The sequence below is a fragment of the Vicia villosa genome, linkage group LG7, assembly GCF_029867415.1.
Source record: "Vicia villosa cultivar HV-30 ecotype Madison, WI linkage group LG7, Vvil1.0, whole genome shotgun sequence".
In the NCBI taxonomy this organism is placed as follows: Eukaryota; Viridiplantae; Streptophyta; class Magnoliopsida; order Fabales; family Fabaceae; genus Vicia; species Vicia villosa.
The window spans coordinates 122012982-122066817 of NC_081186.1; the positions used below are offsets into that span (position 1 = coordinate 122012982).

General features: G+C 34.6%; 4 protein-coding genes and 1 pseudogene across 4 annotated transcripts; 3 read left to right on the plus strand and 2 right to left on the minus strand.

Annotated features, from left to right (window-relative positions):
• Nucleotides 1-13130: 13130 nt before the first annotated feature.
• Nucleotides 13131-17045, minus strand: LOC131618460 (uridine 5'-monophosphate synthase-like). The gene is made up of 7 exons (XM_058889679.1): nt 16914-17045; nt 14869-15651; nt 14689-14772; nt 14363-14445; nt 14171-14258; nt 13830-14084; nt 13131-13711 (listed from the first exon to the last, which is right to left on the minus strand). Exons 2-7 carry the CDS (start codon nt 15637-15639, stop codon nt 13583-13585), a joined length of 1410 nt encoding a protein of 469 aa, XP_058745662.1. The 5' UTR covers nt 15640-15651; nt 16914-17045; the 3' UTR covers nt 13131-13582.
• A 1540-nt stretch (nt 17046-18585) lies between these two features.
• On the plus strand, nt 18586-27812 carry LOC131620112 (glutathione S-transferase T3-like). Its single transcript, XM_058891132.1, has 2 exons — nt 18586-19005; nt 27312-27812. The coding sequence occupies exons 1-2, from the start codon at nt 18586-18588 to the stop codon at nt 27810-27812; spliced, it is 921 nt and encodes a 306-aa protein (XP_058747115.1).
• Nucleotides 27813-28101: 289 nt separating this feature from the next.
• Nucleotides 28102-29403, plus strand: LOC131620761 (uncharacterized; annotated as a pseudogene).
• A 6893-nt stretch (nt 29404-36296) lies between these two features.
• On the plus strand, nt 36297-39566 carry LOC131618461 (probable ADP-ribosylation factor GTPase-activating protein AGD11). Its single transcript, XM_058889680.1, has 9 exons — nt 36297-36635; nt 36767-36889; nt 36990-37074; nt 37228-37303; nt 37573-37736; nt 37829-38066; nt 38235-38351; nt 38581-38676; nt 39046-39566. The coding sequence occupies exons 2-9, from the start codon at nt 36847-36849 to the stop codon at nt 39325-39327; spliced, it is 1101 nt and encodes a 366-aa protein (XP_058745663.1). The 5' UTR covers nt 36297-36635; nt 36767-36846; the 3' UTR covers nt 39328-39566.
• Nucleotides 39567-44386: 4820 nt separating this feature from the next.
• On the minus strand, nt 44387-46154 carry LOC131618462 (uncharacterized). Its single transcript, XM_058889681.1, has 2 exons — nt 45842-46154; nt 44387-45754 (listed from the first exon to the last, which is right to left on the minus strand). The coding sequence occupies exons 1-2, from the start codon at nt 46137-46139 to the stop codon at nt 44979-44981; spliced, it is 1074 nt and encodes a 357-aa protein (XP_058745664.1). The 5' UTR covers nt 46140-46154; the 3' UTR covers nt 44387-44978.
• Nucleotides 46155-53836: the final 7682 nt, after the last annotated feature.

Below are 53836 nucleotides of genomic sequence, written 5' to 3' on the forward strand. Positions count from 1 at the left end.
ATATTTGATTTTAATGCAATAGACTTACCTTTCTTTTGAGGCTCATTTGCATCCAGCTCAATCTCATGGCTTCTCAAGGCACTGATCAGCTCTTCCAGAGAAACTTCATTCAGATTCTTCGCGATCTTGAATGCAGTCACCATAGGACCCCATCTTCTGGGTAAGCTTCTGATGATCTTCTTTACATGATCAGCCTTGGTGTATCCTTTGTCAAGAACTCTCAATCCAGCAGTCAGAGTTTGAAATCTTGAAAACATCTTTTCAATGTCTTCATCATCCTCCATCTTGAAGGCTTCATACTTCTGGATTAAGGCTAGAGCTTTAGTCTCCTTGACTTGAGCGTTTCCTTCATGAGTCATTTTCAAGGACTCATATATATCATAGGCCGTTTCCCTGTTAGATATCTTCTCATACTCAGCATGAGAGATAGCATTCAGCAAAACAGTTCTGCATTTATGATGATTCCTGAAAAGCTTCTTTTGATCATCATTCATTTCTTGCCTTGACAGCTTTACACCTCTGGCATTTACAGGATGTTTGTAACCATCCATTAGAAGATCCCATAGATCACCATCTAGACCCAGAAAGTAGCTTTCCAGTTTATCTTTCCAGTATTCAAAGTTTTCACTATCAAATACCGGCGGTCTAGTATAACCATTGTTACCGTTGTATTGCTCGGCAGAGCCAGATGTAGATGCAGGTGTAGGTGTAGTCCTTTCACTTTCATCAACCATCTTTTAAATGAAGCGTTTTTCTCTTCCTGAATCTTTTCTAAACACGGTTAAGTGCTTGCACCTTAGAACCGGCGCTCTGATGCCAATTGAAGGATAGAAAAACACTTAGAAAGGGGGGGATTGAATAAGTGTAACTTTAAATCTTGAACGATAAAAATAAATGGCACAATTATTTTTATCCTGGTTCACTGTTAACGAAGCTACTCCAGTCCACCCCCGCAGAGATGATTTACCTCAACTGAGGATTTAATCCACTAATCGCACGGATTACAATGGTTTTCCACTTAGTCCGCAACTAAGTCTTCCAGAGTCTTCTGATCACAACCTGATCACTCCAGGAACAACTGCTTAGTTCACTCCTAAGACTTTTCTAGAGTCTACTGATCAACACGATCACTCTAGGCTTAGTTCACTCCTAAGACTTCTCTGCTCAGCCAACTGCCAAGACTTCTCTGCTCAGCCAACTGCCAAGACTTCTCTGCTCAGCCAACTGCCAAGACTTCTCTAGAGTATACTGATCACACGATCACTCTAGTTCCTTACAACTTAATGTAATCAATTCAAGAGTTTACAAATGCTTCTTAAAAGCGATAATCACAACTGTGATATTTCTCTTACAGTTTAAGCTTAATCTCACTAAGATATTACAACAGCAATGTAGTGAGTTGATGAAGATTCTGAGCTTTGATTGAACAGCGTTTCAGCAAGTTAATGTGAGCGTTTTTGGTGTAGAATCGTTAACCTTGCTTCTCATCAGAACTTCATATTTATAGGCGTTGAGAAGATGACCGTTGAATGCATTTAATGCTTTGCGTGTTCCGTACAGCTTTGCATTTAATGTTATACGCTTTTGTCAACTACCTCGAGCCTTGTTCACGCTGTGTCTACTGACGTAGCCTTTAGTAGCTTTAACGTTCCTTTTGTCAGTCAGCGTAGTCTGCCACGTGTACTTCCTTCTGATCTGATGTTTGTGAATACGACGTTTGAATATCATCAGAGTCAAACAGCTTGGTGCATAGCATCTTCTGATCTTGAAGTGCTTCTGTTGCGTGATACCATCTTCTGATCTTCAGTGCTTCTGATCTCATGTTCTTCTGATGCTTTCATAGACCCATGTTCTGATTCTGCTTCGACCATCTTCTGATGTCTTGCCAGACCATGTTCTGATGTTGCATGCTGAACCATTTGAGACACAACTTCTGAGCGCTGAATTATGCGTACTCTTTATATATTTCCTGAAAGGGAAATTGCATTGGATTAGAGTACCATATTATCTTAAGCAAAATTCATATTATTGTTATCATCAAAACTAAGATAATTGATAAGAACAAATCTTGTTCTAACAACTCCGGATTTTTCCAAATTCCTATCCACCCTGACGACCAAGAGAAGACCACATTTACCTGTCCTTATGGTACATTCGCTTATAGACGAATGCCTTTTGGGCTTTGCAATGCACCCGCGACCTTCCAAAGATGCATGATGGCAATATTTGCCGACTTCCTAGATGGAATAATGGAGGTCTTTATGGACGACTTCTCTGTCTGTGGAGGAAGTTTTGAAACATGTTTAGAGAACCTTGAATTGGTACTAAACGATGCGTAAGCGTAAACCTAGTCCTTAATTGGGAAAAGTTCCATTTCATGGTTCGACAAGGAATTGTACTTGGACACATCGTATCTGATAGAGGGATTGAAGTAGATAAAGCCAAAATCGAAATTATCGAAAACCTTCAACCTCCCAAAACTGTTAGAGAAATAAGAAGTTTTCTAGGACACGCTGGTTTTTACCGACACCTCATTAAGGATTTCTCTAAAATAACCAAACCCTTAACTGAATTACTAATGAAAGACGCCGAATTTATTTTTACCGATAAATGCACTGAAGCATTTCATACGCTTAAACGAGCATTAATCTCTACGCCAATTATGCAACCTCCCGACTGGAATGAGCCTTTCGAAATAATGTGTGACGCAAGTGATTATGCTGTAGGAGCCGTTCTAGGGCAAAGAAAAGATAAGAAACTACATGTCATATACTATGCGAGTAGAACCCTAGACGAAGCTCAAATGAATTATGCCACGACAGAAAAAGAATTATTAGCTGTCGTATTCGCATTAGACAAGTTCCGTTCTTACCTGGTAGGAGCCAAAATAATCATATACACTGACCACGCTGCCATTAGGTACCTCCTAACCAAGAAAGACGCCAAATCGAGATTGTTGAGATGGATCCTGTTATTACAAGAGTTCGACTTGGAAATTAAAGATAAAAAGGGAACTGAAAATGTCGTAGCAGATCACCTCTCTCGATTGGAAAATCTGAAACCCGAACAAGTACCAATTGACGATGATTTCCCTTATGAAAGACTCATCGCTCAGTTAGAAGCCAATGAATTCGAACCATACCATCCAAACGCTGAAACCAACAAATTAGCAGAAATAGCTTTAGCCCGATCTGACACACCTTGGTATGCAGATTTCGTAAACTACCTAGCTGCTGGTGTGCTTCCTCCTGATCTAAGTTACCAACAGAAGAAGAAATTCTTCCATGACCTAAAACATTACTATTGGGACGATCCACTCCTGTTCAAAAGAGGCCCCGATGGAATCTTTAGACGTTGTGTACCCGAGGAAGAAATAGGAAGTATAATAACACACTGCCATTCTGCACCGTGTGGAGGACACCATAGCACATCTAGAACCTGCGCCAAAATCCTTCAATCTGGACTCTTCTGGCCCAACCTGTGGAAAGATGTTTATTTTGCTGTACTAAACTGTGATAGATGCCAATGAACCGGAAACATTTCGAGACGCGACGAAATGCCTCAAAAGGGCATTCTGGAAGTAGAAATATTTGACGTCTGGGGAATAGACTTTATGGGTCCGTTTCCGTCATCGTTTGGAAATCAATATATACTCGTAGCCGTCGATTACGTTTCAAAATGGATAGAAGCTATCGCTTCTCCTACAAACGATACACGAGTAGTTATCAAACTCTTCAAAAACGTCATCTTTCCTAGGTTCGGTGTGCCTAGACTGGTAATTAGCGATGGTGGTTCCCATTTCATTTCAAGAATACTTGAGAAACTCCTTCGAAAATATGGAGTAAATCATCGAATAGCTACACCATACCATCCACAAACAAGCGGACAAGTAGAAGTATCTAACCGCGAAATAAAACAAATATTGGAGAAAACTGTTGCTATATCTAGAAAAGATTGGTCAACCAAGCTAAATGAAGCTTTATGGGCTTATAGAACAGCTTTCAAAACTCCAATAGGAACTACCCCATTCAAACTCGTTTATGGAAAATCATGCCACCTCCCGGTAGAGTTAGAACATAAAGCCTATTGGGCCATTAAGAACTTAAACCTAAACTACACTGCCGCTGGTGAGAAACGACTTCTAGACATAAACGAATTAGAAGAACTTAGACAAGACGCTTATGAAAACGCCAAAATCTATAAAGAGAGAACGAAAAAATGGCACGACAAGCGTATATCTAGGAAAAATTTTAGCATAGGCGATAAAGTACTTTTGTTTAATTCTAGACTAAAATTATTTCCTGGGAAGTTACGATCTAGATGGTCTGCCCCTTTCGAAATAACTAACATATTTCCGAGCGGAGCGATTGAAATCAAAGGAGAAACCGTCAAACCTTTTGTCGTAAATGGGCAACGTCTTAAGTATTACCATCATCTCGAACACGATGAAAACATCGAACTTTTTAAACTTGACGAGCTGCCCGCTCATTCGAAAAAATAGTTTTCTATTTTTAAAATCGTCGAGCTTACGACATAAAACAAAGCGCTTGGTGGGAGACAACCCACATTTATTTATTCTTTTATTTTATTTTTATTTTTATTTTTAACCTTTTATTTTCATTTAAATAATCTATTCTATTTTTAATTATTTTAATTTTAATCATTTTTACATTTTTCCTACATTTTATAATAACTACTATAATTATAACTGCTATCTTAATTCGAGAAAATATTCCCTTTTTATAATTATATTTATTATTATAATTTTTTACATTTTTACATTATTTTTATTTTTATTTTTCTTCCTTTTAAATCAACACTAGCCTAGTTCTAACTTAATCTTAATATTTTCAACTTCTAGGTTTTTCTTAACTACTAACTAAGATGCAAGAAGTCGATAATATGGAAGTTGTGTTCCGTGGTAGAGGACAAAAAGCAAGATTTGATAAGCTGGCTGAAAGACAAATGGATTTGACTTGCTACCCTCACCAACCGACTATGGTAAGACTTGGTATCGAAGAAAGCGTTCTACACCTGCTAAACCAAATTGGTTGGACTGGTTCTCACCTGTTCCGCAAGTTTAGTACCTACCGGAAGCTCACTCTGGAATTCTTGAGCTCCCTGGCCTATCTTCCTAACTGTGGACAAGGACTGAGAAAAGGAGTCATTCTCTTTAGACTCTTTGGTATGGAATTTAACTTTTGCATCCGAGATTTTGCTGAAATGCTAGAGCTACCTCATGGATCAGATGCATACACCCAAGTAGCTGAAGACAGCCTTGCGTACTGGGAGTTGGAACGATATTGGGGTAAGATCACTGGAAACGACAACCCTGAAGAGAACGAATTCCAATCTGAGAACATCCATAATCCCGCTTTCAGATACTTCCATAAGATCATTGCTCACTACATCTTTGGTAAACCCGATAATGTCACTGAAGTTTCTAGAGAAGAGTTATTCATCATGTTCTGCTCCTCTCAGAATCGTCCGGTCAATGCCATCGCATTCATGCTAACAAACTTTGAGCGCATCACGCAAGACGAAGTTTCACCTATTAGGATCGGCGGATTTGTCACTATGATTGCTAATGCTATAGGAATGAGAGTACCTTTGCTTAGATTGACACCTCTTGGTTCTCACAATTCTATGGACATTCAATTCTGCTTTAACCGAGGTATCATCGGTAACCTTGGACCTGATCAGTTTGATTTACTCATTGATAACAAAGTATTGGATCAGTTCACCTTACCGAGTCCAAGGACGAGTGTGCACAACCCTGCTAACTGGCTTTACTATAGTCAGATTCCTGAGAGAGAACCCTCACCTGAAACCCCTCAAGCTTATGAACATTTTGATGAGGAAATGCACGTATCAGAATCTGAGCCTGACACTCCTCCTGGATACTATGACCCTAATCCTGAAGATGAACCCATTCCTGATTATGAACCTCTTTCTGAAGATGAACCTATACCCGAGTATGAGCCTGAGACTCCTTCTGAAAATTCTGCTGATAATTACACTATTGATATGACTGATGTCGAGCTCGAGCCACAACAATCCGCTGCATCCACTGCATCAGTGAACCAAAGAATGCCTAATCGGAACACACACGAGCAAGCCATCACTGCACTGCAACAAGATGTACAACATGTGCGCAACGAGCCACACACTTTGCAAATGCACTTCTTCGATTTCATCGACACCGTCAATGCTCAATTCGACGAAGTCTTCAAACACATTTACTCTAATGTGCACAACAATAGACGTGGCTAGATGTTGCCGTTTAGATTTTTAGATTTTATTTCTAGTTTTAGTAATTTCAATTTCTAGTTTAGATTTCACTTTCTGCACTTTTACATTCTATTTTTGTCAACACTCAGTACCAGTTTAATATTAAATGCAAAATTTTATTCATTACTGCTACTGTGTTATGCTGCATTACTATTAACTGCTATGTATTCCTGTTTACCATATTTTTGCTGTTTATAGTATGATACAATGACACTGTACTGAGCTAGTATTCTGTATTAATGCTACTGTCAGAACTGGTCCACACCTGCACGCGTGAAACCCACTTACCTAAGCTAGGAGACGCCCGTCTCCATTCATGTGGGACCAGCAGTCTGCATGCATAGGACAGGAGACGCACGTCTCCATGCCTGTCCCCCAGCAGACTGACAGCCTGAGACGCGCGCCTCCCAAGGCTAGCAGTCTGCGTTTGACCACGTAGAAGAACCACCATAACTCCATTTTGAATTTTGAATTTGAATTTCAAAATTCAAACTTCTTCATTCTCCCCATTATTTCTTCCATTTAAACACCATTAACCTCATTCATCCTCCATCATTCACCTCTTTAACTCTACATCATTTCCCATTCTTCTATTCCATTCAAACTTCAAACACCACCATAATTCCATTTTAATTCTCCATTAACCACACCATTTTCAAACCTCACTATAAAACCACACCACCACCACTCTTCTTCTTCACAACCTCCAAACCATTTTCTACTCTTCTACTCTCCATACTATTTTTCTTTTCAAACTCATCATGCCTCCACGTTCAATCATCCGTAGTGTGCGTCCAGAGAGGCCACCTCCTAACCTTGCAAATACTATCTTTCGAGAGGATGACAACGATGCTCAAAGAACCAAATACCTTGCATTCTATGAACGTTCGGTTGTTCCCACAAAATTTGTGAACATCGAATGTCTAGAAACTCTGGGTCTCATTGATGGTGTCACCCATTTACTCACTAAATCTAGCCTACACCATCTTTGTACCGAACCCGTACCAACTTATGAGCCGCTCGTCTTGGAGTTCTTGAGTTCTTTCAACTACGACACTCCTCCTGATCAACCACTCTCAACCGGTAGCATCCAATTTCGGATGTTCAACCGTGAATATACTCTGGATCAAGAAGTAGTGGCTACGTACTTGCATTTTAATAATGCACTAAATGCTCTCCGCACAATTTTTCAAGAACTCAATGGTCGTTCATGGGAACAACATGCTTTCGACCTCTGGTTTAATCTCACTGGCGAAGTTCCTACTGGTTGGAGGGATCTACATGTTTCTCACATTCAAAACCCCGCTATACGTTATTTTCAGCGTGTTTTGGGGCATACTATTTTTGCGAGATCCAACAACCATAAGGTAAATCAGCATGAATTATTTTTCCTTTATTGTGCGCTAAACAACCTCCGTTTCAATGCCACACCTTTTATGCTCCAACACATCCAAAGCTGCGTCAACGCCCCTGCTACAAACCCCTTTCTGTTTGGCGGTATTATTACTTCCTTGGCCTGTGCCTTAGGTCTTGGTGATGAACTCATCTCCCTCTCTCATCTCATGATGCCTGCTCAATCACTCGACCTCACTTATTGCCGTGACTCCCACTTGGTTTCACCCCGCCATGATGGCCGATACACTTTGGTCGTCAACAAAGTTCTGATTCCTTATGTCGTCCTTCCATGCCCAGAAAGAATCAACATCCGTTATGTTCAGCGTTGGAGGCTTATTGAAGACAATCCTCAAGACAACCAACCTGAACATCCTAATGAACCTATGGATGCAAATGAAGAAGAACTCAACCACGAACAAGCTGATGTTAACCAACCTCCTCAAAACAACCCTCCGCCTATCACTCTTGATGCCATGTATGCTGCAATTCAACGACAAGACCACCTTCTTCGAGCTATGCAGACAAACCAAAATGAAACACTGAGGCTTATTCGAGAGATACAACAAGAGCACCGTGACTATGCTATTAGGAACGAAGGCCAATACACTGAAATTGCTACACAATTGCATGATCTTAACATTCGTGAGAGTGGCTCTCCTACTGATAGACGTCGCCGTGTTCGTACAAGAGGCACAAGCAGTTCTCGCAACCGCAACACTGAGGAGTAGTTCTCATGCATTGAGGACACTGCATCGTTTAAGTCTGGGGGAGTCGTATTACTTGCTTTAGTTTTATTTCCTTTTAGTTTATTTCCTTTCCTTTTAGTTTATTTCCCTTCCTTGTAATGTTTTTCTAATTCAATAAAGAATATTTATGGAATTTCAAGTCTTATCTTTATAATTCCGTAGTTATTTCAATTTCTTCCATTTTCTTGAGCCATAACAAAATTTTTTGCTCCCAAACGATAAGTGCAAAACCCCACACGTTCGAGAAATACGAAGCTACTCAAACAACAAATGCATAGAAATTGACTTAGATTCAAGTCAATACCCTTATTGTCCCAACACTCTAAAACCCCCAAGTATGCGTAACCGATTTGAATACCCTTTATACCGAAACCATCGACTTTAATTTTTGAAGTAACCCTTAGTAGTTTATTCCAACAGTCGGCACCGTCTTAGATACAAACTACGCAGAGAGTCGATGAATATAAGTGTATGATCATTTAACCTAACGGTCGCAAATCTCAAATACAAAAAAAATTTAAAAACTCATTGTTGATTGGTTCAGAAGTCATCTGGTACTGAACTTGGTAGGAGGGACTATTGTCCGATTCCCCGTGATCTACATATGAGCGCTAAGGAGTATACCACATAATTGTGCCAGAACTCCATAAGAAGGATCATAGTCACTAACCGACTACTCTGCTATGTGCGTGTCAAGATAATGGGCTTAATGTGATTGCGCGCGAATGAAAAGGGTAAAACATGATGACGAATCAAGGTCGAGCTATAATGGCATGATTCGGATTGGTATGCATACTGGGAGTTGTCTAGTGTCGCTACTATAAGTTTATTGCTAGGATCTGGATCATTATCTTCAAACAAGAACACTACGTAGCTGAGTATGACCGAACAACGTGGTGGAAGCATATTTCATTTTGCTGTCCTCCTACCTTTATCTTGTTATTTTGCTTGAGGACAAGCAAAGGTTCAAGTCTGGGGGAATTTGATAACACGATTTTATATCGTATATTTAGCCTGAAATCCATAGATATTTATAGCATTTTCCATTTATTATATTGATTTATTATGATATTACGCGAGTTTTTGCTTTGTTTCAGGTTTTACGCTCTTATTATGACTATTTGTGAAAAGGAGAAGAAATGGAGCTAAAACGACCACTATTTATGCCTAAAAGATGAAAAATGGGTGCTGAAGTAAAAAGGGAGTGCAAATAAGGCCCAAATATGCTAAAGAAGACCCAAAGGCCCAAAGGAGACGAACCAGCCCACTGAAGATCAAATGTGCGTGGCCCAAACCACACAAGAAGGTGGAGACGCACGTCTCCACGTCTCATTGGCCACGTCAGCAAAAGGGAGACGCACGTCTCTAGCCCCCTACATTCTCTCCACTTGAGACGCACGTCTCAAGTCTTCAACGAAGCTTCCCCAAGAATCGGAGACGCACGTCTCCAAGTCCAAGTCTGCTGGAGCTCCTCTTTTCACGCAATCCAACTGCAAAGCCTCGCCTATAAATAGAGGCAGATACTTCACTTCAACCTGTCCGATTTCCTGCTAACGAAGTGCTGCCGAAATTGTACCGTGCATTATATTTTCTGCCTTCCTTTAATTCAAACAATTATTTTCTCACAACGATTTCTACACCGGAAATTTTTGTGAACCTTTTATAAATCTAGCCTTACGTTAGATTTATCGCCTTTTATTTTCCTTGTTTTATTTTCCGTCCGTTTAAATTCCGAAGAACGATCCAGCCAACCTGTGGTGGAAGTTCAGTACTCGAAGATTCAGTTTCAATTTATTTAATTCAGGTTTAATATTTACTGCCTTTATTCATATATTTATTTGCATGATATATTATATGCCAATTAACATGCCTTTTATTATAAGCCAAATTAATTCATGCATGCTTAACTGTATTAATATGTCTGGCTAAATTACTAAGGTATCGGTATGTAAAGTAAGTTAACCGTAGGGATCCGAAATAAATTTGCCTAATTATGTTTTGTTAATTATCACCTGTTTTTGGTTTGTATGTCTAATTTAATGAGTAAGTCTTAAGAACAATAGAGCGAAAGTTTGAGATCTTAAGACGGTCAAAGGTTAAAATCAATAGAGCGAAAGTTTGAGATCTTTAACTGGATAGTAGACATAGGACATTAGTTTTAAGGATGGCGAAAGCGTATTAAAACTAATTAGAACTTATTTATTTTCAAAAATTGTTTTTACACCCGAGCGGGATGGCGAAAGCGTACGTTAGGGATATTAGCATGTTCCGAGTCAACAGAGCGAAAGTTTGAGATTAGGAGATTTAAATAGATAACAACTTCATAAAACAGGCATTTTATTAATTACGTTGTTTCCAAAAAGCTTTTCTAAAATCTAATGGGATGGCGAAAGCGTACATTAGGATTAGGATAGTAATCTAAATCAACAGAGCGAAAGTTTGAGACGAGGATTTTTAACCAATTGAATTAGTAAAGATTTTTAATCGAATTATGCAAAAGCCAATGGACCTTCGGATCACCTTAAGTTAAACGAAATACATGCTGATATCTGTCTTTTATTATATTCTTTATTTCTCACAATCACTTTCCCTTAGGAACAATCGAAATATTAGTAGCCCTAGCTTTACATAGTAACCTTAGATAACGGTAGATCGATTCATAGTCCCTGTGGATTCGATATCTTTTAAAACTACACGACACGACTGTGCACTTGCAGTCATCAGATTAATAGACACGTAAAGTCGCGATCACCTTGCTGGTACACACCCATTCTTTCGAAGTTCAACTATTGAAGGCCATTGACGATTCAGTTTGATCAGGTACGATCAGATACTATAATTAGAAATTTTAAGTGGAATAAAATCATATTTAAAATCTCAAAAAACAGATTGCACACATTCCAAAAAAAATATTTCTACAAATAATTTGTGCCCCAAGCATTTACCTTTTTTGTAAGTTTTTTTTTGTAATTTCTTGTAACAATTCTTGTAACTATAATAAATTAGAAAAATTCTCTCTTCCCTAAAGTGGATTAGTTTAATCAAACTGAATAAAGTTTATTTTATTTATGTTCTTATTTTTTATCTCCTCTTGTTTGTTGTAGATTTGCTATCACCTATCGCAGATTATCTTGTTTTCATGCCATGTTATTGTTTTTTTGCCATACATATTTATTTTTAAAAAATTTAATATAAAAATTAAATATAAGTAGAACTTAATATCTTTAAACATTTCAAAAAATTCATTTATGTCTGTTTGGGAGTTCGAAGGAGATGGAAGGAAAGGGCTTTGAAAAAAAAATTGAGTGAAAAAAATTAAAAAAATTAAATTAAGAGTGTTTTAGAAGATTTACTTTTATCCATAACACCTAAAACCCCTAATTTAACAGAAGTTAAAATTTATAAGGAAGAAGAATTTTAGAAAGATTACATAAATTTTTTTAGAGTGGTGCTATGTTGACACCCTCTCAACTGTACACCGTATGTACACCATAAATTTTAAAAAAGCTTTTTAAATGTGGCACAAAATTCAAAGCATGAAAAAATTAATAAAAAAACCAGATAGTATATATAACCGTATGTATATACGGTGTTAGTGTAAATTTGGGTGTATCTCTAGCATTTCTCTTTAGTTTATTCTACCAAAATATGCAATACCACTATATCTCTCTGATTGTATGTGACACGACATAACCATCACCTATATGGTTTTCTTTTTGAGAGATTCGTGTGGGTGGAACGTTTTTGAAAATGAAATTTTTAAAAAATATAAAAATATATTTGATATTTTTTGAGAGAATGATTTTATTTGAAAAAATAAAAGAGTATTAATTATTATTATATTTTTAATTTTTATAACATTATACAACAAAAAAATATATTAAAAAAATTTATGTTTTTTTTTTTAGTAAACAAGATATATTATATAAACCGGAGAACTAAGGGTTCTCCAACCTGTTTACAATAGGGAAGGCGAACGCCCTACAAGAAAAATTACAAAACAATTATAATTACGACAAGAACCGCAAAGGTTCTTTGACGAAATCGTAAAAAGAATAATTGTAATAAGTAATCTCTCCACAAAAAGACCACCTCCACACCAGAATTTTGATATTCCAAACCAAGTCATCAAAATTCCAATCCTCTTCCCTAAAACAAACCCCATTCCTACCCAACCAAATGGACCACGTCGTAGCCAACCATACCATATCTAACTTCTTTACATCTATCTTTTTTGATTTACAAAACAAGTGTCAATCCATAAAACTCGACAAGCTCTCCTCCTTCTCTATCCCCCCTTTACCTATCCACAATGCTATTTCCTTCCAAATATTCTTTACATAAGAACAAGCAAAAAAAGAATGATCCCGATTTTCCAAATGAAATCTACAAAAAGAGCACTTTAAATTATCAAAAGGAATCGAGACACCTCTTAGCACCAAAAGATCTTTTGTTGGAAGCCTATTAGCTAAAAGCCTCCACCCAAAAGCCTTAATCTTGAAAGGCACTTCCGACTTCCAAACCAACCCCTTCGCCTCATGAAATCTACAAATAGGACCATATAAAATACGCTTGCTCGCATAAACCTCATAGCACGAAACAACCGTAGGACCATATTTAAAAAATGAGAAATGCTAGAGATACACCCAAATTTACACTAACACCGTATATACATACGGTTATATATACTATCTGGTTTTTTTATTAATTTTTTCATGCTTTGAATTTTGTGCCACATTTAAAAAGCTTTTTTAAAATTTACGGTGTACATACGGTGTACAGTTGAGAGGGTGTCAACATAGCACCACTCTAAACTAAAATAATGATAACTACATTTTTTTTTTTTGTGATGTGTATTTTCATTGGTGCGACCTATATTATATATAATCTTCATCACATGATGCTTGAAAGTTGAATGTGAAGTTCAGGTTATTCATCTCCAAACTCGCATCAATACTGCATGAAATTTTCTGTTTTTTGCTGTCATAATACCCAGTTATTTAAAAAATGAAGCTCTTCTGGTATACATTGCTGAACCTAAAAATAACTTCTAGATTAAAGTAAACAAAATTTCAGTGCTGCATCCATACAAGGAAGCTATTTATGAACAACTGCAAAATGAAACATCTCATCCATTTATGAATTAGGCCTTACTTACACTTGTCCAAGTATGCACTCCACCCTTGAAGACGGTATTCACGAGCTGCTGCAGCCGGATTCGCTGCCTTGATAATGCCACGCCCGACGATAATAATGTCACTACCCTTATCATGGATCACCTAGACGATAAAAAAAACATTCGGTGAATTTCGAAGAAAAGTGGTACAAGAATGTGCAAAACAGCACATAGGAACAGAAATCCGAAGATATAGATGGCAACGTGCATAACAAACTTACAGAATATGGAGTATTATATTGCTGCCCTAGATCATCACCACCGATCGCCATTTGAACTCCAGGAGTTGCATGAATGAAACAAGGATTTAACGGTGCACCAGACCACGATGCTGGATTGACTGAGATGAAGCCAATAACAAAGTCGGAATGATCCTCAGCAATTTTCACTGCAGCAGATGTGTAATCTCCCTTGGCAAGGTTTCCAGCTGAACTCATTTCAGCAAGTAGCAACAAACCCTTTCCGCGAGGCAAACCCTACATATTGTCCATTTGACATTAGACATGAATTTTTTATATAATCACATTCAAGATAATGTTATGATCACGATTGTTCTATAGACCTTTAATTTCAGTCCATCGACAATTCCTGGACCAGAGATAATGTGAGCATTTACGATATCAGCCCATTCCAATATATGAAAGATTCCTCTGTAGATAACATAAAAAGAAAGATATTTATGCTTTATGTACAAACAGATGAAAGGAAAGTAGGAAACTGAAAAAGAATACAAAACTTTCCAGCAATGTATTACCCTTCATACTGCATGGTCACTGTGTTACCAATGTCGGCGAACTTACGATCCTCAAATATTAAGAAGTTGTGTTTTTCTGCAATCTTCAACAGAGATGTCATATGTTAGTAATAAACTACTCTAGAAATGTATACATCTCACAAAACTTGGTAAAATGTTGCCCATAAACGCATAACACTCTTATAGTTGGTTAAAATAGTTACGTGAGCATTCTACTTTCATAAATGCTAGCATATCAACTTCAGTGTACAGATGTTAATAATAAGAACATGCAAAATCTTGTTCTGCAATAATCTGGGGGGAAATAGTTTAATTTAGCTTTATACCGCACGAAGCTTTGAGCCAAAATCCGGAGTAAAATCTGGTAAAATATCTACATGCGTTTTCAGCAAGCATATCTCACGCCCAACCTAACAAGAAAGAAAAGGGAAATTAAGAACACTAAGTTTTTCATTGAAAATAAGAGATTAAACAAAATGACATCGCCGAAACGAAAATTTTCTCACCTTGTCAGCAATTTCAAGCAATTCAGCTGTAGTTCCAACGTCCGCAGCCAAACACAGATTACTTTCCTTCTCAGCCATAATCTCAAACAACCTCTTTCCCATTGGATTCTTGGACAACTTAGCTCTCTCCAAATACGACAGTGCCTTCTTGAACTTAGTTTTATTTTCCAAGGACGCAACTTTCTGATTTTCCTCTAAGAACCTTATAACAACTCTAACCATCTCCTCATCAAGCCTTCCTTTTTCCCTCAAAATTTTCACCATTTCAGTCAATTTAAGAATCGCATGCAACTTGATTCCATTCCTCTCCAAATTTTGTCTTCCACCTTGCTCTCTATCAATCAAAACAACAGCATCACGGACCTTCAACCCCGTGGAACGCAACGGCGCAGCAGTTTCCAAAACCGATGTGCCACTAGTAACTAAATCCTCAATTATCAAGCAACTTTGGCCATGCTGAAAATCACCTTCAATGGCTTTAGAAGTTCCGTAGTCTTTGATTTCCTTGCGGCGCATGACCATAGGGATGTTGTGAGTGACAGACACACATGTGGCAATAGGAAGAGCGGTATAAGGGACACCGCAGACAAGGTCGAATTTAGTGTCCGAGACAGAAGAAATCATAGTTTGAGAAATTTGTCGGAGGACAGAAGGATAAGATATAACAAGGCGGAGGTCTATGTAAATTGGCGAGGAGATCCCGGATTTGAGCTTGAAGTTTCCAAATTTGACTGCTGAGATTTCATGGAGTTTAAGAACTAAAGACTCCATTGATGTATACGCCTATTTCAATCAGTGTCGTTCAGTAAGTAACACCATCAATAAAAATAAGGCATACAATAGAAGCAGTGATGTAAAATAGCAAGCATAGTTGAACTTTAAAAAACCGCTATTGTTCTGCGATACACGATAAAGTACAAAATGTTGTCAAAGAGTAGCTACAACACTCTATACAACTATACAAGTACATGAGCTGACACAGAAGGTTTTAAAAAACAATCCGTTACCACGGAAACGGCCGCAAAAAATGGAAAAAATGGCATCGGAAGGTGCCGATACCGTTATTCACTGCTTTAATGCAGAGAAAACAAATCAAAGATAAAAAGCCTTACAACCGCGACAAAATGACGTTACGGCCGCCAAACGCCCTTACGACCGTTACGGACACAAAATTTCCAGAATCAGAATGTGGAAATACAAATCAAATAAATATTCCCTATTATTACTACAAAATTCTGAACTAAAATTTTGTTTTAAAGAGAAAATAGAGTCAAATAATATTGTGTAATGTTTGATTAATTCTCGAGGACCTCAATATGTAACACAACAAATGTACCAACCAAAATCACGAAATCCTTTATGTGACCATAAAAGGTTTTAAATAAAGGTCCGTTCATGCAAAAACGGCTGCGGCGAAACGGTATCGGAAGGTGTTGATACCGATACCATTATTCACTAGTATTTTATGTTCAAGTACAAATTGTGGTTAATTTACACCATGTAACAATCGCAATCAATCAGTGTCGCAAAACCTGTACTGACCGAAATTGCGAACTTTACGCGACTTTGACCTTTATTTAAACGGTAGTTGTTTAAAACTTTGCTTATACACTAATTAATTTTAATTACAAGTATAGACTTAATCATAATACTCCTATAATCTTTAACCTTACTGTAACAGTGCTTCTGCTTCTCATGCACCTGCACAATGAATCTAACTACCTGATTCTGTTATGCCTAAAAATTAGGTCGTAAGAGAAGTTGTTATGTTGTATATTAAGAACTAGTGATAAAAAGTGTAAGTGCAGAAAATGCACTTCATTCAAAATGGCACTATTATGCTGTAGCAATGCTATAACAGAGATGATGAATTTTGAATAAAATTTGTCACTATATTGTTGAATGAATTTGGGTATTTATTGCATGAACTAAAAAAAATTGAAATTGATGATGCAAGAAAGGGAGCAATTGAAGAGTTATTGAGAGAGATAGTGAAGGGTTTGAGTGTGAATTGTGAAGGTAAAAAAGAGAGTTTGAGTTTGCACCTTTTATGGTTTGGCGAGTGTTGTTGCTACAACGAGACGATTGACGATGCTATTTCAAGCTTCAGAATGCAAAAGTACACTCTGTTTCTTCATTCACTTTAACGCAATATTCGTTGATAGAATAGATTTCAAATACATTGGGATTGGTATACACCAAATACCTTACCATATATACTCTACATCGTATTAAGGTAAAGAGTGTATTTTTATTAAAATAATATTATTTTTTGAAAATATTAAACTTTTATAAAAAAATATTTATTTTAAAATTTATTTTATAACACAAATATATAGTTTCCCCATTAACCAATTTCATAATTGTATTAACGAGAAAAATATATTTCATTAACTAATTATTTTACTTATAATTCATTAACTACTTTCAGTATTTAATTAACTATGTTCTGACGCTAAATTATAAATGTATTAATCATTTTTTATATTCTATTCACCAACTTTATTTTACTATTTAATTTTTTTTTATGTTTGAGAACTCATTAACCAAGTAATGAACCACATTAACCAACTTTATACAAACTATTAACCAAAGTTTGAATAGTATACATATTAACATTATATTAACATTTTATGTCAGAATATATATTAACCAAATTTAAAATTGTATTAGCCAAATTTTAATATTTCATTAATCAAAATAATTTTAAAAAAATAAAAAATATATATTAAAATATTAATAAAAATACTGTTCACGTATTTGTGAATAGTATTTTAGATGTAGGTATAAATTTGTGGTATCAAAATATATTTTCTCTATATTTTTGGTTGTTTGTGTCATATTCTTTAAGAATTGGACCCTCTCTCATTTTTTTTTCCTCATGTTCTCTCTCATGCGCAATTCCGAACCATTTAATTAACTCAATTGGTAAAAACAACAAAGAAAAAAAATATCACTTAAACAACAAACAAATATATATATATATATATATATATATATATATATATATATATATATATATATATATATATATATATATATAACTTATTTTATGAGAATGAAGAACTTAGAGCATGAATATCGCTCACTTTTTGTCGTTGCTACACTGTTCCCTAAGACATGCTATCAGAATACAATGGATATTCAAAAGACAATAACGTTCCTTTATTTAAAACACATTCAAACAAAACTACGTTCTTTAGATTAAATGACTCATTATTTTATTTATTTTTTTTAAACTGCTACTATGAATTAAAGCCAACGGTAATAAAATTGAACAACTTCAACGGTAATAAATTGAAATCAATGTAACGGTTATTTTTTTTAAACAAATATGTTAATTATTAATATAAATATCTAACTCTCATTTAATTCAATTTCTCATTCATATCTAGTCTAAATTTAACCAATTTATTTTATCTCATTTTAGATTTTTGGCTACATATATTTCATTTAACAATGAATCCCAATCAACATAATACTTGGTCCAATTTTATGCAAAATGATGGAAGTCCTCCTAGTATCCCAAATCAACAAAACAATCCATATTTTGGAAATCTACCTCTTATTCCAAATCCACACCATAATCCAAATTTTCAAAACTCTCTTTTTATCCCAAATCCACAAAATAATCCATCCATTAGAAATTACTCCTATCATACACCACCTTATCCATATCAATATCAACAATTTTCATCTCAATCAACTAACCCCAATATGCCTCATGTTGTTAAAATAGGTAGTAGTGGTGTGCAATCAAATGATCAAGAACATGAAACACCACAACTTTGCACTCAAGATAGCTTGGAAAATACTACCCTTGGTGAAGATGTTGCATCTGCACCGGTTGTGAATGCGCCTAAACAAAGATTCCAACCGAAAGAAGATGAAATTCTCATTCAATCATGTCTCAACGTTTCAAAGGATTCAATTGTTGGAGTTGATAAAAAAGGAGATAGTTTCTGGAAGAGAATTGGTGAAGCATTTAACAAGCATCGTGACATGAATTACAAAGAGAGGAAACCGATGGCACTAAAAGGTAGATGGCACAAAATTAATCCATCTGTTCAAAAGTTTGTTGGATGCTACAAACAAGCATTTTCTACACAAAAAAGTGGGAGCTCCGAAAACAATAATGTAACATCCCGAAAATTCTTATTTAATTAATTTAATCAAGTTTTAAATTAATTATGGGAAATTAACATTTTGTTGAATTATGTGGGAAAAATAATAAAATGTTAAGTTATTGGGCCATACGGTAGAATTAGTAAAGAGGGGGTGTAGTTGTGTAAGAGCCCATTCTAATTTTATGCTTTTCATAAAATAAAGGAAAACAAGAGGAGAAAGAGTTAGAACGTGAAAAACAAGAAGTTGTGAGAAGAGGAGCTGAAGAACGTAAAGAGAGAACCAAAGAGGAAGAGGAACCAATTCAATAATTTGGCTAAGGTAAGGGGGGGACTTATCTGATTATCATCTATTATCGGGTTAGGGGTTGATAATACTGAATAGATGTGGAATTCGGGTCGATTGAGTCATATGATAGGTTTAGGGATTGAGTCAAATTGTATGATGTTTGATCTCTATGTTTGAATCTATGATGTTTGCGTTGTTATGGTCTCAATTGATGTGTAATTGGAGTATTATGAGATGTATTTTGTGTTGTTTGTGCATTCTATTTCCCCTAGGTTCGTACTGGTATGAGTTGGGTGGGTTTGGAATGTGTAGAATGCTGTTTTCTGCAGGTTGGGGTTTCTGAAATCGCCGGTTCGCGCCGCGTACATAGGGTTGGCGCCGCGAACAGGTGGGCAGAGTGCCAGGAAGTTGTGATACGCTCAGGTCGCGCCGCGTACCTGTGTTCGCGCCGCAAAGGCGTAACTTTTTCTTGCTTCGCGCCGCGTGTGGATGTTTGCGCCGCGAACAGCTTGGCAGGGAGCCAAGGAATTTTTGGAACGCTCAGTTCGCGCCGCGAACTGATGATGGCGCCGCGTGCTGTTGGTTTTTGAGATATTTTTGAAAGTTCAAAGATGCATAACTTTTTAACTGTTGGTCCGTTTGATGTGCCGTTTCGAGCTAAACGAACCTTATAGGATAATCTATATGATGATGATTGAATGGTTTTTAGAATGATGAAAATACATGTATGCTATTCTTATTGAATATGATGATTGGTGCAAATATGTGTATGTTTTGTATATGGTGATGGAATGGTGATTGAATGATGTTAATATATATGAACATACTTGAATGATGATGATGATGTTGATGATTGATGATGATGATGGTGGTATAAGTATGTTGTATATGTTGCATTCATTCATGTTCATTGATGATACTGTATCCATAAGGGTGTGTTGGATCAGTGAAGGGCATGATTCCCATTGTGTGGAATCTGTGCTGGCAGGGCCGTATCTTGAACGATGTTGGATCGGTCATGGGTTATTCCCATTTGATGATGATGGTACCACATGCATAGTGTCAGTTCATACATATGCATAATTTATATCATGATTGGATGCATTCCAGTGTTGTAAATGTTGATGATGTGTTGATTGTTGTTTGATTGTTGTGAATATCTGTTTATGAAACAATTGGGTGAATGATACAACTGTGATGTGTTATTGCTTTATAACCTTATAACATTTGTTAATTATGATGAGACTCACCCTTACATGTTGTCATTTTCAGATTGAGGATAGCGGCTGTTCGACTCGGTGAGGATTAGCTCATGAGTCAGTGTCTTAGTTAGCGTCTAGTTATGTTTTGATGTTTTGAAGGATAGGTTTAAAAGATGTTAAACTTAGTCCGTTTTTGATAAATTTCCGCTGTGTGAACATGAAACGTTTTAATTTATGATGATTACCTCAGTGAATGCATGACATGACCGACTGATGTTTATTTATTATGAATTGTGGCACCCTTATTTCATGTACTCTAAATAATTGTTTTAAAATTACCGCGGGGTTAGTAAGGGGTGTTACAATAAGTGGTATCAGAGCATAGTCGGTCGTTACGACCAGAGTCTTAGTGTCAGTTTTGTTTCCTGTGTATGCGACTTGTAAGAGTTAACTGTCGATACTTCTGTTCTGATTAAATTGGTTGTGATTTAAGCAGAACAATGGCTGGAAGAGGAGGAAGAAACGATGATGCTATCGCTGAGGCTCTGGGTATGACTGTTGGTGTGCTGGGAGGAAATGCCAATGGAGCTGCAATTGGTGCTGACAGGCAGCTGAACAGTTTTCAGAGGAACAATCCTCCATTGTTCAAGGGCACGCATGATCCTGAAGGTGCTCAGAAGTGGCTTAAGGAGATCGAGAGAATCTTCAGAGTCATCGATTGTGCTGAGGATCTGAAGGTGAGGTATGGTACTCACATGTTGTCTGAAGAAGCTGACGACTGGTGGGTGACTACCAGGACTGAACTGGAAGCTGATGGTGTGGCTATCTCTTGGGCTGTGTTCAAGAGAGAATTTTTGAGAAGGTACTTTCCTGAAGACGTAAGAGGTCGGAAGGAAATTGAATTTCTGGAACTAGTCCAAGGTAGCATGATAGTACCAGAGTATGCTTCGAAGTTCGTTGAGTTGGCGAAGTACTATGTTCACTACAACAACGATGAAGCTAGTGATTTCTCGAAGTGCGTCAAGTTCGAGAACGGTCTCCGTGATGAGATTAAGCAGAGTATCAGATATCAGAGAATCCGGAGATTTGTAGACCTAGTGGACTGTAATAGGATCTTCGAGGAAGATAATCTCAAGCTGAAGTCATCTCACTCTTGCGAGTTAGTTGACAGGAAAGGGAAGAAGCCTATGGATAAGGGTAAGCCATATGGTAGAGGTAATCCAAAGACTGGTGGTTGGAAGAAGCCTAGTGGGGGAGACTCCAGTGCTTTTGTCAGGTGCTATAACTGTGGTGAGGTCGGGCACCATAGGAACGAGTGCAAGCTGAATCAGAAGAAGTGCTTCAAGTGTGAAGAAGTGGGTCATGTTGCCGCTGACTGTAAGAAGAAAATTGTGACTTGTTACAATTGTGGTGAAGAGGGTCACATTAGCCCACAGTGTCCTAAACCGAAGAAGAACCAAGCTGGAGGGAAGGTCTTTGCTTTGTCTGGATCAGAAACCACTCCGGAGGATAGATTAATTAAAGGTACGTGTTTTATTCATGGCACACCTTTAGTTGCGATTATTGATACTGGAGCAACTCATTCTTTTATTTCTTTGGATTGTGCTAAGAGGTTGAATTTGGAAATATCTGAAATAAATGGAAGTATGATTATTGATACTCCAGCGTCGGGGTCAGTAACTACTTCGTCTGCATGCTTGAATTGTCCGGTTGATATTTTTGGTAGGGAATTCGGGATGGACTTAGTGTGCCTTCCGTTGAAACAACTCAATGTGATCCTGGGGATGAACTGGTTAGAATTTAACCGTGTTCACATCAACTGTTTTTCGAAGACAGTGATCTTTCCTGAAGAAGTTCATTCTGATGATCTGGAGATGACGGCTAGACAAGTGGATGAAGCTATCAAGGATGGTGCAACAATGTTTATGTTATTTGCATTGACAAATTCGAAGGAAAGAGTAGTAAGTAGCGAACTACCAATGGTGTGTGAATTCCCAGAAGTTTTTCCAGAAGATGTGAATGAATTACCACCGGAAAGAGAAGTGGAGTTTTCTATTGATTTAATTCCGGGAACTAGCCCAGTGTCAATGGCACCGTATCGTATGTCACCGTCTGAGTTGACTGAACTGAAGAAGCAGTTGGAAGAATTACTTGAGAAGAAGTTCATTCGTCCTAGCGTTTCTCCGTGGGGTGCACCTGTGTTGCTAGTGAAGAAGAAAGAGGGTTCAATGAGGTTGTGTGTGGATTACAGACAACTGAACAAGGTTACTATCAAGAATCGGTATCCCTTGCCGAGGATTGATGATTTGATGGATCAACTAGTTGGAGCATGTGTGTTTAGCAAAATTGATCTGAGGTTTGGGTATCACCAGATTCGTGTGAAAGACGATGATATTCAGAAGACTGCTTTCAAAACAAGGTATGGATATTATGAGTATTCGGTAATGTCGTTTGGAGTTACTAACGCACCTGGTGTGTTTATGGAGTATATGAATAGGATATTTCATCCTTATCTCGATAAGTTCGTAGTGGTGTTTATAGATGATATCCTAATATATTCTAAGAGTGAGGAAGAACATGCAGGACATCTCAGAATTGTGTTGGAGTTGTTAAAAGAGAAGCAACTTTTTGCCAAACTGTCGAAGTGTGAGTTTTGGTTAAAAGAGGTCAGTTTTCTTGGACATGTAATTTCTAAGAATGGTATTGCTGTCGATCCTACTAAGGTAGAGGTTGTACCTCAGTGGGAAGCGCCGAAGTCAGTGTCAGAGATTCGTAGTTTTCTTGGTCTTGCAGGTTATTACAGGAAGTTCATTGAAGGATTTTCAAAGTTAGCATTGCCGTTAACTAAATTAACCAGAAAGGGTCAGGCTTTTATTTGGGATGTAAAATGCGAGGAAGGATTCCAAGAGCTGAAGAAGAGGTTGACTAGTGCTCCTATTTTGATTTTTCCGAATCCGACAGAATCATTGGTGGTTTATTGTGATACTTCGTTGATGGGTTTAGGTGGTGTACTGATGCAGAACCAACAAGTGGTCGCGTACGCGTCGAGACAACTCAAAGTGCATGAAAGGAATTATCCGACTCATGATTTGGAGTTGGCAGCGGTGGTTTTTGTCCTGAAGTTGTGGCGACATTATTTGTATGGGTCGAGATTTGAGGTGTTCAGTGATCATAAGAGTCTGAAATATCTCTTTGACCAGAAAGAACTGAATATGAGGCAGAGAAGGTGGTTGGAATTCCTTAAAGACTATGATTTTAGTTTGAACTACCATCCGGGTAAGGCAAACGTAGTTGCTGATGCTTTAAGTAGGAAGACTTTGCATATGTCTAAGTTAATGGTGAAGGAATTGGATTTGATTGAACAATTCAGAGACTTGAGTTTGGTATGTGAAGGTACTCCTACTAGTGTTAAGTTGGGAATGTTGAAGCTGACCAGTGGTATTCTTGAAGAGATCAGAGAGGACCAGAAGGCTGGTGTCGAATTAGTCGACAAGTTGACTTTGATTAACCAAGGCAAGAGTGGTGAATTCAGAGTTGACGAGAATGGTATACTGAGGTTCGGAGACAGAGTTTGTGTTCCTGATGTTGCTGAACTCCGAAGAAATATTTTAGAAGAAGGACACCGTAGTGGATTAAGTATTCATCCTGGTGCTACCAAGATGTATCATGATTTGAAAAAGTTATTTTGGTGGCCTGGAATGAAGAAAGAAATTGCTGAGTTTGTGTATTCGTGTTTGACTTGTTAGAAGTCAAAGGTTGAACATCAGAAGCCATCTGGATTTATGCAACCGATGTTTATTCCTGAGTGGAAATGGGATAGCATATCAATGGATTTTGTTTCGGGTTTGCCGAGAACTGTTAAGAATTGTGAAGCTATCTGGGTCGTGGTGGACAAATTGACGAAGTCTGCACATTTCATACCGGTAAGAATGGATTATCCGATGGAAAAACTGGCTCAATTGTATATTAAGAAGATAGTTAGTCTACATGGTATTCCTTTGAGTATCGTGTCAGACAGAGATCCGAGATTTACGTCTAAGTTCTGGGAAGGTTTGCAGAAGGCTTTGGGTACTAAGCTGAGACTGAGTTCTGCTTATCATCTGCAGACAGATGGACAGACTGAGAGGACAATTCAGTCGTTAGAAGATTTGTTACGTGCTTGTGTGTTAGAAAAAGGAGGTGCTTGGGATAGTTATCTGCCTTTGATTGAATTTACCTACAACAACAGTTTTCATTCGAGTATAGGTATGGCTCCGTTTGAGGCATTGTATGGTAGGAGATGTAGAACTCCATTGTGTTGGTACGAAGCTGGTGAGAGTGCTGTGATTGGACCAGAAATTATACAACAGACTACGGAGAAGATTAAGATGATTCAAGAGAAGATGAAAGCTTCTCAGAGTCGTCAAAAGAGTTATTATGATAAAAGGAGGAAGACACTTGAGATTCAAGAAGGAGATCATGTGTTTATGAAGGTTACTCCTATGACGGGTATTGGTCGAGCTTTGAAGTCAAAGAAGTTGACTCCGCGTTTTATTGGACCATTCCAAATTTCAGAAAGAGTGGGAGAAGTGGCATATCGTATTGCGTTACCGCCAATGCTTGCCAACTTGCATGATGTATTTCATGTGTCTCAATTGAGGAAATACATTTCGGATCCGTCCCACGTGATCCAAGTGGATGATGTGCAGGTTAAAGACAACTTAACGGTTGAAACGTTACCTGTGAGGATTGAAGATAGAAGACTGAAACAATTGCGGGGCAAGGAAATAGCTTTAGTCAGAGTAGCTTGGGGAGGACCAGCTGATGGAAACGTCACCTGGGAATTGGAAAGCCAGATGAAAGATTCCTATCCGGAACTATTTGCTTGAGGTATGTTTTCGAGGACGAAAACTATTTAGTGGGGGAGAGTTGTAACATCCCGAAAATTCTTATTTAATTAATTTAATCAAGTTTTAAATTAATTATGGGAAATTAACATTTTGTTGAATTATGTGGGAAAAATAATAAAATGTTAAGTTATTGGGCCATACGGTAGAATTAGTAAAGAGGGGGTGTAGTTGTGTAAGAGCCCATTCTAATTTTATGCTTTTCATAAAATAAAGGAAAACAAGAGGAGAAAGAGTTAGAACGTGAAAAACAAGAAGTTGTGAGAAGAGGAGCTGAAGAACGTAAAGAGAGAACCAAAGAGGAAGAGGAACCAATTCAAGAATTTGGCTAAGGTAAGGGGGGACTTATCTGATTATCATCTATTATCGGGTTAGGGGTTGATAATACTGAATAGATGTGGAATTCGGGTCGATTGAGTCATATGATAGGTTTAGGGATGGAGTCAAATTGTATGATGTTTGATCTCTATGTTTGAATCTATGATGTCTGCGTTGTTATGGTCTCAATTGATGTGTAATTGGAGTATTATGAGATGTATTTTGTGTTGTTTGTGCATTCTATTTCCCCTAGGTTCGTACTGGTATGAGTTGGGTGAGTTTGGAATGTGTAGAATGTTGTTTTCTGCAGGTTGGGGTTTCTGAAATCGCCGGTTCGCGCCGCGTACATAGGGTTGGCGCCGCGAACAGGTGGGCAGAGTGCCAGGAAGTTGTGATACGCTCAGGTCGCGCCGCGTACCTGTGTTCGCGCCGCAAAGGCGTAACTTTTTCTCGCTTCACGCCGCGTGTGGATGTTTGCGCCGCGAACAGCTTGGCAGGGAGCCAAGGAATTTTTGGAACGCTCAGTTCGCGCCGTGAACTGATGATGGCGCCGCGTGCTGTTGGTTTTTGAGATATTATTGAAAGTTCAAAGATGCATAACTTTTTAACTGTTGGTCCGTTTGATGTGCCGTTTCGAGCTAAACGAACCTTATAGGATAATCTATATGATGATGATTGAATGGTTTTTAGAATGATGAAAATACATGTATGCTATTCTTATTGAATTTGATGATTGGTGCAAATATGTGTATGTTTTGTATATGGTGATGGAATGGTGATTGAATGATGTTAATATATATGAACATACTTGAATGATGATGATGATGTTGATGATTGATGATGATGATGATGGTATAAGTATGTTGTATATGTTGCATTCATTCATGTTCATTGATGATACTGTATCCATAAGGGTGTGTTGGATCAGTGAAGGGCATGATTCCCATTGTGTGGAATCTGTGCTGGCAGGGCCGTATCTTGAACGATGTTGGATCGGTCATGGGTTATTCCCATTTGATGATGATGGTACCACATGCATAGTGTCAGTTCATACATATGCATAATTTATAACATGATTGGATGCATTCCAGTGTTGTAAATGTTGATGATGTGTTGATTGTTGTTTGATTGTTGTGAATATCTGTTTATGAAACAATTGGGTGAATGATACAACTGTGATGTGTTATTGCTTTATAACCTTATAACATTTGTTAATTATGATGAGACTCACCCTTACATGTTGTCATTTTCAGATTGAGGATAGCGGCTGTTCGACTCGGTGAGGATTAGCTCATGAGTCAGTGTCTTAGTTAGCGTCAGGTGTCATGCTCTGATAGTTGTAACATTGGGGACGCGATTGTTTAGAGTTTATGATTATGACTCTAGTTATGTTTTGATGTTTTGAAGGATAAGTTTTAAAGATGTTAAACTTAGTCCGTTTTTGATAAATTTCCGCTGTGTGAACATGAAACGTTTTAATTTATGATGATTACCTCAGTGAATGCATGACATGACTGACTGATGTTTATTTATTATGAATTGTGGCACCCTTATTTCATGTACTCTAAATAATTGTTTTAAAATTGCCGCGGGGTTAGTAAGGGGTGTTACAAATAACATGCAGGCTGCGTATAGAATTTATTTTCAAGATGAAGGTGAAAAGTTTACATTTGAGTCTGCTTGGAGATTATTGAAAGATGAACCTAAATGGCTCGCAGGTTCATCAGAAGCTTCTGCAAAAAGAACAAAGAATTCAGCATCTGGAGCATATTCTTCGTCTTCTAACCCACCGACACCAATGAGCAGCGAATACAATCCATCATCACCTACTCTGTTACGTCGTCCAATCGGTCAAAAGACAGCCAAAAGGAAGGAGAAAGAAAAGATGGTGGAAATGTCTATTCCAAATGTTAAATATGATGAATTCAAAGATGAATTCAAAAAGAAAACTAATTTGATGTCAGTGTTTGCACAAGACTATGCACGTATTGAGAGTGAAAAACTCGAGATTGAAAGAAAAAAGGTTGAAGCAAAGATTAAGAAGGCCGAGATGAAAGAGGAAATATTGAAGATTGATGATCTACAAATTGTCTCAAAGGATACATCAAATATGAATTCAAGATAACTACAAGCTCATGATTTATTGTGCGACGTGATTCGGAAAAATATGGCCTTAATTAATTGTATTATGTATTTTGAATATTTTTAGTATGATTATGTATTTTGAAACTAGTTGTTATTATTATAATTGATATGGTTATGTATTTTGAAACTAGCCGTTATTCAAACTAGCCGTTATTCAAACTAGTCCTATAAATAATCATTAGTAACACAATAAGTTTCACAATCATTCTCAACCTCTTTAACTTTTTACAAATTGTTGTCATCCTATTCAATATTAAATTTCTTTTCTCATGGATCCTTCTAATCCTTCCCACATCGCAAAAATGTTCATGGATTATATGAATGATGGTATGGATGAAGAACTCGTGAGACTTTTTTTTGAAAGTCAAAATCAAGAAGAAGCCTCAAGCTCTAGAAGGCCAAGACGTCAAAGAAGGAATATAGAGAGGAATCGTGAAGAGGGACATGATCGATTGTTCAATGATTATTTTTCAGAAACTCCAGTATACACAAATGAATAATTTCGTCGAAGATACCGAATGCATAAACATGTGTTCCTTCGTATTGTGGAAGCTTTGGGTCAACATGATGAGTATTTCTGAATGAGGGTTGATGCAACTGGTAGATCAAGTCTTTCACCGCTACAAAAATGCACTGTTGTTATTCGTATGTTGGCATATGGAACGTCTACTGATAGTGTGGATGACTATTTAATAATCGGTGAAACTACAACACTAAAATGTGTTGATAAGTTTACAAGAGGCGTAATCATCGTATTTGGAGCACAATATTTACGAAGGCCATACGCTCAAGATATTGAACACTTACTTCAGATGGGGGAGGCGCGAGGCTTTCCAGGTATGTTAGGTAGCATTGATTGTATGCACTGGGAATGGAAAAATTGTCCTGTTGCATTGAAAGGGCAATATGTTCGAGGCGATCATGGAAAACCCACTGCTATGCTTGAAGCAGTAGCTTCACAAGACTTATGGATTTGGCATGCATTCTTTGGGGTAGCGGGTTCAAATAATGATATTAATGTGTTGAACCAATCCAATGTCTTCAACGATATTCTGCAAGGGAGAGCTCCTGAGGTTCATTATACAATCAATCATACTGAATACAACATGGGCTATTACTTCTCAGATGACATTTATCCTGAATGGGCCACATTTGTGAAAAGTATCCCAATGCCGCAAGGGGATAAGAGAAAATTGTTTGCCCAACATCAAGAATGAGCAAGAAAGGATATTAAACGTGCATTTGGGGTTCTCCAGTCGCGATTTGCAATCATACGTAACCCGGCTCGATCTTGGCACTTAGATGCACTCCAACGTATTATGGATATATGTATCATATTACACAACATGATTGTTGAAGATGAACGTTCCACATATGGTGGAAACTTTTATTTTTCTTATGATCATTTAGGCAACGACACGACAACATTGCCGAATGATTCTAATATTGATTTTCAAGAGTTCTTACGTAGAACATTTGATGTTTGTGATAAACAAATCCATCGACACCTTCAACAAGACTTGATAGAACACATATGGCAACGTTTTGGGAATGAGAATAACAACAATTAAAAATTGTCTTAAATTTATCTTTTTCTTATTTTTCGTGTTAGTGATGTATTTTTTAATTTATATATTTTTTTAATTTAATTTTAATTAATTATTTGTGCTATGTATTGTTTTATTTAATATATATTTATTTTAGTCTTATTATATTTTGATATATTTGAATGAATTTTTTAATTATATTTTATGTAATATATTGTATGGTTTAGTGGGACCCATTTTAAACTTTTTGATGAGTTAAATGGATATTTGAGAATTGTAGATGGGTTATTTAAATAATTGGAAAGTGTGAAATAATATAAAAAAATAAGTGGGTCCCATTTAAAGAATTCAAATGGGTATGATGGATGTGAGTGCTCTTATATATGAAAATGTGAGAATTAATTATTAATTATTTAATTGTAATCGAGTAGATCTATCTAGCTGAAGGATATAAAAACACTTAGAAAGGGGGGGTTTGAATAAGTGTGACTTTAAAAACTCTTAAGATAAAAACAATGAACACAATTATTTTTATCCTGGTTCGTTGTTAACGAAATTATTCCAGTCCACCCCCTTAGAGTGATTTACCTCAACTGAGGATTTAATCCACTAATCAATCTGATTCCAATGGTTTTCCACTTAGATAACCTCTAAGTCTTCTAGAGTATTCTGATCACAACTTGATCACTTTAGGAAATCACCACTTAGATAACCTCTAAGTCTTCTAGAGTCTACTGATCTAACTGATCACTCTAAGAACCTTTTACAATCAATGTAAAATAAAGTTTACAAGAGTTTGAATTGCTTCTTATCAAGCTATAATCACAACAGTGATATTTCTCTTAAGTTCTAAGCTTAACACTCACTAAATATTACAAGAGTTTGTGAGGTTGAAGATGAAGTTCGTAAGCTTTGAATTTAACAGCGTTTCAGTATTTTTGCAAGAGTTGGTTTTTTGCTTCTAATCAGAACTTCCATATTTATAAGCGTTTAAGAAGATGACCGTTGGGTTGCATTTAATGCATTGCGTGAATGGTACAACGCTGCATTTAATGTTTCACACTTTTGTCAACTACCTCGAGCCATTTGTAGCTTCTAACGTTCCTTTTGTCAGTCAGAAATTAGACTTAATAGTCTGTCATCTTGTACTTGCTTCTGATCTCAAATTTGTGAATACAATGTTTGAATATCATAGTCAATCAGCTTGGTGCAGAGCATCTTCTTGTCTTCTGACTTTGAAGAGCTTAAGCGTGATACCGTTTAGAACATCAGTGCTTCTGCTTCTGACTTCATATTCTTCTGATGCTTCATAGTTCATGTTCTGATTTTGCTTGACCATCTTCTGATGTCTTGCCAGAGCATGTTCTGATGTAGCCATCCAGAACCTTCTGAGTCAGTGCTTCTGAGCGCTGAATTGTGCATACTCTTTATATATTTCCTGAAATGGAAAATGTACAGGATTAGAGTACCACACTGTCTTATACAAAATTCATATATATTGTTATCATCAAAACAAGAATATTGATCAGAATAAATCTTGTTCTAACACTAGCTAATAAAGCAGAGAGAAAAAACCAAAGGTTTTTAAGTGGTAAGTCACATGCCACACTAAAACATATGTTTCAGTCTCAACCTTTCATTTAAATCTAATGGTTGATAATTAATTCTCATATAAGTTTTTCATTATCATAAGATATGCTCCTCTATAACCAAACAATTGAGCTATAATAATTGGTCAGTACTATGTTCTCTTAGCACAAACTCTAAATTACTAGGACCCCATTTCCATAGAAACAAGAGTGCATAAAGTAAATATATATATATATATATATATATATATATATATATATATATATATATATATATATATATATATATATATATATATATATATATATATATATATATATATATATGGGGACGACTCAAGTGAGAACACTTGGTTATTATAAGAAATGAGAACAATGAATCACGACCATCAAAATTTGATTTTGTTGATTTTAATGGTCTTGATTGGTTTCTCTTTCTAGAATCCTTAATATTTATTTTAAGTCAACATAGAAAGAGAAACCAATCCAGTTCATTAAAATCAACAAAATCAAAATTTAATGGTCGTGATTCATTGTTCTCATTTCTCATAATAACCAAGTGTTCTCACTTGAGTCGTCCCCCTATATATATATATATATATATATATATATATATATATATATATATATATATATATATATATATATATATATATATATATATATATATATATATATATATGATTCAATAGCTTGAACACATCAATGATCGGTCCGAATTTTAAAATATTGATCGAGATAGTTCATATGAGAGGTTGGAGCAACTTGTGGTTAGAGATAGATTCCAAGCTTGTGTCCTTAGCCTTCAAGAACTCTTCATCCATCCCTTGGAGACTCGCACAAATGGTTCGACTGCCTATCCATTCTGAATGGCATGAACTTTATTGTATCTCATATTGTTAGAGAAGACAACCATTATTATGCCGATATATTAACTAATTTAAGTCTCTATATGGTTAATAATGTTTGGTTTGATTCTTATCCTAACACCATTCTTAATAATTATTACTCTAGGATATAATTGACTTACTGTTATGAATATTTATGTTAGTGGATGTCCATCCATCTCCTAGTTCTTCATCTTCCTATTCCATACTTAATATGTGTTTAATATGTATGATTTTCTATCTCCCTTGAGTCTTATAAATAGAGACCCATATTACAATGTAAAGCAAACATGAAAGAAGATGATAATACAATATTACTTTTTCTCTCATTCATCTCTCCTTCATCTCTATATTGTTTTGGTTAATTTCATAACACGTTATCAGCACGATACTCTACAACGCGAGTCATGATATAGCCAGGTTCTCCATTATTTTCTAATCTTAATATATTTGAACCAATATAATATAATTCATGATTTTGTTACTATTTTTTTTCTTCATATAAATATGTTTATTCTTTATATATTTTATAGATTTCTTTGATAATTCTTGTTAAATTCCAGAAGAATTTAACATTAAAGCATTTCTATATGTTTGTCCGAAATTGAATTTTAACACATAAAAGTGTTAATTTAATATTCAAGCATCCCTGAAGGATTGCACAAAGAATAATTTTTATTGACTGCTGTTTATGGAAATAATTTGTGATGTGATATTTGTAGAACTAAAGATTATTATTATTAAACTATCTCCAAATTATTATTCAAAGATTGAGTTTAATCGAGTATTGTGTTTATCAATAATTGATGAATTTCAGAAGAATTCAAAGTTCGATAATCTTTAAAAGGTCGCATCTATAATATTATTGAATCCCAGAAGGATTTCATTTTTTATTTTGTATCGATCTAAAAATTCATAATTTGTAATATGCTCATTAAAAGATTGTCATTCTAGAAAAATGACACAAATAATTTTAACGCGTCCCAGAAGGATGGTTATATATATATTTTTAGATTGGTATTTATAACAAATTATTTATATAGTTCCTGAAGAACTTATCAAGCATCCCTGAAGGATAGAAAAATAAATTATTTTTATAACAATTTAAACAGAAAATGTATAATAGAAAAGCTACCGTCTTTTTCCCGGGCTTGTACTACACTTATATTAGTACAATTTAAGCATATGTCATTGTAAACTAGTAGTTTACAAATTAGACTTAAATGTGTCGTTGGTAATACCGATTGAGTCATCTCGGATATAATATGATGCGAATAATTTTTATTGAAGAACCAGAAGTTTCTTCAATCCAATTAATTTTTGTGTGTTTCTAAAGGAAAATAAAAATGTGAGAAATTGCGTTTTTATGACATTAATTGTTGCATCGACTAAACTATCATGCATATGTCTCTACTCACAACCAGAAGTTTGTGAAATTATTTTCTCAACTAATTAGACTAAGATCTTGTTTTCTGGATTTTTTTTTTTTAGAAATTCCTGTATAAGTATCACATATATTATTAAAATTGATATTAAATATCATATAATATATGTTCATAAAAAGAAAATGGACCCGAAGATCCATTCTTTAGACGTCTAAAGTTAATTATATTGTTGATACTTATGAGATCATCAATTCTAAATTATATATTTGAACCACCCAAAGTATGATATTAAGATATTTATTCGCATTAAGCCAACAAGATACTATATCTTAGTCCTCCCTAATTTATTCTAATACTTCTCATATTTGTGAACATTTGGATGTGTTGTGTATATTACAATTGCTCCAATATAATACATTAAGATGAGTCGAGAAAGAATATTGGAAAAATATAATGACTCTCAATTTTGAGGATATAATTTGAGAAAATAATCAAATACTTGATTGCAGCCCAGTAGGTTGATTATCACTTGATAAATTAATTTTCCTAATATTAGGGGGAGCGAATAAGCAGCTAAAATCATGAACAAGAAGTTCAAACGAACAATTTAAAATAAATTGTTGTCTTGATCCTCGTACAAATCAATATGAACCAAAAGTTCAAAATATTATTCATTTGCAAGGTTTATGAAATAAATTATCAGCTGATAATACTACACTCAGAGTGGATTCTCATATTGGATAATATAATATTGCAAATGAGTTATTGTTGCGCCTGAAGCGTGGTATGAAAGTCGGTTCCAATGTAAAAAGTCCTCTACTAAGAAAAGAAACTAAAGATGACCCAAGTGAGGATATGAAAATGCTAAGAGCACTTTGAGCTAATTTAATTTTTCAGTTCCGGAAGAACAAATCAAGAACTTGAAATATGAAATAAAGAGATATCGATAAATTATGTCATAGATGAAATGGAATGGACCCGAAATTGATATAACCAAATAAAGTCAATATTGACAATGTCTTTGTATACAATAAAGCGCTAAAAGTGATCAATGATAACGAGGATCATGAGTCAAAGTCTATTAAAAATTGTAGACTAAGTGAGAATTGGCCAAAATGAATATATTCAATTAAAGAAGAATTAAACTCACTTTACAAGTGACTCACTTTTGGACATTTAGTCCGAACACCTCAAGGTGTGAAACCAATTGGATATAAATGAGTTTTTATGAAAAAGAAACATAAGAATGATATAAAGTTTGATTTATTGCTCAATGATTTTCACAAATACCTAAGATTGATTTTGATAAAACATATCCACCTGTAATGGATTCAATCGATTTTTGATATTTAATTAGCCTTGTAGCACATGAAGGTCTTAATTTGAACATGGTGAATGTTATGACATCTTATTTATATAGTTCACTTAATAGTGACATTTACGTGAAACTCCCTGAAGGGTTCAATATACCAGAGGCACGTAATTGTGGATCTCGAGAAAACTACTTCATAAAATTGAACGAGTCTCTCTATGGGCTGAAAGAATCTGGATGCATGTAGTATAATCGCCTTAGTGAATATTTACTAAATGATGAATATACTAATAACTCAATTTGTCCTTGTATTTTCATAAAATGATGTGGAAAAGTATTTGCAATAATAGTTATCTATGTGGATGACATAAGTATTATTGGAACTCCTGAAGAGCTTCCAAAAGCTATAAATTGCTTAAATAAAGAGTTTGAGATGAAGGACCTAGAAAAGACAAAATATGTCTAGATTTGCAAATTGAGCATGTGGACAAAAGAATATCTGTACATCAAGAAGGCTATATAGAAAAGTGTTGAAATGATTCTATATGAACAAATGTCACATGTTGCCTACTCCAATATGGTTGTTAGATCATTAGATATGGAGAAAGATCTTTTTAGGCCTCGAGAAAAGGATAAAAATTGCTTGGTCCTGAAGTACCATATCTTAGTGAAATTGGAGTACTAATGCACCTTGCTAAATACACACATCATGATATATCATTTGCGGTCAATCTATAAGTAAGATAGAATTATTCATCTACACGAAGAAATTGAAAAGCGGTCAACCATATACTTCATTATCTTAGAGATGTAGGTTACTTGTCAGATTCTCACAATGGTAGATCAGAAAGAGGTTATTTATTTACATGTGATGGTACAACCATTTCATGGAGATCTACGAAACAAATCATGGCAACAACTTTATAAAATCTTGCATAACTATTACCACTACATGAAGTCACTTCGAAGAAGACATTTTAAGCAACGACTACAAAGAATATCGTCTCACATGTAAATGTCTGCATGAGGGGGAGAAATACATATGTTTTGCACTCTTTTTTCCTTCACCATGGTTTTGTCCCATTGGGTTTTCCTGGTATGGTTTTTAACGAGGCAATTCACATTCAAAGGATATTGTACTCTTTTTCCTTCACTAGAATTTTTCCCACTGGGTTTTTTCTAGTAAGGTTTTAACGAGGCATATCCTCAATGGACATCCAAGGGGGAGTGTTATGAATATTTATGTTAGTGGATGTTCATCCATCTCCTAGTTCTTCATCTTCCTATTCCATACTTAATATGTGTTTAATATGTATGATTTTCTATCTCCCTTGAGTCTTATAAATAGAGACTCATATTACAATGTAAAGACAACTTGAAAGAAGATGATAATACAATATTACTTTTTCTCTCATTCATCTCTCCTTCATCTCTATATTGTTTTGGTTAATTTCATAACACTTACCAAATTTTAGATTTGTTTAACCTTGGGAAGGTTTCTTTTCTCCCTCATTGTATCTCCTTTTTTCTTTAATCTATTGGGTGTTTTATTAAAAAAAGTCCTATTTTTTGTTTAGTAACTTATTTAAACATAATTTAAAAAAAAAAGTAATTTTTAGTCAAATTAAATGGAGAAGAGGCAAGGTTTCTAGAATTTTTATTTTGTTTTAGAAAAGACCACATTTTCCCATATTTTGGTGTGTTAGGATTCACAATTTTCCCATAACCAAATCCGTTACAAAATCAGTTAAAATATAATCATTTGTTACAAAACAAAAACAAATTATTACCTGTCTCTCTTTACCCTTTCAGCCTGTGATTTGCTGCCACTCCCATAATCACAATACATTTACCTTCTCAATTCAATTTTCCCAAACTTTCAACCTTACCTTCAATTCTTGTCAAAAACATTTTCTTCCAAACACCCTTTTGAAAACCTTTCAAGATTTTTCAATTTATTCACAACCACATTAATTTGACACAATTTCTTTGAATTGGTCTTTAATTTTGCATACCATTTTGGTTTTTTTCACAGAAAATTCACCATTGAGTTCTTTTGATGCCAATATTTAAAAGAAGAAAGGTAATTTCTAATATGTTGTTGATTCATCATTTTTTTTTATTCAATTTTTTTTATTTATTGCAACATTTTGTTCATGTTTAGGTTTTTTTTATTTCTTTCATTTTGATTTGTATATGAAATGTGCAATGCAGAAAAGCAACTCACAAATGGCTGGTTGCAAATTCTAGCATCATTTTTTTCTATATTTTAGTTTCAAATATTAGAAGCTAAAATGTCTTCCCAACATGAAAATTCTGACATGAAAGATCTACCAGGTTAGAATATTTTTCATTTTGATTGATTTTGCACAAAAATAAAAATAAATTTATTCATATTATACAATTTTTTTCAAGAATCATTTTTGCCAATTATTAGGTCCTCACAAAAGGATATCAAATTTGATGCATCAAGCTGGAAATAAGTTTTGCGCCGATTGCGGAACTCCAGAGCCGAAATGGGTGTAAGTGTTCGTCCGATTTTCGTAGGAATTCAATTTTGTTAGGATTGTTCACTATTTTTGTTGAAATCTCATTATCAGAAGCCGATTTTTTCATCATAAGTTCATGTTATTTATACATGTTCTTATTCATTCAATTTATTTATTGAACATTAGATCCTCAAGTCTTGGAGTATTTATTTGCATAAAGTGTTCTGGCATACATAGAAGTTTAGGAGTCCACATATCAAAGGTATGTTTCTGATTCACATTACATGTTTATCGAAATGTGAACTCGTCATTCGACATTAATTGTTAGAAATCGTTGAATGCTCGCCATAACATGTAAATAAGGTCTCCATAGTAGCTTAAGAAAACAGCTTATGCCTTATATGAAAAGCACTTTTATGATAAGCATTTATATTACAAGCGCTTGATTAAGCTGTTTATTCAAACAAGGCCTTAATCAAATTCGGTTGTTTAAATAATGCTACATGAGCAATACATGTTTGACTATTACAGGTTGCGTCGTTGAAGTTAGATGAATGGTCAGAGGAACAAGTCGACGCATTAGAGAAGTTAGGTGGAAATACATTGTTAAATAAAAAATACGAAGCTTTCCTCCCAAGTAATATAAAAAAACCAAAACCACATACCTCGATCGAAGACCGCTCCGATTATATCAGGTAACTAAACAAAACATAACTCTCTTTTTGTATTTTGTTGAGGAGTTTGAATTGCGCCATTCTTATTAGGAAATCGTCTATTGGTTTTTCAGGAAAAAATATGAGCAACTACAGTTTATGGAGTGTGATGACAATTCAGCATGTGCAATCGTACCAGCTCGAGGAAGAAGTTTATCAATGGCTCAGAGTAGTTCTTCGTGTTACACTTTTCATATGGAAAACAAAAAATACGACAAAACCCCAACCAAACATCGCATTGGAAACGCGTTTCGAAATAGCTGGACAAGAAAAGATTCGGAGCACAAGTCTTCGAAGAAGAGCTCCTCGTTGGTAATGTTTTCAGTTCATGAATGCTAGTTCTATTCGCAATCCTTCATATAAACTGAAATACTCCTTTTTGAGTCGATTGATGCAACAAATGTGACAAACAAATTTAAACTTATTGAAATGCTTATTTTTGTTTTGAATACTTAGTTTGGTTTCAATTTACTGTTATAGGCAGGTATGGTTGAATTTGTTGGGTTGATTAAGGTTAATGTTGTGAAAGGCACTCACCTGGCTGTTAGAGATGTAATGACGAGTGACCCGTATGTGATCCTTTCTTTGGGACACCAAGTGAGCATTCTTCTCTCAACTACTACAAAAATACTCCCTCTGGTCGCTATTATCTTTTTAGATATATTGAATAATCAATGAATCAAGATTATATATGGATCAGATATATTGATTATTTAATGTATCTAAAAGGTGAACTTTTTCTTATAATAAAGAACAGAGGGAGTATATATAAAATGGAGGAAATGAAATGTGTATAGTGTAACACTTTGAGTATATGTTCTTGCAGTCCGTAAAAACGCGTGTTATAAAGAATAATTTGAATCCAGTTTGGAATGAAAGTTTGATGCTATCAATTCCAGAAAACATCCCTCCCCTTAAAGTGGTATGTTCAATTGTATTTTTCAGTTTGTGTTCATCATAAAGAGGAAAGGTTTCCAAAATGGCATACTTTTTGCAGAGTTTTATTTGTGTGGCCAAGTCTTACTTTCGAATATGGATTTCCGGCATTCACAAAGTCATTGATTTGGAGTATTAGATGAAGATCGAATGGCTTAGTTCTGACTTTTAATAGTAGACCCGATTTGTTAAGTTCAAAAGATGGAGCATTTACTCTTTATCTAATAGTCCAAATCGTTGCTTTACAATTGCAAGTGTGCAATTCCTTGACGATAATTAGTGGGAAGCGTTTCTTTCTTGATGCCATTTTAAATGACAATCATGTTTGATTAGATCTATTGTGGTTGCTATGCAGCTAGTGTATGACAAGGATACATTTTCAACCGACGATTTCATGGGCGAAGCTGAAATAGACATTCAACCACTAGTTTTAGCTGCGATTGCATATGAAAAATCTACGGTGAACGAGTCGATGCAGCTAGAGAAATTTGTAGCAAGCAGGGACAACTCTCTTGTAAGAGATGGTGTGATATCTCTTGATGAAGGGAGGATCAAACAAGAAATCTCAGTGAGGCTACAGAATGTTGAGAGAGGAGTTCTTGAGATTGAGCTTGAGTGTGTTCCTCTTACTCAATAGCTTGGATTGAAAGTTAAGGGCCAAGAGGACTCAGTTTTGGAGCATAAATCATCTCAAGATTATTAATTTGTTTGTAAATTGTTATGTGTCTTTCCCTCTTGTATTTTGTTACGTGACTTGAGGGAATTGCTCCTCTACTAATGGTTCTTAAGGAGTTAACTTGGTTTCCCAATTATACTTTCAAACACTTATTGTGAAAATCTTGACAACTTTTCTATGAAGGATTAAGAATTTATTGATTATTTGTAAAAGGTTTATCCATAAACTTTTACATTTCTTGGAACACCGTAACTCTATAAATAAAACATACTAATTTTTCTTTGTTGACATATACGGTGTAAGTGTAAAGATATGATGTAACAAAAAGGAGTATAAACATAGCAAAATTCTTCAAAATAAGGTGATGTTTTGAGTTTTGTACTTCTTTGATCTCATTATGAGCGTCTAGTGTTACATTTCTAAAAAAACAATATAAATCCAAAATGAATTTTATTTTATTTGGCGTTTGACTCGATAGGGAGGATCACGGTTCGATTCTCCGCAACTGCGATGTGGAGGAGGCTGAAACCACTTGATGTCAGAACTAACCCACAAATCAAACTATACTACCCAAAACCAGACTATACTAGTGGTGAATTCGTTTTAATCTGCAAAGCACCAAATTTGTTGACAAATTCTAAATCTTCCTCATCATCAACAATCTCATATATTTCATCTATTTTGCTAAAATTCGAGGGATAAATTATTTAGATGATACATCTTCGAATCCAAGCAATTACATTTTATCACCTTTTAATTTATAATTTTTTATAACCTATTATCTCAATTTTGCTGAAAACTGAGGGATAAAGTATTTAGATGACACATCTTCGAATTCCAGCAATTACATTTTATCATCTTTTAATTTTGTTAAGATTTTTTTATGACATATTACCTCGGTTTTATTGAAACACGAGGGGTAAATTTGTGTATTTTTTAATTTTTATTTATGAGAAATTTGACGAAAAAAATTAAGTAACAAAATTTTCCATCCATGAGTAAAGTGACAATGGTCTAGACAGTGTTAACTCATCAATCCACATGAATCATTAGTGATCCGTGTAAAACTTTCACTAGTCAATCAAAACGTGAATGCCACAACTTAAAAATGTGTTGGGTCTATGATTTACACCTCAATTTTTTGTTGGGTGAGGTAAAATTTCGTTATAAAATGTATTATTTATAGTAATGAATGGATCGAATGTCGAATTGATCTAATTTTTAAATTTTGATAAAAAAAATATACTCAAGTGGAATAAATTAAAATTAAAAAAATGAAATAAAGAGATCAATAAATCAATTTTAAAAATTAAGGGACTAAAAAAAATTTAAAAGTAAAATAAAAAGGTCAAGGTTGCAATTAAGTTAGCACTAGCTAGTATTAATTTCATCTATTTCATAAAAAGTGTTTTATTTTAGTAATTCATGGTTCTTAAAAAAATATTAGATGTGTTAATTTTAATGATAAAACTTAAATCATTTATTAGAATATCCTTATAAATTAGAGTTAGCGGAGTAGTTGAATAAAATAAAAATTAATAAATAAGAGTATAATAGTGCAAAAAATAATAATAATAAATATTGCTCTGGTATTATAAAGAGACAATTATTTTGAAAAAAAATTATAAATAAGATATTTTTTATGAGACAATTATTTAGAGAATATCTTATCCCACCCCTTGGATCTCTCTTGCACCATGCGAGTTCCCTAAAAAGTCCCCTTGTTGTAGATGTACCTCTGAAAGCACCATTTTTTGATTTTCAAGTTGTGTTGTTCCGTAAATGCATCTACGGAAGCATCTAATGTTATGTTCACGTCAGACTCTTCTCCTCCCTCATTCTTCACTTTTCATATTTTCAAACTCTCAATCTCTCCCAACATCAAAAATCAAACTTACACCAAACTTCGTTATTTTCTCTCGAGTTCGGCTTTGAAGATCAACATCAACAATCAACACATTCAAACATCTTCAAAACTCAATTTAATCGGTAAGTTTTCGAGTTATTTTCGAGTATTTCCCATAATAGAGTTAGGATACAAGTAAACGTTCAAAACTCATTCCGACTCGTTCAAAACTCAATTTAATCGATAGGTATTGTTTGTTGAGTTTTGCAATGTTTTGAACAGTACGGACAGACGTCATTGTTGAGGTTTGAAAGCTGCAAAATATTCTGTAGATGCATCTACGGAACATGTAAACGTAATGAGTTTTGGATGCTTTCGTAGTTGTATCTACGGAAGAAAGAAAAATCAGTTTTTTGTTTTTCCTTTTATTTTTATAACTTAATTGTATCTAATTCGACTTTATTTGTAATACGCAGACATTATAGGCAACCAGCTAGACCACATTATAACTAGGAGGACTGCATAGCATGCATTCGTGCGACGTGCACGGGTGGAGATATACGCTAGGGGTGGCAAAACGGGCCTGGCCCGCGGGGAAAGCCCGTTTTACCCGCACTTTTTCGCGGGACGGGGGGAGGTTTTAGGCTCGCTCCCTTTAGTATGTCCGCCCCGCCCCGCCCCGTTTTTTTGCGGGCTTTTGCGGGCATGAGCTTTTTCATTCAATTTTACTATTTTTAGGCCTAAAAGGTTCAATGCCCGCGGGCTTTTCCCGCCCTCACTTTTTTGCGGAGCGGGGCAAGGTTTTAGACCCTCACTCTCTAATATGCCTGCTCCGCCCGGCCCCATTTTTCGCGGGCTTTTGCGGGGCGGGCATGCCCGTTTGCCACCCCTAATAGACGCACAGGTGACAGATGACACCTCCATTCCATGTGTTGTATGATGAAAATAGATTCAGTGCAGATCAACTACAAAATTTTATTAATAACTTATGCTACACGTAATTTAAGACAACTAAAACTTTGTAGTTGTTCTGCACTAAATCTATTTTCATCATACAACACATTGTAATGTGTTTGCCGACTATGCTCCGGAAGAATTCAGTTATCTTGGATAACGTCAAAGAAGTTATGCTTTACTGTTGATGTTGCCTTGGCTTATTTTGGAGCCTTATTTTGTTTGAATATGGATTAGAACTACAAAACTCATCAGTCTCAGTTTGACCACACTTTTGATATCTGTATTTTTATTAGATTGATGTAATTTTAATTTGATTATGTTTGTCACTATTTGAAAGATTTATACAATGTTTTCTTTTTGTGTACTGTATATACCATTGCGTTTACTTTACACTACTATGATGTACTATATTTTGACACTATTTAAAAGTTTTTAAAATATAACATCATGTTCCGTAGGTACATCTACGAAGCACTATATTTTGAACACGTTTCGTAAATATACCTACAGAAATAAATAAATTTTTAAAAATAAAAAAATTCTTTCAGAAGTGCTCTACGAAATTGAGAGATATAATTGAAATTTTGCTGGACGGCTTTAGAAAATTAAGGAGTGTAATGAAATTTTCTCATTATTTATTTAAGGAGTGTCTACATCCTTTATGTTGTAAGGAATATTTGTCTTTGTTTAGGACTAACATCACCATGAACATCATGTAATGAATTTGTGGCCTACATTCGAAGCCGCTATAACCTCGGTCGTTGAGAATAGCAAAGAGTTCAACTAAATCCTCCCTCTTAATTTCTATTAGTGCATTATTAAGTATTTAGGAAAAACGTGGGGTATAAGAAAATCAAATTTTCAATCAAAATGTAAAGTATTTAAAACTAAACACAAAATTTAATTAATCATAAAGCTCAAGTCGAATTTGGATAAGAATGATAGCTCACCTTTTACCTTAACGTGATACCTTCCTCCACGAACTTTATTATGGCCAGCTCAAAAGTTAGGAATTTAAGTGTTTTATTAAAGAAATGTACAATAAAATGTTCATTCATCTTTTGAAGTTGTTGTGCAGTCTCAGACGGAAAATTGAAATCTAACCCGCAATTTATTCAATAATTTGACGGAACGGGACCTGTATGTTTTGCTTTACTTGTATATCTGTTATTTGTATGTCAAGAAAGAAATAAGAAATCACTTTATTAAGTGTAATTAAACTTTCAAATCAAATTGTTACGAACGCAATTTCCTTCTTCCTTCTCCTTCAAATAAAACAAGTGTGAGAAGAAAGAGAAAATGAATAAAAAATTATAAATCAAAGAAGAGAGATGAAATATAAGAGAGATAGAGAGAAATTAGTGAAGAAGAGGATCCAAGCCCCAATAAACATGTATTTGATGAAAATATAATTAACATTTTTAATTATATTTTTTTAATATTTAATTTATTAAAATAACTATTAGTTATTAATTTTTAATTAATGTTTAATTTTGTAATATGATAATAATTAATTTTAGTTTTAAATTATATTTTAAAATGATAAGTAAATAATTAATTTTCTTTTGATTGGTTAAAAATTCAAAACAAGTTACATTAGAGAGACAGGATGTAATAAATGTCAGAATTAGTATAATCTAAGTACATTTTATCTCTTAAAATTATCTTTAATATCCACCTTTTATCCCGCATATCTCTCTATAAGTGTTTATTAGCTCTTACTACTGTTTTTTCATTGAAAACTTAACTTTTTAATGAATACGTTATGCTGAAATAAACTTACAAAAATTGATGGGTTGTTAGCAAAAAAAAGTTGTCTCGTATGAGAGAATAAATGATAGAGAAATGTTTCTAGTTTCCTAGAAGTTGCTGAAATTGAATGCTAGAGTACCAAACATAAAACACAAAGTTGAAATCTCCCATAAAACATTCAGTGCCAACTGCTAAAATGCGGTTGAATTTAAACAAATCACAATTATTTTGCAGTACTGTTGCATAACAGAATCTGAAAAACCAGCTTTTTTCTGTAATCCGCATTTAACAGCACTAATGACTAATCACATAGATTAAACATGGTAGTTACGAATTTTCATTACTATCACAATAATGAAAATTACACAAAATTACTAGTACTTCATTTCTTCAGGCCCTATGTTCTATCAGAAATCAAATGCAACAAGACACAAGAGAAATCAAATATAGAAATACAAGACACAATAACAACAAACCACACTATAAATTTCAATTGTCAATAGTATTTGTTAATTCCTTGAAGGAATCATATATCATTACACTAAATATTTACATCCCCTTGATGAGAAACACTCTTCACCAGGAATGAACTACAACATCTGGATGATATAAAAGCACGCTCTTGAACCAAATCATGTTCAAGGAGCTGAAAACACCATTGCTTCAACTCATCACACAATTCCTATAAACAAATAAATATAAACCAACAATATAGAATTCAAAGAGAACTTTGAACCATAATATAACCAAGATTTTGATGGCAGCAGCTGATGTGGTCTCAACTGGAGTCCCATTCACGATACACCCGCATCGTAAACTTTACTCGATATTACAAAGAATCCTCATTCATGATGGCTAATGTGGTCGCGCAGAATCACTTTATTTAAACCATCTATAACCTAAACCGAACACATATCATCAACACCACCAACAACTGAACAACTCGAATTCCTCGATCTTGATCAAATTATATATCAAACCCTAAAAACTTGCAAGCAAGCAATAATAAACAAGCTGCAATTGCAAAAACACGAACTACTAATAAACACAAAGAATCTCAAGAACTGCAACAATTCGGACACCGAACCAATCCATTTTCATTACACTCCAAACACCTCTTCAACACCTCTTCATCCTCATCAAAAACCTTCCTACTTCCACTACAATTCCCACAAGGCATAAACCTAATATCCCCACAGCTCTCACAAACAAACCCCGCCTTCGTCTTCGGAAAACCCTCCAAGATCTTCCCCAACTCACCAACCTCACAAAGCTGCTTCATCACTTCAGCACCACCAACAAGATTCCCTCGAATAAAAACCTGCGGAAGCGTAACATTCTTCATACTCTTCTCCCCCAACACATTCATCAATTCCTTCCTGTAACAAATATCCATCGAAACATCTCTTTCGTCAACCCAAACCCTAAACCCTCTCAAAATCATCCTAACCGCGTAACAATCCTCATAAGTCCTTCTAATCCCACGCAAACTCGTGAAATACAAAACAATCCGATCTTCTGTTCCCGGTAACCGAATAATCGGAGAACAATCATCCAACGATTTCGACGATTTAACCGACGTCGATTCGGTTGATTTTAACGGTTTTGATTTGTTGGAGAAAGGTGATTCTTCTTGTGAAGACGGTGTTGTCGGTTCGAAGAAACTGCAGAGCTTTTTCACGACGCGGCCGCGGAGCGAGGCGGCGCGGTCGAGGTTTTGGGGTTTTTGTGACGGTTGTTTTTCTTCTAAATTAAGCGTTGTTAAAGAACGGTTGAAGATTGAAAACCTAGACGACGACGTATTGGTGTTGTTCTTGAATTCTGCCATCGACTCTGTAAACAAAGCGAAAATCAATATTTGAATCGATAAATAATAAAAAAAACTTTATAATAATAAATAAATATTATTATTTATGTTACCTTGAGAAAGAGGGACGGTGGTGAAGGTGATTGGGTGAGGCGGCGGAGGATGATGGATGATAGTTGGGCGCTGGATTTTTTTTATATATCTTGGAGGATAGTGTTTTGTGGTTTGTTGGTTTTTTTGTTTATGTGGTTTTTTGTTATCTGCAATTTGTTGAGAGAGAGGGGTTGTTGAGGTTTGATGAAAATGAAATGAGGTTGTGGAGGAAAGGTGGGGAGAGAAAGAGAGAGGTTTTATGTTTTTGTTGCTTTTGACCTGAGTGGGAGAGAGAAATGTGGAGAGAGACGTAACCATGAAGCCAAGAATTTGTACGTTTTGTTAAAGGATATTTAAATTGTTAGTTAATTTGAAATAAAAAATAGTTTTTTTTTTTAAATTGAAAAAACTGATTAATTAGTTGTCAACAAAATCAGATTATTTATTTCTCGTTATTAGTTTTCCTATAACAAATAGTTAAAGAACCCCCTAAAGAAAATATATTAAAGAATGCAAAAGTAAATTAAAAAATTAAAAATACTTTTGAATTTAAAAGAATGAAACTATATTTCCTTAAAGGATATTTTATATTGAACACAAATAAACATTGGCGATAGTTAAAATATTTTATAATTTGTCTCAACCATACATTTTAATCTCTTATATCAGTAACTTTGTTGTTGTTATGTAGTGCCATTAGACATATATTAGTTATTTTTTTCATTTGAATTTGTATTGCATTGTAAAAGGAGGAATCTTCATCTACTCTCTAAGATATTTTACCTTCTTTGTCTTGTAGAATAATTGTTCATTGGGTTTCACTAAATTGGTAGAAAAAATACTCATTTTACTCCCTTAATTATATTATTAGATTCAGTTTGGTTTTTAATTTTTTTTCGTGTTAAATTGGTCTTTTAACTTTTTAATAGATGCATACGAGTCCTTTCCGTCTATTCCGTTAGTCAAAGTTTATTAAATATCTACGTGACAGTGACAAGTGAATTTGACCGACTCTTGTGATGGAGTTAGCGTCTAAAAAGCTGACGCTAACAGCTATTTCTAGATTTTGATTATTATTGTTCATCTTCTTCCTCAATTTCCTATAATTTTTAACAATGAAACCCTAATCATTAAATCAACCACAAATTTTATAAATTTTACAATATTAAAAAATTTACAAAACATTGAAACAAATTTACATTTCAACATTAAAACAAGGTTGAAAATTGTTTCAATGTTAGAATTCTCAGTTTCATGTACAATCGCAATTCCTCTCTATTCTGAATCCCTAAATTCCTTTTCTTCGATTTCTCTCATGCTATCGATTTTACGGTTTATCCGAAGCATAGAACATGATGAGGTACGTTTTTTTTGGATTAGTTTATCAATTTTTTATCAAAGTTTTGAGAAACAAAAAATGTAAATATTTTATTGATGATATTTTTTTGTAATTGGATTTTTTAGGGGTTTGAAATTTGAATATGCATGGAAGGAACAAGGGAGGGTGTTAATTTTTTTAGAGACGTGGGGTTGGCTTTAGAAATTGCAGCCTTGTGATAAAACGAAGGTCAAGAAGAGAGACGGAGATGGTAATAATGATTTGACTTCACCTGTGGATGAAGGAGCTCTTTCTGATGTCACCAAACAGAAGGTTGCAGCGGCAAAGCAATATATTGAAAATCACGACAAGGAGCAAATGAAGAATCTTCAAGAGAGGAAGGAGCAGTATGATTCATTTTATTCAATGGGTATGCATTTAAAAATTTGGGGAAGAAGATGAACAATAATAATTAAAATTTATAAATAATTTTTAGTGTCGTTTTTTCTAACACCAACTCTGTCACTAGAGTTTGTCAAATCCAGCTGTCACTGCCACATAGATATTTAACAGGCTTTGACTAACGGAGTAAACGGAAGGGACTCGTATGCATCTATTAAAAAGTTAAAGGACCAATTTGGCACACAAAAAACTAAGGGACCAAAATGGATATTTTGCCAAATTTCTACGATTAATCTTGTAGTGGTCGAATTTACCACATTCATAGTATGTGATTTCTTTTTCTTCCTTCTTGTTATTTTCTCGTTTATTTGGTGGGTTGGATTTTCTAAAATTCACTAAGCTTCTATCAAAATGATTCTAATTGTTTCACTTTATATATTTGGTGTAACGTTTTATATATTTGGTGTAACGTCTGACACACAAATCAGTTCTTCATCTTTTAAAGAGTTCTCATTGTTACTATTATCTTCTACTTTGACATTGAAAGTGAAGTGGGGATGGAAATGGGCAGCGTTTGGATAGTGTATTATAATAAATATAGTACATGTCTCCATATATGCGTTTGAAAAAATCTTTGTACCCAAATACTTACTCGCGTGGACACCAACGTTTGTATCCGTACCTATATCGTCTAGGTATCTAAGTACTTATACACATACTCATTTACCCGTATTTCTAATAAAAATTTATCGATCAATAAAAATTTATCATGTCATTTTAAATTTTTAACAACATTACAAAATTAAATAGTGTTATTGTTAAGTTAAGAAATAAACAAGCACTTATATTAAAATGTGTATCAGTTTAATAATGATGTATTTAATAAAACTGATAAGCATACATGTATATATAATAATAAAGGTAATATATATATATATATATATATATATATATATATATATATATATATATATATATATATATATATATATATATATATATATGAGGAGGGATCAAATTACACCTGAAGAGTTACACCACGAGTTACACTCGCTCGTAACTTCATTTCGAGTAAATATTTTTTAAAATCAACCGTTGGATTGAAACATAATATGATATAGATCATACGTATAAAGTTTGAGATTAATCTATAATGATTTACTATATCATCGAATTACATCAAAATTAACGTTATATGAAAGTCCATTTTGACGTTAATCTTTGTGTATCTTGATGACATAGTAAATCATTATAGATTACTCTTAAACTTTATACGTATGATCTATATGATAATATGTTTCAATCCAACGGACATTTTTAAAAAATAATTATCTGATGTGAAGTCACTGAGAGAGTGTAACTCGTGGTGTAACTATTCGGGTGTAATTTGATCCCTCCTCATATATATATATATATATATATATATATATATATATATATATATATATATATATATATATATATATATATATATATATATATATATATTGTGCGGGTATGGGGCGGCTGGGTACTAAGATACTCGTACCCACGCCCATGCCCGCTTATTTTAGTGGGTAATTGCTTGAGCCTTTACCCGTACTCATTTTGTGGGTTTTTACCCTATCTGTTGGTGATTTTTTAGGGTATCCACTAGGGGTGGGCGTAATTGCCATCTATAAAGTGAAGGCTTTCAAGGAGATGCTTTTATTCTTTTCTTTAACCTTGTCTTTCTTTTTCACATTTGTTTCACTTGCTTTGAGTTTTTTCAACTTGTGTTCATGTTCAAGGGGCTTCCAAGACGAGTGGAAATGTATGTTATTTTCAAGTCTCGAGACTTTTTAATAGCAGTCACCTTCAATTGTCATTCTCTGCACATAGATCTTAAAATTTTGTTAGCACAATCCTTATTAGACATAGTTTTACCAAAACTTTTTAACTTGTGATTATACAAGAAAATCTTATTTGGATGGAAGACGTGAATTCTATGGGCTACATACGGAAGAGTTTGTGCTCTTTTATTAAAATATTAATTTTAAATTGTTTAACATCTTTGTTTAATATATTTTTACCCTTTTATACTGTGAAATCAAAAAAATATACATTGGCGCTCAAGAAGGATATCAGTATATTCCTCACTTTTAAATAATAAGACTCCTTTTTAGTATATTCATCATTCCAAACCTTAAACTATTTATCAAAGGATTATCCTCGATAGCAACACAAAGCAATTTATCAACCGCGACATAAGATGCACATACCTGCAATCTTTCTAATATAGCACAATCCTGATTAGACATAGTCTTACCCAAACTTTTTAACTTTGTGATTATATGAGAAAATCTTATTTGGATGGAAGTCGTGAATTTTATGGGCTACATACGGAAGAGTTTGTGCTCCTTTATTAAAGTATTAATTTTATATTGTTTAACATTTTTGTTTAATATATTTTTGCCCTTTTATAATGTGAAATTAAAAAATACACATTGGCGCTCAAGAAGGATATCAGTATATTCCTCACTTTTAAATAACAAGACTCCTTTTTAGTATATTCATCATTCCAAACCTTAAACTATTTATCAAAGGATCATCCTCGATAGCAACACAAAGCAATTTATCAACCGCGACATAAGATGCACATACATGCAATCTTTCTAATATATGTAGTTCTCTCTAGGGAAAATGGGGACTCTATTATACGCACCCTTTGGATCGTCCTTACCCATATTAAAAACTTGTATAGTCGCAAGACTTGATTAAAAGACCAGGTCTTTTTGATGATGACAAACACATGTATTTAAAAACAATGGTTGATGATTTAAACAATACAGTCTAACATTAAAGTTCGGGGTTTGTAAGCTCCCCCTAAGTTAGACAGTCCATTAATGTGAGGTTTGTAAGCTCCCTTTAAGTATGATAGTTCCTTAAGGTAAGGTTTTTAAGCTTTCCTTAATTCCTTATCTATGTTAACTTCATCTTGATAACTTAATTAATGCAGTCTATCATCAAGGTCTGAGATTTGTAAGTTCCCCCTATGTTAAACAGACTGTTAAGGTGAGGTTAGTAATCTCTCCTTAAGTCCTTTCTTAATTAATTAGGTTAATCATTAAGCTCAAAACAATTTAAATTCATTTAGAATTTAAATAACTTAGAATCTTCTGAGAGTCTATGTTCAGACGCATTCCAAATGCTTCAATCTCTCCTTAAGTACTTCATGCACTCTTCTTAAGTATATCATGTTATTTTCTCCCCCCCCCCCCCCCCCCCCCCCCCCCCGTCATCAACAAAAATAAATAAAATACCAACTGAAGATATCAAAAAAATATCTTTATAAAATAAAAGAAAAATTACATGCATTTCCCTTTTTTTTAAACAATCATTTAAAAAGAACTCTGAAACATATTTCATTTTTAAAAAAATATGAAAACTACCAATTTTAAAGAATTAAAATCCCCCCTTTTTACACAAAAAAAGATTTAGAGATCCTTTACTTTTTCTTGTAATATATTATTCCATTCAGTTTCCAAAGAGTAATTATGATTTGGTGCTTAATTGATAATTGGCTTGAGAATTTCAAAAATCAGAAACCGAGACATGCAAGGTGATTGATCTTTCACATTTTTCTATAAAGCATAAGATTCTTTTAAGCCAAAATCATAAATCCTCGTCTTTCCAACATACATATGGTTCAAGATGAATATTACTTCTGAACAGTCTATTACTCCCATTATTTCAGAGACTTTTATAGTTTCTGACGTAACTTTTGATTAGAGGGTTAAACCTTCTGAAGAAATTCTTCAAACTTCTCTTCCTTAGACACTGAAGCCAATGAAGAAGTTTATGAGAAGTAATTCATTTCAATTTAGATGAAGAAGAATTAGATTTAGACTGGAGAAACTCTTTTTTTTTACGTTTAAATCTAGGAATGATAATGTAATAAACATATATTTGTAATCATTCCTTTATTTCAATGAAGTTTCTCCATTTTTGAATTTTTTCATACCTTACTTTTAATCACAATTGTTTTCATTTAAAGTGAACTGATTAAGAAGTTCATAATCCAAAATAGAATGCTTTAATCTTATTATATCCTTTTTATTAGTTTTATTTGATACATTCATTTACCCATTGAAATTGCTTTGGTTATACAATCAGGGGCTAAGAAGGAATACATTAAGTTAAACCAAGAATCAGAAAATACAGATCTTAAGCAATAAAACAAACAAACAAACAAACAAAAATTCTTCTTACATTATGCGTTACAATATATATTCATTTATTGGAGATGCTTTACAAGTCCTACATTCCAATAAGAAGAAATGTCATAAACATTACATAAGAAAAAAGAAAAAACACGGAAAAAGAAAATGGGAAAAAGAGGAAATTAGTACAAAAGAACAACAACAACAACAACACAAGCTTAGACAGGTTAAGAAGATTGCCTAGGAATCATGGAGGAAGAAGAAGAGAGAGAGAGAGAGAGAGAGAGAGAGAGAGAGAGAGAGAGAGAGAGAGAGAGAGAGAGAGAGAGAGAGAGAGAGAGAGAGAGAGAGAGAGAGAGAGAGAGTTGGACTGCCCTTACAAACCATCATAATCTTGACCAACAATCCTTCTTTCTAGGAGTTAGAAGAAACTTCATCCAGATTTACAACCATTTCTTGTTGAGAGAAAAGCTCACACAAAACATGTTCAAAAAGGAATGAAAAGTGACTTTTTCTCGAGGAGAAACAGGGTCATCTTATAGAGGTTGAAAATTACTTTAGGAAGCTTAACCATTAAGCATGAGTGAGAGAGACCGTGTCAGGTCGTAGTTTAAGTCTTAGTTCTTCAATAAGGACTAACATTTCATTGATGACAACTAGTTGGTTTCTCAGACCATGGTTTGGGCTAGGGATCATCTCGTGTTAGGACAAAAAGACATAGCGGAGTTTTTTAAAAATCATAGAAGATTTTGAATCACTAAGTTTTTTTGAGTGAACAAGACCAGTTTAAATAGAGACATACCGGTTAAAAATCAAAAGGTAAAGACTAAGGGGTAAAAGAAAACTAAAAAGAAAATCTTTTGAAAAGACAAAAGCAACAGATCTTTTGCAAAGATCAACAAGCAACCAAGACAAGTTCTAAGACATATGACACGATATGACAGTAGAGAGATTGCAGAAGATTTAAGGAGAAAATCATATTTACTCTTAAATATTTTGTATATACAGATGTAGGGCATGCATGACATATTTTCAAATCTGTGAGTTCTTAAGACAAATGTTAAACAAAATGGTTTTTCACTTAAGTTCTATTTAAAAAAACTTTATCACTTTTCTGAGTTTTTAGAGCTACATGCTTTTCAGAAGCCATAAGTCATCAGAGATTGTTCAACGTTCAGATGAGGCTACTTCTAATCAACATCAGTCTTTGATACTCCTAGTTCAGAAGCAAGCTTGTAAGAGATCAGAGTCACCCTTTTTGAAGGTTCAAGCCCTTAAAAAATGAGGGTATCGACAAATTAATGGATTAGTTGATTTCCCATTCCTAATCAAATCTTTAAACCATCAAGGCTTGGTTCTAAATAATGCATTAGAAGTTTTTGCACTTGTTGCTATGATCAAAACAAACAGGTTAGTTGTTGGTCTTGGCAAACATGAAAACTAGCATATGTGTAAGATGGATGTGAAATGTGCATTTCTGAATAGCCCCTTAGATGAAGAAGTTTATGTTGCACAACCAGTTGGATTTGTGAAACAAGGCCAAAAAAGCAAGGTATACATGCTCCATTAAACCCTGTACGGACTCAAACAAGCTCCAAGAGTTTGGAATAAGAAGATACATAGTTTTCTAAGAGAGAAAGAATTTGTGAAGTGCACAACTGAGCATGGAGTATATGTAAGAAGAAACAAGAATGAATTATTTAAATTGTGTCTCTATGTTGATGACTTATTAATAACAGGTAGTTGCAAGTAAGAGATCGAACACTTCAAAGGTGATCTTATCAAGGAGTTCGAAATATCGGATCCTAGGCAGTATTTCATACTTCATTGGTATTGAATTCTACAAGAGTAGTAGAGGTTTGATGATGCATCAAATAAGATATGCAATTGAAATATTCAAAAGATTTGAGATGGAAGACTGCAATGCAACTTTGACACCTACTGAACCAAGACTGCAACTCTCGAAAGACTTAGATGAAGATGGTTTCGATCCAACACAGTACAGAATATATATTGGCTCGTTAAGATACATTTGTCACACAAAACCTGATCTAGCATACAATGTAGGTGTGGTGAGTAGATTCATGTAGAAGTCAAAGGTATCACATCTAGCA

Bases quoted from the DNA above. Each gene is read 5' to 3' on its own strand.
- LOC131618461 (XM_058889680.1), top strand. From the start codon at position 36,847: ATGTCTTCCCAACATGAAAATTCTGACATGAAAGATCTACCAG. The intron at 37,075-37,227 runs GTAAGTGTTCGT...ATTGAACATTAG, and splicing joins ACTCCAGAGCCGAAATGGGT to ATCCTCAAGTCTTGGAGTAT. The intron at 37,737-37,828 runs GTAACTAAACAA...TTGGTTTTTCAG, and splicing joins GACCGCTCCGATTATATCAG to GAAAAAATATGAGCAACTAC.
- LOC131620112 (XM_058891132.1), top strand. From the start codon at position 18,586: ATGCCTCATGTTGTTAAAATAGGTAGTAGTGGTGTGCAATCAAATGAT. The intron at 19,006-27,311 runs GTAACATCCCGA...AATAACATGCAG, and splicing joins GGAGCTCCGAAAACAATAAT to GCTGCGTATAGAATTTATTT.
- LOC131618460 (XM_058889679.1), bottom strand. From the start codon at position 15,639: ATGGAGTCTTTAGTTCTTAAACTCCATGAAATCTCAGCAGTCAAATTT. The intron at 14,259-14,362 runs GTAATACATTGC...TGTTATCTACAG, and splicing joins GTGACCATGCAGTATGAAGG to AGGAATCTTTCATATATTGG. The intron at 13,712-13,829 runs GTAAGTTTGTTA...TTTATCGTCTAG, and splicing joins AATATAATACTCCATATTCT to GTGATCCATGATAAGGGTAG.
- LOC131618462 (XM_058889681.1), bottom strand. From the start codon at position 46,139: ATGGTTACGTCTCTCTCCACATTTCTCTCTCCCACTCAGGTCAAAAGC. The intron at 45,755-45,841 runs GTAACATAAATA...CTTTGTTTACAG, and splicing joins CACCGTCCCTCTTTCTCAAG to AGTCGATGGCAGAATTCAAG.